The sequence below is a fragment of the Microtus pennsylvanicus genome, chromosome 8, assembly GCF_037038515.1.
Source record: "Microtus pennsylvanicus isolate mMicPen1 chromosome 8, mMicPen1.hap1, whole genome shotgun sequence".
Lineage (NCBI taxonomy): Eukaryota > Metazoa > Chordata > Mammalia > Rodentia > Cricetidae > Microtus > Microtus pennsylvanicus.
In genome coordinates, this window is record NC_134586.1 from 20062261 (window position 1) to 20134349 (window position 72089).

The 72089-nt window shown below is 43.1% G+C and overlaps 1 protein-coding gene across 1 annotated transcript; it reads left to right on the forward strand.

The window, feature by feature from the left end:
* Window positions 1–685: 685 nt before the first annotated feature.
* LOC142855972 (pregnancy zone protein-like) lies at window positions 686–46478 on the forward strand. The gene is made up of 36 exons (XM_075982652.1): window positions 686–806; window positions 3042–3225; window positions 4199–4352; window positions 4863–4915; window positions 6018–6038; window positions 6564–6732; window positions 7601–7685; window positions 9268–9391; window positions 12768–12882; window positions 13487–13596; window positions 15938–16099; window positions 17636–17863; window positions 18659–18722; window positions 22142–22284; window positions 24764–24913; window positions 26458–26610; window positions 28292–28388; window positions 31022–31190; window positions 31589–31817; window positions 32352–32478; window positions 32836–32957; window positions 33143–33194; window positions 36289–36372; window positions 36844–37020; window positions 37594–37681; window positions 38399–38555; window positions 39204–39278; window positions 39544–39721; window positions 40242–40465; window positions 41260–41478; window positions 41840–41964; window positions 42323–42413; window positions 43547–43615; window positions 44053–44155; window positions 45540–45581; window positions 46308–46478. The coding sequence occupies exons 1-36, from the start codon at window positions 724–726 to the stop codon at window positions 46328–46330; spliced, it is 4449 nt and encodes a 1482-aa protein (XP_075838767.1). The 5' UTR covers window positions 686–723; the 3' UTR covers window positions 46331–46478.
* Window positions 46479–72089: the final 25611 nt, after the last annotated feature.

Below are 72089 nucleotides of genomic sequence, written 5' to 3' on the forward strand. Positions count from 1 at the left end.
ATGGCTGCCTTAAAAATTAAGATGGGGAGCTGTTGGGAAGCTACCTGATGACATCATCTGACCTCCACACTTACATGCGTCCTCAGACACACACCCCTGTAATGTCAGACTTTCGCTGGGGAGGCCTGACACAAACATCTATTCATCCCAGAATAAGAAGTGATGACAGAACAAAGTCATGATTCTACCAAGGCCTAACTTGGCTTTATTTATTTCAATTTCTTAAAAAAGAAAAAGAAAAAAAAAGACACTGAAGGACGCTGAAGCACATACCTCTAAGCTTACCTTATCTAACATTCTGAGGTAAATTTCATTTATTATGTCATTTGGGAGAAGGCATCGCTCCCTGAATTACCAAGAGCAGATTGATATTATATATTAGTATTCATTGTCCTTTTTTAAAAAGTCAGTCATATTGATTGATTTCATCAAACTGTGTGGTTTATTTTATTTTTTAATTGTTTAAAGTGCTGAGTATTAAGGCACAATTTTTCAAATTTTACGGTAACTTCCAAAAGTCAATAAAAGAATAGAGATGGTACTGGAAATTATCTGGAATTGATTTTTTTAATAGTGAAGTAGTTAATGTGTTACAAAAATAAGTGGTTGGTAGTTTACTTTCATTGCCCATCAGGTAAAATAAAAGCCAGTGGCTCTGGACAACGATCAGAGGTCAAAGGGCCGAGGGCTCGGAATCATTCTCCGTCTCTGGCCCTCTCCACCATGAGGGGAAACCAGCAGCTCACACTGGTCTCATTTTTACTGTTACTGCTTCTTCCCAGAGATGCCGCAGCTGCTGCAAAACCGTAAGCAATTCTTACTTCAGAAAATCCTTCCTTCCTACCGTGTTATCTCTTTCCTGGCTTCCTATGCAGTTATCCGTTGTCAAAGAACTTGGAGTGACCAGTAAGTTGTCATGGGTCATGTAGAAGATCTACTCCAGTTCTAGAAACCTCAGATATATGGGGCAGGAATCTTGTCAAACAACACCAGATAAAAATATAGAATTTCGACAAAAAAAAAAAAAAAAGGATAAACTCTTTGTCACAGTGGTTCTCAACCTTCCTAACGCTGCAACTCTTTAATACAGTTCCTCATGTTGTGCTGACCCCAACCATAAAATTATTTGTATTGCTGTTTCATAACTGTAATTTTGCTCTGTTGTGAATTGTAATGTAAATATCTGATATGCGGGATATCTGACATGTGACCCCCTGTGAAAGGGTCGTTCAGTCCCTCAAAGGGGTTACAACCGACTGGTTGAGAACCACTGGTTTATCAATTCATAAATGCCCTGCATCGTCCCAGTATTGGGAAATAGCTCAGTGTCTCTGTTTTCCTAAGTTGAGGGGGGCACCCAAGGCAAATGGATGAGAGACTGCATGAGTCTCTTTTTTTGAATCCTTCAGAAAACATAGGGGCTGCAGTAGATTTTAGAAAACATTGACAAAATTCAGACCCTTCCTGAAATATCTCACTATATGGAAAAAGAGATATGGTACTAAAGAAAAAGAAAGAAAGAAGTAAAGAGATAGCCCCAAAGAGAAACAGCAGAGACCCACGAAGAAAATCTTAGACTTCATAGGGCCGATGCAGAAAAGGGATCTTTGGCAAGTTTGGCAAGTCTAATGAGATAAAAATTTTCAGGACAGACAGACACTCAGGAGGCGAGAAGCAATGTGAAATATACAACCTTGCAGAGCGGGGAAGGTTCAGGTGCCTGACCGTGAACAGCAAGGACGTGCCGGGAAAGGCTGTTCTCCTCTTGGCAGTGTCTGGGATGTTTGCTGATTACATCAGCAGACTGCTGGCTTACATCACCAGACAGTGAGGGGAAGGAGGGAGCTGAGGTTGAGGTTGCTTCTTAAACTTTTTTATTTTTTTTTCTTTTCTTTTTTTTTTTTTTTTGAGTTTTCGAGACAGGGTTTCTCCGTAGCTTTTGGTTCCTGTCCTGGAACTAGCTCTTTTAGACCAGGCTGGCCCTGAACTCACAGAGATCCGCCTCCCTCTGCCTCCCAAGTGCTGGAATTAAAGGCATGCGCCACCACCACCCAGCCACGCTTCTTAAAACTTGATTGCGAAGCAATTCAGCTTTCCCATGTGCGGCATGTTAGTTTCTAGTGCTTTCTGGATGAGAGATTTGTGGTACTCGTATGGAGCCTGAGGCTACAGGCGGTTGGGTTTTTAAGGCTTCCAGTGATGAACCATCGATTAGTTCATGGTTTGGAAATTTGGAATTTTTAACCAAAATATATGATAGCTGTCACATCAGATGGTGTGTGTGCGTGTGTGTGTGTGTGTGTGTGTGTGTGTGTGTGTGTGTGAATGCATAGATCAGAACATCTATCCATCCCAGATAGAGAATCAACAATAGACTAGAGTAGACCACCTTGGTCAACTTGGTCAACCAAAGCATTTACTGGGGATACCTACAGGAATATGAGTCGGGGATTGCCTATGGGAGCATGGATGATTCAAAGGCAACTACAGAACCAAAACCACCTGGGTGCTGATTCATGAAAGTCACATCCCTGGAGCTCTCTGAGTGACTTGCAGGTAGTTCTACTAATAGGAGAGTCTCCTACAGGGAGCTTGACTGGTCCAGGAATATCTTAGAGGCAACTCAGCCTCCTCTCCTCTCTCCAGCGGTTGTTCACTGCTTCTGTAACCATGGAGAGATGTCATCAATCCTGTTAGTCTCAGCTCTCCAGAACTCATAAGATTTACTTCTTGAGTCTCAAGCTCCTCCCTGCCCCCCTCCAGGAAGGAATGTTCCAATTTGGAGGAAATTGCTACACGGCAATAACTTAAATTGATCTCCCAAAGTCTCTAATATTAGATGTTGATATTAAACATTCTGTGGATGAACACTTCCTGAAAGCCAGAGAATCACGTCAGTATTTAATCTGGCATTTTTATGGTGACCTCTGGGGAACCCAATCTTGCTGAAACCTATTACTGATGGTGATATGAAATACTAGGGGAAAAGCCACAGGAATGACATCCTTTTAATCCTTTATGCTTAATCCTCTTCCCCACAGACAATATGTGGTGCTGGTCCCATCACAGCTCGAGGCAGGAGTTCCTGAAAAGGCCTGTGTCAACCTCCAGCACCTGAACGAGACCGTGACACTCGACATAATTCTACAGTATGAAATGCAGACCACAAACCTCCTCACAGGCCAGATGGTAGAGAAGGATTCCTTCTACTGCAGCTCTTTCATGGTCAGTGTCCTTCCCGGGATGTGTGGTACTGGTAGAAAAAGAGTAATCTAGTTGAACATTATGTTCTCATCTATCAAAAGGAAAAATATCTTAAGGAAAATCTAATTTAAATTTCTTTTTATGAAACTTACAAACAGATCTAATGAAGTGCTTGAAAGGTTACCATAGCTATAGGAAAGATTTAATTTTACCTTAAAATGACTTCTGAGGTAAATACTCTTTATACTTTTACAGATATAAGTATTGAGATTCTTCTTTTAAGATTTATTTTCACAAGCTGGGTGGTGGTGGTGCATGCCTTTAATCCCAGCACTCGGGAGGCAGAGGCAGGTGAATTTCTGTGAGTTCAAAGCCAGCCTGATCTACAGAGTGAGTTCCAGGACAGACTCCAAAGCTACACAGAGAAACCCTGTCTCAATAAAACCAAAAAAAAAAAAAGATTTATTTCACTTTCCATGTCTCTGTGTGTGTGCACATGAGTGCAGGTAACTACTGAAGACAGAAGGGGGCACCCTAGAGCTGTGGACAGTGGTGCGCCTCATGACAGGGATATGGGACCCTAATTCCCCTGCAAGGGCAGTGTGTGCTCTTAACTGCTGAGCCATCCTCAGAGGTCTTGAATACAGACTCATAAAAGCCAGGTTACTCATGTAAGACAGACGGTTGATACTGGCCTTGGAAGGTAGAATGAGATATTTATTTTTAATACCAAGACTTCGCTTTGAAAATGAAGACACCATCTGTTTCATTGTGGTGGCTGCACTGAAGGATGTCCCGCTGTTTCCTCCCTCGACCTAAGTAGTGAATTGCTAACATCACATAACCCAATCGTAGCAGTCTCTGGATGTAACCGGAAATTGAGTCCTTGACATTCCCTTGCCCGTTCTCAGGGTTTCGCGCAGAAAACAGACCCTGTAAAAGCTGAGCACTCAGACGCGGGTCTGAGCACACTCTTCACGTTTCTGTCTTGCAGATCTCCAGTTTGCCAGCCTCCTCAGCATTCATTCTCGTGCAGATAAAGGGGCCGACCCAGAACTTCACAAGGACGAGGCCAATGCAGATAAGACAAGCAGAGAACATAGTCTTTGTCCAGACAGACAAGCCCATATACAAACCAGGACAAACAGGTATAAGGAATTAACTGAGCAAGGACAACTGTGGGGATGTGGGTGGGTGGTATTCTTTATGACTAAGCCGCAGTCATGGCACCTCTGGCCCTGGGTTCCCACTGTGCGGGAGTGGGGAGGTAAACAGAGACTGTGGGCTCGTTTCCCACCCCCTACACCCAACACAGAAACTATATTAATTACAACGCTGTTTGGTCAATAGCTTAGGCATATTTCTAGCTAACTCTTACATCTTAAATTAACCCATTTCTATTCATCTGTGAATCACCCTGAGGGTGTGGCCTACTAGTAAGCTTCTGACTGGCAGCTAGCGTCCTTCTCCTTCAGCAGTTTCATGACATCTGACTCCACCTACTTTCTCTCTGTATCTCTGTTTGGATTTCCTGTCTGGCTTCGTTCTACTAAGCCACTGGCCAAAACAGCTTCTTCAATAACCAATGGTAATAAAAAGATATTCATAGCATACAGAGGGGAACCAGTGGAGTCTCACAGAGAAAATCTCTGTTTCAGTGAAATTCCGTGTTGTCTCTGTGGACACGAGTTTTCACCCGCTGAATGAAACGGTGAGTCTCCTTTTGGTGGGAGAATTCAAATGAGATAAATATGCAAACACTTAAGTCTCATTCATTAAAAACTTAATAACCTGAAATCATGAAAGAGCTATTAAGTCTATCACAGAAGATTGCCCCGAATGTACCCATGCCAGAAGCATATGCAGTGGTGGCGCTCATGCAATTCACCAACTGCTTTCTTAGAGTAGATAAAGCACTCAAAAACAAGCAGCCATGGTGATGTATGCTCCTAGTCCCAGAATGTGGGAAACTGAGTTGAAGCATCACAAGGCCCTGGCCTGCCTGCACCACACAGTAAGACACTGTCTAATAAATAAATAAATAAAAAGATATTCAGTCGAAAATGTCCTCTTAAGAGATTCCAGCCACTCCAGAAGTGCATCTGGTTTCTCTTCAGCAAATATCATTTGCAAAACAATAGTATACTTACTATTCAGCTCTTTCACCCAGCTAAATTTCCTCAATCAGCTGTCATAAAAGGAAAGTTGTAACTTCTTAAGAGATTTATGTTCTACACTCAGGAGGCAGAGGCAGGCAGATTTCTGTGAGTTCGAGGTCAGCCTGGTCTATAAGAGTGAGTTCCAGGACAGCCAAGGCTACACAGAGAAATCCTGTCTCGAAAAATGAGAGAGAGAGAGAGAGAGAGAGAGAGAGAGAGAGAGAGAGAGAGAGAGAGAGAGAGAGATCCCAAACCAAACATGTAAAAAGCTACAGATCTACAGATCAAACAGGGGATCTATCCTAGCTCTGACAAGAGAAACAGAGACTTTGCTCCCCTGTGTCACAATTGCCTCTGACATCCGTGAATATGTGGGCAGCATGATTGGACTTTGGTGGGTGGAAAAAAAAAGGAAGAGGAAGACTTGACGTTGGGTGGGTAGAGAAGAGGGTATGGATCTGGGAGGAGAGGGGTGTGTGTGAATATGGTCAGAACACACTGTACGAAATTCTGAAAGAACTAATTGGAAAGGACAAGAATTATATGGGACAAGGAAATAAATCATAACGTGAAAAAGGAGCAGTAAGCTCAGCAAACTTTTGAAGTTGTAATTTCATTCCACCACACACTCATACTACTTTTTTTTCTTTTCAGTTCCCTGTCATTTACATTGAGGTAAGTCACAGACTGTACATCTAATTTGGAAGGAGGGTGCCCTACAAGATGCACCAGATTCTTTTCTCCTTTTAGATGCCACCTCAACTAAACAAGTGCTACTTTTTTTTTGCCTACCTCAAGTTCTTTGTAAAAATAAAAGTTAAATGAAGAATTGCAGTTCTTTAGGGTAGTGTGTTTTCATGACTCCTAAAATACTTCAGGCCAAAATAAACATGTATCAAAAAGAGATTTATTATATCACATAGATGCAGGGTCTCCCTTCTAACCTGCTTGACTTCCAACATCAGGAGAAGTTGATGCATTCGGGATGGTACGGCATAGGGTCCATAGGATCCCACAGCTGGTGCCCACACTGTCTGTTTTCTGTTATTCAGTGTGGGATTCTTTTTTAAAGTGAGTTCATGACTTTAGCACTAATTCTTCAACCACTTATTAATCTCCCAGTGTTATTATTGCCTGAAAAGCTGATCCTAAGTCAAGCTATATGTTTGAATTGTTTACACAACTCATATCTTTCTGTAGAATCCCAAGAGGAAACGAATTTTTCAATGGCTAAACACCGATCTACAAATAGGACTCCACCAGCTCTCTTTCCCACTGTCAGCTGAGCCAGCTCTCGGTACCTACAAGGTTGTAGTACAGAAGGACTCTGGGAAGAAAATAGAGCACTCCTTTGAGGTGAACGAATATGGTAAGAAACCTCCAAGTATTTATGACACTGGAATCTTGGGGTTACTTCTGTGTATATGTGAGGTGCATGCATGTGTGTGCATGTTGGGGGTGGTATGTTCGCACTCTGTGTGTTCATATGTGGATGGCAGAAGTCAGTGTCAGAAAACCATTGAAAAACATGGCTCTCAACACTCCCAGAGCTGCGACGACAGCCTTCATAAGGTGGTGCCTTTCACAACCGTGAGAGAGGTTCGAAGAGAAGGAGCCAACAAGAGGAAGTGCAAATCTTAGAACATGACTAACAAGTTCTGAAGTGGGCAAGGGTTAGTCAGAGCATGAGGGAGTTGGGGTGGGAGAGGCAGCACCTTCAGCTGCCGGAGTGGAAGATTCCTGGGAATCAGCCAAAGACCTGCAGAGAGCTGTCACCTCTGATATTCTCCCACGCAGTAGACCATGGCTCTGGGAGCAAGGCTGGGGATGTCTGTCAGACTAGCTAGCACTTGATAGAAATGAGAGGCGGGGGAGGGAGGGAGGGAGGGAGGGAGGGAGGGAGGGAGGGAGGGAGGGAGGGAGGGAGGTCACACTGGAGCCCACCGGCCCTCTGTTCCTACATCTAACTGCGGTGGTCTTCAGACTCAGGGATATTCCACCCACCTTTGAAACCTTGCACAAAACTAGAGAAGTCTGGGAAATGCAGTCCCAGTTTCACCAAGTTAGCACGGCACAAACTGCTCACAGTAATGAGTGCCAGCGTCTCTTTCCCGGTATTGACACTGGAGCTCCTTCCAGGTGACCCTACGTCACAGGTTCCTCTAGTGAAATCCCTTGGTAATAATGATGAGGTCTCCTACCGACTCTCACCTCCCTTTTCCCTCTATTCAAAACAGTTTTGCCCAAATTTGAGGTGAAAGTAAAATTGCCCAAGATCATTGCTTTCTTGGAAGAGAAATTTGAGGTGTCGGCCTGCGGCTTGTGAGTTACATTATTTTTTATCTTATTTTAATGTCCATATTCTATTTGAGAGGATGTACCTTAGATAATATTTAGTGGTGCATTACTTATCAGCACATACAAGCATTAGAAGGGATGTACAAGAAGAAAGCTATGGCCGTGAGGCTATACCAACCTCATGGCTGGGCAAAGGGGAGATTTTCAGGTATTGTTCTATATCAGCTCTATGGGGGGAGCTTAATTAAAATTAAAATCCCTGGCCCCACTCACAGAAATTCTGATTACAAATCTAAGGCAAGAGTCAAGGATCCTCCAGCACAACAAGGATCACAGGTCTAAAAGAGCAAGCCAAGTCCAGCCTTGCATGGTTCCTCGCATCATATCCAGCAGAGACAAATTGAGTTATCATGATATTATTTATAAATCATGTTTTAATTTTGTTGCCACTGCTTTCCCAAATCATCCTCTCACTATTTTAAAATACTTCGAAATATAGTCATTATATGTGTTTCTTTTTTTTAAAGCTAAAATAACTCCAGTAATCTGATGGCAGAGACAGTCTTTTTTTGTTGTTGTTTTTGTTCTTGTTGTTGTTTTTGTTTTTGTTTTTCGAGATAGGGTTTCTCTGTAGCTTTGGTGCCCGTCCCGGAACTAGCTCTTGTAGACCAGGCTGGCCTCGAACTTCCAGAGATCCGCCTGCCTCTGCCTCCCGAGTGCTGGGATTAAAGGCGTGTGCCACCACCGCCCAGTGAGACAGTCGTTTTTTAATTAATTGTGTGGGTGTGAAGGTATATGCCATATACATGGACAGGTGCTCAAGAAAGCCAGAGGTATCAGATCCACTGAGGCACTGGAGTTGCAGCTGCAGGGAGTTTTGAGCCACCGGACATGGGTGCTGGGGACAGAACTCAAGTCCTCCAGAAGCGCAGTAAGCACTCTTTATGTGTGCGTAGGGGGGTTGCCCACAGTTATGTCTATGTACATGCATGCCCGATGACTGCAAAGGTGCAAAAGGGACATCAGATCCCATTGAACTGGAGCTACAGACAGTTCTGGACCACCAGGTGGATGCTGGAAACCAAACCTGGATCCTCTAGAAGAGCAGCAAGTGCTCTTAACTGTTGAGCCACCTTGCCAGTGCACAGGGCAGTCTTAATAGCAAAACCTCACCTAAAGTAGAGAGAAAACTAGGTGTTTAATCCCAGTACTCAGGAGACAGAGGCAGGCAGAGTTTACACCAGCCTGGTGTACACAGTGAGGCCTACATAATGAGACCCAGTTTTAAAAAAAAAAAATTAAAAAGAAAGAAAAGGAGAGAGAGGGAATGAGGGAGGGAGGGAGAGAACTTTGGAAAAATACTAAATCAGTATCCTTCCATTTAGAGGCATTTTCAAATAGCTCTTTGACTCTTTTGTCTTAGAATTATAGACACATTTCCATCCCCACTTAGATGTCAGGATGCAGCCTGTTGTCGCAAGCTGTTCTAGAGTGCAGGCGCCAGGGACATAAAACAGGTGCTTTAGATGAAAGCAATGGACTGGTGAAGAGACATCTAAGTCATTCATACGCAATGGCATTTGGAATGATCATTTTATTGTTCTAGATACACATATGGAAAGCCCGTTCCTGGTCTGGTGACGATTAGCGTGTGCAGAAGATATTCACGATTCCACTCCCAGTGCCATGGCCAAAATTCACAAAGTATCTGTGAAGAATTCAGCGGCCAGGTATGTAGAAACCACTCCCTGGTTCTTACCTTCTCATGAACTACAGCGCTAAATGCAACACGACAGGGGATACATTTGAAATGTCACCAAGCAAAACATTGGGGCAGGGGAAGGAATGTGAGAATGGGTGGCTGCGGTCCGGGGCCAATTGAGGAGCACATGAATCTATGCATGCATTTGACCGATTCTGTGATTTTGCTTGCCAACAGCAATCAACATGCCATGTTCTAAAGGGATAAAGAAGTGTTCAAACCTGGTTTTTGTCACAGAATAGGTCGGGTGTTAAAAACTGGGATAGTAGCTGGGAGGTGGTGGCGCATGTATAATCCCAGCACTCAGGAGGCAGAGGCAGGCAGACCTCTGTGAGTTCGAGGCCAGCCTGGTCTACAGAATGAGTTCTAGGACAGGCTTCAAAGCTACACAGAGAAACCCTGTCTTGAAAAGTCAAAAAAGGGGGGGAGGAGGAGGAAGGAAGGAGAACTGGGATAGTGTGGAGATCCAGTGGCATGTATCTCCAAATGGCAAAAAAAAAAAAGAAAATACTGAACAATGAATGAACATCTGTCCCAGAAGGGAAAGATCTAGAAAACACAATTAGAGAGCCTATTATGTCACAGAAGAGATTTAATAAGAATAATTAAGGAAAACAACTGAGAGAAGAATATGTTGCACTGAAAACATTTAGATGCAGCCGAGTGTGGAGGATCACACCCGTAATTCTAATAATCGGGAATCAAAGGCAAGAACAGGAGTTCAAGGTCATCTTTGGCCATATAATGAGGTCTAAGCCAGAGAAGGCTAAAAGAAAACCCATTTCCAAAAAACTGGAGAGACAGCTCAATGGGTAAGAGCACTGGCTGCTTGCTCTTGCTGAAGATCTAGGTTCAATTCCTAGCACCCACATGGCAGCTCACAACTTTCTGTAACTCCCATTTCAAGAGTATCCAACACCCTCTTCTAGCATCCGTGGGCACCGCATGCACGTGGTGCACAGACACACATGCAGGCAAAACGTCCGAACACATAAAATAAAATTTAGAACAAAAATTTAAAGTTGGGTGCATGAACTCTGTTTTCAGGGGAAGAATTATAAAAATTCAGGGGTGGCTATTAGAGCAGACACTGCCTGGAGGCTATGATGGAAGTTATCGAGGCTGCAGGGAGCTGGTGAGCGAGAGGCTGCCATGGAAAGACGACCAGTAAGAAAAGCTCTGATGAACAAGATCAGTCCAGTCACACTCTAGTTGTCCCGGTCTTTAAAATAACTTGAAGACTAGTACAAAGGTTTTATTTTCAAATGACTCACAATGTCTATAGATTAATTATGATCAAATTTGAGGGGTCCGCGTGTATTGAGACTCACTAGTTTGTTTGAGACTGGTTCTCTTTCAGCCCCCACTGGCTTCAACCTCATTATGTAGCCAAGGATGGCCTCGAACTCCCATTCTTGCTTTCACTTCCCAATTTTATAGCTAGCTTGGAATTCACTATGTAATCCAAACTGACCTCAAATTCACAATAATTTTCCTGCCTCAACCTGCCAAATGCTGGGATTACGAATGTTTGTCAAGTTGCATGCCTATGATATGATCTTTATTAAAACCTAGGTCATAACATTTAGTTCAGAAACCTAATTACTATAAGGGTTTGTCTAGTCAATGGATATGCATGCTCCCAATGTCTCAAACATCAGTCACATGACTTAGAAAATACAGTCATAAATAGAGTCCATGAAATAACAACAAATGCTGGCAAATATACAGAGAAAAGGAAACCCTTATATAGTGGGAATGTAAGATGTAAGCTAGTCCAGCCACTAAGGAACCCAGAATGGAGGTTCAAATGAATTAAAATAAAAGTTGATCTATTGTATGACCAGCTACAGCGGAGTCTTTACCTAAAGGACTCTAAGTCAACACACTACTGAGATGCTTGCTCATCTTCCATTATTGTGGCGTTGCTCACAATAGCTATGTTATAAACCAACTGAGGTGTCTGTCAGTGGAAGAGTGGATAAAGAAAATGTGATGTAATCTGTACAATAAAACTTTTCAGCCATAAACAAGAGCTAAATTATTCAGTTTTGCAGGAAAATGGACGGAATGAAAGATAATTGTGTTAAGAGAGTTGTCAATCTTGCCAGGCAGTAGTGTTGCACGCCTTTAATCCCGGCACTCGGGAGGCAGAGGCAGGTGGGTCTTTGTGAGTTCGAGGCCAGCCTGGTCTACAAGAGCTAGTTCCAGGACAGGCTCCAAAGATACAACGAAACCCTGTCTTTGAAAAAAAAAAGTTTTCAATCTCAAAAAACAAACATCACATGTTTGCTCTCATATTTGGATCCTATCTTATGTAAAGATACATAAAGTCATGCAAGCGTTTACCTGTGGTGTGAAAATAGGTAGGCCAGTGATATTCAACCTTCCTATTTCTGTGACCCTTAAATACAGTTCCTCATGTAGTGGTGACCCCATAAAACTATCTTCATTGCTACATCATAACTATATTTTTGGTACTAAGAATTTTAATGTAAATATCTGTGTTTTCCGATGGTCATAGGTAACATCTGTGAAAGGATCATCCGACCCCCAAGAGGTCACAACCCACAGGCCGAGAACCACTGACTTAGGTGGACAAAAGAACTAAGGGGAGGGAGTATAAAGAGAAGAGAGGGGAGCCGGGCGGTGGTGGCGCACGCCTTTAATCCCAGCACTTGGGAGGCAGAGGCAGGCGGATCTCTGTGAGTTCGAGACCAGCCTGGTCTACAAGAGCTAGTTCCAGGACAGGCTCCAAAACCACAGAGAAACCCTGTCTCGAAAAACCAAAAGAGAGAGAGAGAGAGAGAGAGAGAAGAGAGGGGAGAACGTGTTCAAAGTAAATCATAGACCTGCATGAAAATATCCTGATAAAACCTGCTGCCATATACAGTGAATGTTAACCAATATATTTAAATATATAAAAAGGGCACACATCTCAGTCAGTGTTGAGCTAGAGATGGTTATGGAAACCTCTTGGAAAATGTTATGCCTAAGTTGAGTTTGAGAAGCAGGGGCTGTTAGTCAAGGGAAGAAAAGAGAGAAAGAATATCATCATTTGAGGAGCAACATATGCAAAGAATTACAATTACAAAATATGATGGCACACTTGGAAACTCCAGGAGAGCTGATGCGGTAGAAAAAGGATCCATTTTTGGAAGAGAGGAGAGGCAAAGGTTGGCTATAAATAACCCAGAGATTAACAAAGAAACCGTTCATCCTTAGGGTTGGGAAAGGACACACACAAAATAGGTATCTGAATGCTTAAAATGTTTTTGCAAACTTATAATTGGCATTTTGATGGCAAATAAAAGAGCTTGGGAACTCTCTCCTCTTCTCTTCAGGCAGATGATAAAGGATGTTTCAGACAAGTTATAAAAACCAAAGCATTTCAGCTAAGACAAAAAGGCCATGACATGAATATAGAAGTGGAAGCCAAGGTCAAAGAGGAGGGCACAGGTCTGTATTATTTTAAAATAAATGTCAATTAAGTGGGAACTTATCAAACTTCCATTCCATTTGGTATAAAGGAGTCTACATATTACGAAAACGACAGGTCACTGATCTCAAGAAATTAAATGTTTAAAAGCAGAGGGTGTATGTGTGTTGGAGTGTATGTGTATAACTGTGATCAAATTTCCATAAGGAATTTGGGACTTAAGTAGTTAATTCTAATGCAGAGACAGAAGGGGGACCCTTACGCTGGCATTTGATGCACTCCGTGGAAGATGAGTGACATTTTGGAAGATTAGCAACAGGCGGGGGAAAGCACAAAAGAACTCCCATTCTCAGAACGGAGGAAATGGAGTCAGACGATGAGGTGCTTCCATGTGCTTCTGAAAAGCATGTCTAGCTTCAGATATATTTGATAATGACCGAAACAAACTGATTTTTCAAAATAAGGCTAACAGAAGATGCAGGATAAGTGAAGATGTATTGGATGTGATACCTCATAAAATTATTCAAAGATTAGTGGGCATTCTGTAATAACGGATGAGAGCTGAGGTAGAGGTAGAAGGTGAGTTTGGGATAGATAAAACTAGCTTCTCTCTTTTTTTTTCAGGACTGGAACTCACTGGTCATGGATCATGTGAAATAACAAACACCTTAAGCACACTGACATTTACTAAAGGAGATACGCACTACAGGCCAGGGCTACCTTTCTTTGGGCAGGTAAAATACTTTCCCGCATGATCATACTTAGGGGGCATGAAATGTTCTTCTGTGTATATGTTTGTGCAGTCATGGTACATATGCATGTGCATACATCTTTACATGAGCGTAGGCACACATGTATGTGGGTACACTTGTGCTTGTGTTGACACCAGGAGTCTTCCTCAGGCCTTCTCCACCTTACTCTTTGGCTCAGGGTCTCTCACTTGAACTCAAAGCTTGACAGTGCTGGCTAGTCTACTAGCCAGCTTGCATCAGAGAGCCTCTGTCTCAGCCTTCCAAGCTCTGGAATCATAGGCAGGCTGCCATTTCCACTCAACATCTCTGCAGTGCTGGGAATCGGAACCCTCGTGCACATACAAGAAGCATTTCATCCACTGAGCCATCGCCCCAACCCCAGGCACAAGATTTTTAAGAAAAAAAATTAATTGCAAAATCAAAATATATTACAGCAATTACATAGAAAAAGAAATAATAGCAAATTTCACGTTTATCAAGGAGAGTGAACTGTTGAAAAACAAAGTAAATTTTAAACTATCACCTTCCTTACATAACTCTGTAATAGTTTTTTTTTCTGTGTAGTTTGGCTATGTTCTCTTTGATTCCCTCTTTATTTAAAAAAAAAGCTTTTCTAATGCAGTTTTTCCCAGAAATAATTTTTAAAAGTAATTGTGTTAGTCAGCTTTCCATTACTATAACAAGATACCTGAGACTTATAAAGGTAAAAAGTTTATTTAGGCCCAGGGAAGTCTCAGTCCATTGTGAGTTGTGTCTGTGGTGACACCACACATTATAGTGAAGAGAAAAAGAAGGAGAGAGAGAGAGAGAGAGAGAGAGAGAGAGAGAGAGAGAGAGAGAGAGAGAGAGCGCCCAGATTCCAGTCTCCTTGGACAACACACTCCCAATGACCCAAGGACTTCAAATCCAATACCAATAGCACCACACTGGGATCCAAGACTTTGGGAAACATTTAACATCCAAGAGATATCAACAGCCTTTTGTCAGAATGATAAAAATTTTTAATTACTGAAACAGTTTTAAAGATTTATTTTTCAGGGCTAAAGCAATGTTTGTAATAGCAATGCTGGTAAATTCTAGGCCAGATAATACAATGGAGTAAACTGCCCTTTTCCTTTCATATATCGCCTCAGTTTTGGGCAGTTTTCAACTTTGCTTTCATGACAAATAATCTTTGGACTAAGTTGATGAGCAGTTTCCTCACTTATATTTGGAGGTTTATATCTGACTTTGACTTTTACGCTTTCTTCATTCATTTTTACTATTTCCTATCAAATTGGAAGAGACATGGATAAGTGTGTTGGGGTTTGGCAAGGCCTTCACAGGTAGAGAGAAAATCACGAGAAAACAGAAACATGTGAGTTCCCTAGAAATGAAAGATAGAAAGGAAGATGGTAGCCTAACAGCTGGGAAGTCAGGGCAGGAACTCAAGGCAGGAACCTGGAGGCAAGCACTGAAGCAGAGGCTGTGAAGGAGTGCTGCTTACTGGCTTGTTCCTTATGGTTTGATGGGTTTACTTTCTTATGAAACCCTCGGCCACCTGTTGAGGGGTGGCCCCACTCACAATGGACCAGGCCTTCCCACATCATCATAAAGAAAGTGCAGCCCAGACTTGCCCATGGGCCAACCTAGGGAGGGCAACTTTTTTCAGTTCAGGTTCTATCTTCTAAAAGGACGTTAGTTTGTATCGCACTGATATAAAAGTAACTAGCACAAGCAGTTGGAGAGATGGCTCGATGGTTAAGAGGTGGCTCCTCCTGAGGACCTGAGTTCAATTCCTAGCACCCACATCAGGCAGCCATAATGGATAAGTTCACTAAGTGGATATAATCATTCTACATTACATGAAGTTATCAAGACATCACATCACATTGTACTCTAAAATTTATACAGCATTCTTATTCTTCAATTAAAAAGAAAAAAATAGGGAGCTGGAGAAATGTGTCAGTGGCTAAGGACACTAGCTGCAGTTTCAGGGGACCCAGGTTCAATTCCCAGCACCCACAATACAGCTCACAACCACCTGGAACTCAGGGAATCTGATGCTCCCTTCTGAATTCCGACACACACAGCACAAAATAAAAAGTAAATATGATCAATTGAAAAACAATAAAATAAAAATAAACTTTCAGGTTTTAAAAACTTAAGGAATATTTAAAGGAAATATCACAGTTTAAAACTCAGAAAATGTCTCCTTTACAAATATAAAGATCTTCAGTAAGGGACAGGGACAGAGCAAGAGGCAGAGATGTATACAGAACAGACTAGAAAGATGGTGTAGCTAGCTGGCATTGGTAACCAGACATCACTCTCCTGTTTCTAGGTTCGTCTTGTCGATGAGAAGAATCAGCCAATGCCCAACAAAAACGTAACTGTCCGCGTGGATCTATCTAAGTACCTGTCCACGTTCACCACTGATGAGCATGGCTTGGTCAACCTTGTCATTGACACGTCCAACTTCACGTCTTCATTCATGGGCATCACAGTAAGTGGAAATGGGAACATGAGGCCGAAAAGGCTTTGGTCAGGGGACTACACAACATGAGGATATGTGAGAGGTGCATGAACTCTGGGGACAAAAGAAATCGTGATAGGAAATAACACAGAGTAATGTGGAAACTTAAATCAGGAAGGCCAGAAAGTTCTGTGTCAGGGACACTTACAGCATGGCCTGCCTTCAGGAACACGAAATACCAGCCTTGTATTGCCTTGAAGTTTTTAATATTTTCATAGTTCTATTACCAGTTAGATTATCCCTGATTCCTTTAGCATAATTCGATTTTTGTTTGTGCTTGAACATCCAAATAATCTTAAGCAATAAAGTTTTAAGAAGATAAAGCAACAGCTACCTACACAAGACCTGTACATATCCGGGCCTATCAACACTTCATAATGGATAGGGGGCTCAAAAGGCCCCACCCTGCCAGAGGAGCAGATTGTGGAAGGTTGCAGGGGGAGAGGAATCATATTCCACATTGCCCCCACTCAATTAAATTACTCCCAAGTGGGTCACACCAAAAAAAAAAAGGCACAAAAATAGAGAGGTTAAGGAAGAAGAGACTTAGTTCGATGGTCAATGGGATAAGAAAAATAATAAGTTGGAGGACTTGATTAAGAATATAAATATGAAATTATAAAAGGATGAATAAGTAAAGAAAAATAAGTATCCTGACATGCAAATAATAAAGTAAATCTATACAGAAAAAAATTATACATGGGCCTCACAAGCACAGTGAGCATTCCTTCCTTCCTTCCTTTTATCCTTCCTTTCTTCTTCCTTCCTTTCTGGGGCAGAGGGTTTTGAGACAGCCCTGGCTGTCCTGGAACTCACTCTGTAGAGCAGGCTAGCCTTGAGTTCACAGAGGTCCACCTGTCTCTGCCTTCTGAGTTAAAGGATTAAAGGTGTGCACCATCACATCCGGCTCAGGGTGAGCATTTCTTAATCCCAGAACTCAGGAGACAGAAGGAAGAAGTATAAGCTGTAAAGCCAACCTGAGATACAGAAACTTAAATAAACTTAAGATGTTGACTGAGTTTTCTGCCCTGCCCAGTTTCTGCAATCATTAAGTCCCAAAAATAATCACACAGAGGTCTACACTAGTTATAAACTGATTGGCCCAGTATCTCAGGCTTCTTATGAACTCTTACAACTTATATTAGCTCATTATTCTTGTCTATGTCAGCCAAGTGGCTTGGTACCTTTTTCGGTGAGGCAGTTACATCTTGCTTGCTCTGTGGCCGAGTCAGGACTGCAGAAAGAACTTCCTTCTTCTCAGAATTCTCCTGTTCCTCTATCTCCTGTCTGGTTGTCCCACCTATACTTCCTGCCTGGCTACTGGCCAATCAGCATTTATTTAAAATATAATTGACAGAATACAGACCATTAAGAGGGAGGTGGGAAAGCAGCTATCGACTTAAGAAAACAGACTTTTTACAATATTTTTTACAAAAAGATATTGTATAGGTAGTTATATAGACAGACAGACGCTAAACACAAATGTGCTCTTGGTTTTCCCATTAGGTCTCCTACAAGGATAACAATAACTGCTATGATAACTGGTGGCTTAGTGAATTTCACACACAAGCACATCGCTCTACAACGCGTATCTTCTCCCCGAGCAAGAGTTACATTCATCTTGAACTTGTTCTTGGTACTTTGTCCTGTGGGCAAACTCAGGAGATTCGGACACAATACATTTTGAACAGAGACCTCCTGAAGGATGAAAAAGATTTAACCTTTTACTATCTGGTAAGAATGAGAATCCCTGAATCTCTTTCTAATTGCATCAACTCCAGATTTACTAGATTCCTCTCAGAACAGCAGGTTTTGTAGGACATCAGTGTTAATATTGGAGTTTTGGGGGGGTTGTACTAAAAGATAAACTGCTTCCTACGAAATTACTCAGGCTTTAATTTAGTTCATCATTTTTCCTGTTCACCACTGAAATATTGACTCTAGACATTTCTTTATTTCTATGAAAAGGTAACAAATTTACAAGAGTTTTAATTTCTGTTTCATCTCTTCATGGTCCTGGGACCTTGGATAATTTACGGGACTTCATGCTCTAAAATGAGTATAAGTCATCTCACCTGAACACTGGAAACAACAGTCCACGTAATTATTATTATTATATATATCAAATTGTTCAAGTTACCTCATTTCAGAATCAGGCCCATAGAGAGTGAGTTTTGTTTATTTTAAAGGAAGAGTTTTTTGTTTATTTTAAAATAAGAGTAACAGCAGAGGATTTACTTCTGTTTTACATTTACCTCCACTATTTACCTCACATACAGTAGGTGCTAAAGACATACACATACATACTTTTCACAGATTCCTAGGAATGATAAATATTGAACAACATAAAACACAAAATTGTGTACTTATTATTTAAAATGTATATATGTACATACAGGAAAAAGGTGGGAGGGATATACCATGATAGAAATAACCTCTGAGTTGCAGTAACATGGTAGTTGATTATATATCGTAAGTATGCTGAAGCTAGGCAGACAGGCCTTACGATGGATTTCCTTCTGTCTTCAGATCAAAGCAAGGGGAAGCATCTTTAGCTCAGGAACCCACCTGTTGTCGCTTGAACAGGGAAACAGTAAGTATCTTCCCTTTTTTATGCCCTCACATCTTGCCAAACCCTCTGGGCAAGCTGGAACCCCTCTCACATTATAGGAAGTGCACGCAGCTCTCACTTATCCCTTGGGGAAGCTTCTCTGAACACTTCTGCATCTTAGGGTATTTTCCCTGAATGAAAGAATATTAAATTTATAACTATTTTCAAAAAGTCAAAAATAATCAAAATGCAAAAATAAAAAATAACCAAAGAAAACTTTTCGTCAGGTATTTGTGTGACAGATCCCTGTTGTTGCCCAGATGTGATGCCACACATTTCCTGGCACATAACATATTTCTGTTCAGAAGCCTCACTGGGCTCAAGTCAGTGTATTAACAGGACCGCCTTAGATCTGCTAGAAGGACCTAATGTCCTTGCCTCTCCTACGTGCCTTTGCCATGTCCTGATTGATTCCTTTACCTTCAAAGCCAGCTCCATCCTCAAATCTCACCTGCCTTTGAAAAAATCCTTGTAGTGACCTTGACTCTACCTGGATAATTCAAACTAATTTTCACATCTCAAGATCCTGGTTTAGCATCTGGGGAGACTTTATTGCCACATAAAACCACATACTCAAAGATTCCGAGATCCAATATCCAGGGTTAAAATTCTGCTTACCACAATCATTCCAAAATCCACAAATACATCCAACAAGTCAAATTCAGTCTCTCCATCAACAAGTGCCTCAATCCATCACGGCGTTTATATGAGCCCCCAAATCTCATATATCATACACAACAAACCAGTTCCAAATCACATCATCTCAAATCTTCTAAATTAAGCATAAATACAATCCAAGCCAAGGAGAAAAATCATCCATCTAGAACAGCGTTTTTCAACCTATGGGTCATGACCCCTTCAAAGTCACTTATCAGCCATCCTCCATATCAAATATTTACATTATGATTCATAACAGTAGCAAAATTATAGTTATGAAGTATCAATGAAATAGTCTTATAATTGGGGATCACCACCACATGAGGAGCTGGATTAAAGGGTCACAGCATCAGGAAGGTTGAGAAGCACTGGTCTGCAGAGATATGAAATCCACCTAGACAAACAGCCCCAGATCCCAACACAGACCTGTCCTCTTTGGTTGCCCTCTGTCCTCTTAACTGACTCTTGAAGCCACCCTTCCTTTTCCGCTAACACGGCATGTGTCTGTGGCTGGTTTTGTGTCCTGTACTTAGAGGGACCAAACGCCCTCCCTTCACTTACCCTCTGTCCGTTTATGACCATGTCTCTTTTTGGGTAAATTCCTCAGGAATCATGTCGTCCTCCTATATGCCACACAATATTATACATCCTGCTGGACAAGGGCTTCTCCATGGCTTTTTCCTGGATAACTGCTCCTCTCATTTTGGCTTTTGCTCAGATGGAGTGGGGACTCTGTCAGCCATATTTATAATCTCTTCAAGGGACCTTTGAAGAGCGAGCTTTGGGGTGGAACATGGTGGCATTTTCACTTTTCTATGACGTTAGCAAGAGGACATCCTTTATATGGTTTCTCTCTCTAACATGCAAGCTCCAGAAATCACTCTGTGTTCCTTAGAAGCTGGATAACGTGAGTTTCCAACAATTATCAAGTCCTGCTTGCTCTGTGGTGAGCAATTCTGTTATCTCCTTCCCAGCATAGCAGGAAGAAACCAGGTTGGACATCAGGCTTCTCTCTGAACACCTCAATCCGTTCCCTACGTTTGCTTTCCACATAGCTTCAGGACATGGTTCAACGAGACTTTCCGCCATTGTACTTCAAGAATCCCCCTCCTCCATAGCCCTCACTGGCAGCAGATTTTTAAATTCTTCACCATTATAATCATCAATATTTATTGTTCACACAAATTACTGAGTTTTACAGTGATGTCTCCAAGCATGTATGGAACATACTTTGGTCTCCATTCTCTTGCCCATTCTTCTCTTCCCTTCCCTTTCCTGGACTCTTCTTATAGTTCTGAGTCATGATTTTTCCTTATATAAGAGAAACCACATAAAAAATCTCTTTATCTGGCTTGTTTTGTTTAACATAACGTCCTCCAATTCCACCCATTTTCCTGATGATGGTACAGTTTTGTTATTCTTTGTGGCTGAATAGTAATTGTCTGTTGTCTAAATGTACCACATTTTCTTGCCTGTTCATCTGCTGATGGATGCTTAAGTTGATTCCATATACCGGTAGCGGTGAACAGAGCCAAAGTGTGGATGTTTGGGCGTCTCTTTTGAATGCTGATCTCGTGTCCTTTTGATAAACACTGAAGAGTGAGTGGCATAGTTGGTTCATGTGGTTAATCTATGTTCTATTTACTGAGCATTCTCCATGTTGTTTGCCACAGTGACTGCTCTAATTTACATTCTCTGCATTTAGAGGTTCCCTCTCCTTCACATCTTTGCTAGAGTTTGGGTTCTTTATGGTTTCTTTTTTTGCTGTTCTGACTGGAATGAAGTGGAATTTTATTGTAAACACAATTTGCATTTCCCTGACTGAGTAGTCTGTGTCTTCACTTCTGAACTTGGCATGCTTCTGCAGCCATCCACCTCTGAAGGCCGCTGCTCTCTGGTTGATTTGATTTTTCCCGATGCTGGGGAAGTGATTGGTGACTACCATCAAGCCACCATCTTGGATCTCCAAACATCAAGCCACCATCTTGAATCTCCAAACACCTGGCACTATTTTCAATCTGTTTTCCTAACCAACTGTTTATGTTATGCCTTTGCTGAGATGTCTACTAGACCATGACTTTCACTCTGCACATTTCCTGGAGGATGTTTAGCCTCAATTCTACCAGTCTAATAAAGATGCAGCATCCCTTACTCTAAAGTCAGCTCACCATGGGGGTCTTCTTAGGTCTGTAGCATCTCTTCATTCTCTGCAGTCTCACTATAGTTGTGTTATCAGTGTGTGTGTGTGTGTGTGTGTGTGTGTGTGTGTGTGTGTGTGTACATATGGCTGGAGAAACGGTTCAGTGGCTAAGAGCATTGGCTGCTCTTCCAGAGGACCCAGATTCAATTCCCAGCACTCACACAGTGGCTCATAACCATTTGTAATTCCAGTTCCAAGGGATCTGATACGCTCTTCTGGCCTTTGTGAGCATTGCACATATATGCTGCACAGACATGCATGAATGCAAAGCACTCATACACATAAAATAAAATATGAAAACCTTTAGAAATAGAGCCATAGACTGAATGGTTTTCCTACTGAGCCAGAGCACAGAATTAAAGCTGCACCTGTAAAAGCGTCATTCAGTGTGCACTTATCAAGCGCCACATCACACAAGGTGGCAAAAGTGTGTGCCCTTCTTATGTGACCCAAATATAAATTCTTAAATATTCTAATAACTATTCTGATATAAAATTGAGAATCCACTCCTGATCCATAATCTCGAATCTTCTTCATTCTCCAGTGAAAGGGGTATTTTCCTTCCCACTTCAAGTGGAGCCAGGAATGGCTCCGGTGGCCCAGCTGCTCATCTATGCTATTTTACCTGATGGAGAAATTGTTGCCGACACTCAGAAACTCGAAATCGAAAAGTGTTTTACCAATAAGGTAGGTGGTTATGTCTAAGCCCAATCCTTTTATTCTATCCTTTATAAGTGTGGGCAATAAATAAGTAATATCTATTTTCATTTTTTTTTTGAGACAGGGTCTCTCAGTGTAGCCCTGGATGTCCAGGAACTTGCTACTAGACCAGGTTGACCTTGAGTTCCCAGAAGGCAGAGAAGGTGTCTCTGCCTTCCAAGTGTTGGGATTAAAGTCATGCACACCATAGCTGTCTTAATGCCCATTTTAAAGCCACCACATAGGGCTCTTTAACTTTCCCCTAAGTACCTCTCTAGTTAGCAGTCTGGTGGTACTGCCCAAAACAGGTGGCCACAGGCTGAATGGTTTTTTTTAATTTAAAAGACTCACGTGGATTTCAAAATCTAATCTACAGAAAACTTTGTATACATACATATATATATATATATATATATATATATATATATATATATAGCCATTTATTTTATGCCTATGGGTGTTTTGCCCAGATGTGTGTCTGTGCACCTTATGTGTGCTTGTTACCTGTGAAGGTCAGAAGAGGTCACAGGATCTCCTGGAACTGAAGTTATAGGTGGTTGTGAACAGCCATGTAAGTGCTGAGAAGTGAACCCAGATCCTGTGGGAAAGCAGCTACTGCTCTTAACTGTTAAGCCATCTCTTCAGGTCCCATATCAAACTTTTAAATTATTTTAAAACATTTTGACACCAATCTTCCACTGAAAATGCTCTTTCACCAAGCTGTGTCGATCTTGTCCCGTCTATCTCCTGGCACACCTCTGATCCTGATCCAGTCATGGCAGAAGAGTGTGTGCTTTGAGCGTAGATTGAGCTCCTGAATATAATCAGGAAAATATACAGGTTTTTGACACTGTAGTAAGGATTAAATATAAAAAAGTAACTTGTCACGAGATCTTTTATTATGCTCCATCCAAGGAATGCTGTTAAAGCTGGGAATTGTGTCAGGAACATGGGGTAGGTTCTGTTTGGGTCTTCTGTGAGTTTCATGTGGTGGGCCTCTTACATCAGCCCCAGGGTCTTCTACTGTGGGTCGTGCATGGTTGCCAGGGAAATCTCGGGAGGGTTAAGTTTTGGCTCACACCACTCTAGCAGTGGGCAGCAGTCCCTCGCTGGTGAGTTAGTCTCCCCTCATCACACGCCTCACAATCCAGACTTGAAACTGCTTGACAGCATATAACTGACAGAAAAAGATTACTTCCCACTCAGAATCAAATCTGAAAAATGCCTCTGATTCTCCAAAGCATTGGAAACCTCTGAGTAACACCATAAAATTTCTCAAAGGAAGCTCAAAGGTACATTCACTCCAGATCAAATGCCTTCTCACTCATGTTGATCAAAGGCAACAGAAAAAAAAGCACTGACAATCACAAAAAGGAAGACTCACACAACACTCACGAGAACACCGACTGCTTTAGAGATACCAGGAGGACGGGTCTAGGAGAGTCACCAATTCAGGTCCCTGATGGCGTGGTGAGCAAATGGGAGGCTTGAGAGAGTGAGAAAGGACCTGGGGTCAGACAGGGACACATCTCTTCAAACCAATCTATTTTTTCCCATCTTTTACTGGACAGAGAGGAAATGTATCTATTTAAAACATCTTCCCTTTAAGACGCCGGGTACACATTAAATATGTATTAGTTTAAATTATTTTTCTGGCAGCTAGCCCTGCAAATGTTTACGTATAATGGAAAGCTAAGTAAGAGAGAACAACACAGGGCAGGTATGGTAGGTGCATGCCTCTGACCCCAGCAGAACCTGGGGTACACACTGAGTTCAAATCCAGCCTGGGCTGTGTGCAAGATCCTGTCTCAAATTCACTTAAAAACAAGTCAAATGAGAAAAAGAAAATGGTTCTGAATCCAGGGGTGGACACCGCTCAGTCCCCGAGATGAACAACTGCTGTCTTAGCTTTCTTCTTTCTCGGCCGTGGAGTGGCACACCCCACACGAGATGATTTTCCCTGTGGCTGCGGTGGAATGAAAGTGGCACATGAGGTTTTCAGCTCAGATGTGATGGACCCCACGGTCTAATCTGCATCCATGCAATCCTTGTAAATCTCCAGTGGCCATCAGCACTGCACTACTTTAGAATGTCACGTGACCATGACTGGAGGAGGTCAGGTGTACCATCTCACCAACTCCTTACAACCTATCTTTTGATAGGTCAGCCACCTAAGGTTTTGTGTCTTCCTTCCCAGGAGTGTTTTCAGTATCATACTAGATTCTATTTCAGAGGGATCAACATCAACTTTCTACCAGTTACATAAAGGAAAAAAAAAAAAGGTAAACCCAAGCCACACTTCCCGGTCATTCTGCAGATGCTGAAGGAAGAGCCCCTAGAAAAGTCCATGTTGTAAACCTGCTGAGATAGGTAAAGAAAGTGGAAGTGAGAAACTCAGAACGGGCTGGAGGAGAGAGTCAAGTCATCTTTCTTTTAAGATGTTGCTATAATCATATGCTCTTTACAGGTAAATTTGAGTTTCTCACCAGCGCAGAGCCTGCCAGCCTCTGATGCCAACCTGAAGGTCACAGCCACACCCCTGTCCCTCTGCGCCCTCCGTGCGGTAGACCAGAGCGTGCTGCTGCTGAAGCCGGAAGCCGAGCTCTCACCTCAGTCAGTGAGTCCCACTGCGGCCTTGGTGTCATGGAATGCTGACATAAGACCGTTTTTGTTAACCATGACCACAGAGGACATGATCAGTATGACGTAATTCCCTAACAGTCGCTGGGCACAGGGTTTTACAGAATCGTCGCGTCTTACTCTGGTATTTCTTAACAAGTGAATAATAATTTGGGGTAGGTCTTATTACTGCAGGTTATGAATAAAAACACAAATAGGATGTATGAATTAGGGAGAGAGCATGCTTCAATACGTTTTAGAGGAACTAAATTTCTACCAATCCACTTGCTAGCCTGTAACAACTCAGATTATGTAAGATGCCGGGCTTTTATGCTTTCTCTAAAATCAAGCACTTACTGGCCTTAAGAGTGAACAAAAATAGTTTCTTTTCAAACATGCCTCCAAAACGTCTTTGCGTTTTCAAAGAAACATCCTTGCTTACTGGCTTTGTGGTGTCTTTAGCAGTTTTACAGTTATCCTCGGCTTCTTGCCTCCAGGTCCAGCACTACTGAGACCGGGGTAGCTAAGATAAAGAATTCAGAAGTCATCTAGTTGTCTCTGTGCCCATGCCCCTGCCTCCCTCTGCACCACTAACCTGAAAACTGCCAGCCTGTAGCTCTTGCCTTCATAGTCTTCCACATTTAGACCAATGCTGACAAATTCACTTCAGTTTTTTAGAAAGAGTCTCGTATAGTCCAGGCAGTCATTGAACTCATAAAGCAGTTACGGATGACCTTGAGTTTTTGATCCTCAGGCCCCCACCTCCCAAGCACTGGGATTACAGGCTTGCACCAGCATGCCTGGTTTATATGGTGCTGGGGTTGAAATCCAAGGTTTCATGCCTGTTAGACAAGCACTCCACCAACTGAGCTACATTGCCATCCTGTATTTATGCATAGAAGATCAAAAACTTGGGCATTCAGTCTTTTTCCATGATTCCCTGCCTCGTCCCTTATAGCACACACGCGACAAAGGTGAATACAACATGGTGGCTTAAATTCCATATTGAGCATTATCCCATTTAAAATTCTTTCAACAGAGTTAACCATATGCATTACGGCATAATTAATTAATCACTTTGTAGTGCATGAAATAGCAATGTGCCATTTAGCTGATTTCATCATGGATTGTTTATATATAATAACTCTATCTTTGCAATCAATTTCTCTGTGAGTTAACTTCTCAAGAAGATCTTTTAACGAAAACCACAGCATATGTTTCTAGTTGTCAGAGGCTAACAGAAGACAATGTTAGAAACCATGGCACTGGAGAACAATTTGGAAGTAAAATAACATTCGTAAAAGCAGGCAGAATAGCAGTCAATTTTCTTCCATCTGTTTTCCCAAAAGGCACAAAAAATTGCCTACTATGAAGCTGGCAGAACAAAATCAGCTGAATTGTGAATTTGCCATTTCACTATAGCTGTTTCTATGTATTACTGGTGCACCATCTTTCCAATGTGAACATCGATGAAAAATAAAATAAAATTCTTTCAACAGTAGAACAAGAAACAGTTTCCCTTTGTTCTCCTCCAATGTACAGGTCTATGGGTTACTGCCAGAAAAGCCTCCCCAGGTTGTTCATTATGGCGGGAATGACGAAAACTGCATCATCGTAGACGATATCACTCACAATGGGATTGTGTACACACCGAAGCAGGACCTGGGCGATGACGACATGAGCAGCGTGTTTGAGGTAATCCCTCCTGGAACTCTCCAGAGCTGGTTGATAAGCCTGTGTTAAAATGCAAAATCCTGGAGCTTCTAAGCACTACAGTCTTATCCTACCGTCTCTAACCAAACAATCATCAACAGAAAAGACTCTCAGAGTTTGTTACTTTATGCACATACATATCTACCAGAATTTCTCTAGCACCTTAAGTAACAGTGGCTTACCATTTTATAGCTAAATATGTAGATATGTAAATATATGTATATATTGTATCTTAGAGATTAATATATGAGTAGCTCCATGGCAGCTGTAATATAGGTCATTTGAAAGATAAATTCTTTAAATTTACATTTAAAGAATATATGTGTCTTTATATAATATAAACTTTATATACATATGTCTTTATATACATATACATATGTCTGTATATACATTGTTGATCATATTCCCCAGGTATTGTCTCCCCTCCCTTTCCTTAATCCCCCTTTTCTGTGTGTTCCCTTTGTCCCCCAGAATGTTTTGCTTCTACTTTTATAATATATGTAGATACGACTTTATGTATCTTTATAAAGTCTAGGAACCACAAATGATAGAAAACATAGTCATTAAAAACATGCAATATTTTTTAATATTTTTCTTTCTAAGACTGGTTTAGCTCACTTAATATGATTATCTACAGTTGCGTATGTTTTCTTGCAAATGTCATGGCTTTATTGTTCTTTGTGGCTGAAAATTCATATATGTATATATGTATATATATCCCTTATCCATGCCTCTGGTTTTGGACACCTAAGTTGGTTCCACAAGTTAGCTATTGCCAACAGTGACTCAGTGAACACTGGAGTGCAAGTATCTCCATGATGGGCTGGTTTGCAGTGCTTTGGGTAAAGGGGTAGTAGAGTCACATGGAATTTCGACCTCCATTTAGTCTTTTGGGAAACCTCCATACTTCCACAGTGACTGACCTGGTTTACACGGCCAACAGCAGTGACCATCTCCTCCTCAGCGTTTGCTGTTGTGTTTTTCCTTCATGACTGCCATTCTGACTGGACTAAAGGGAATCTCAGTTTGATTGATTTGCACTTCTCCAGTGCCTAGGGAAGTTGAACTCGTTTCATATGTTATTTGACCAGCTACATTTCATTTTTGAGAACTATCCGTCTGTTAACTTCACTAACCTGTTTGCTTATTGGGTTGATATTTTGTTGCTTAGGGTTTTCTTAGCTATTTGTATATTGCAGATAATTAATCCTCTGTCAGGTGTACAGTTGGTCAAGATTTTCTCCCCTTCTGTAGACAGTGCCTTCATAACCAGCTGACTGGTTTCTTTGCTTTGCAGAACTGTTTAATCTCACAGGGTCCCATTTGCCAATGTAAAATTTTTTTTTTTTTTTGGTTTTTCAAGACAGGGCTTCTCTGTAGCTTTGGTGCCTGTCCCAGAACTAGCTCTTGTAGACCAGGCTGGCCTCGAACTCCCAGAGGCCAATGTAAATTTTTAAGATTAATTACAACTAAGCTGAGCCATGAGCATTAAATATATCCAGACTGTGAACTAAATTTTATCTTATCAAAATAGACTAAAATATTTTGTTTTTACCTTTAAAACATATATAATTCTTCCTATAGAGGTCTGCAGCTTAGATGAAAACAATTTAAGTCCCCTCTCTGGAGTTTCCAATATACTTTAACATGTAATATTTTCCAGTCTGTAGGATTAAATATTTTTACCAACTCCAAAATCCACAAACCACGCTTTTGCCAGCCGGTTCATGCCTATGCAGGAATGGGAGGCGGCTATAGAGGTAAATGTATGATTTCTTTGTCTGCTATAATAAAAGGAGCAAAAAAAATGATGCTTCACTGGGGTAGGGTGGGAGTTTAAAGAATGTTTTTATACAATTGGCTTATACATATATGCATATACATCATATACATGTATATCATATACATGTACATCTTAGGCACCACTCAACTCCTTTGGCAATGTATTCACAAGTCACATCTTCTGCCAAAAATAGAACTCAGATGAGATTACTGCTTCTCTCCCTAGCATGCCCTCCCCACTTCCTCACTTCTCTCTTCCCCCACATCCCTCCCCTCTCTCCCTTCTCTTGTCAAAATCGGCTTTTTTTTATCCTAGACATCAATCATCTCGCTTCTTCATATCCCTTCTGTAGACACCACAGCTCAGTCAGTTGTGACAGCATTTGAGGCTTCGGGCCACGCCCAGCACTCCATCTCAGTGGCTGAGCTCCAGGCCACGCCCAGCACTCCATCTCAGTGGCTGAGCTCCAGGCCACGCCCAGCACTCCATCTCAGTGGCTGAGCCTCGGGCCACGCCCAGCACTCCATCTCAGTGGCTGAGCTTCGGGCCACGCCCAGCACTCCATCTCAGTGGCTGAGCTTCGGGCCACGCCCAGCACTCCATCTCAGTGGCTGAGCTTCGGGCCACGCCCAGCACTCCATCTCAGTGGCTGAGCTTCGGGCCACGCCCAGCACTCCATCTCAGTGGCTGAGCCTCGGGCCACGCCCAGCACTCCATCTCAGTGGCTGAGCTTCAGGCCATGGTCAGAGCTCCGTCTCAGGGGCTGAGCTTTGCGTGGCTTATCTTTAGGCTCGCACAGAAGCTGTTTGTGAGTCTGTTTCTTTTTTTTTTTCTTTTTTTTCTTTTTTTTTTTTTTTTTTTTTTTTTGGTTTTTCGAGGCAGAGTTTCTCTGTAGCTTTGGTGCCTGTCCCAGAACTAGCTCTTGTAGACCAGGCTGGCCTCAAACTCCCAGTGCCTCTGCCTCCCGAGTGCTGGGATTAAAGGCGTGCGCCACCACCGCCCGGCTTGTGAGTCTGTTTCTTTTGCCTCACGGAGTCTTGCCTTAAAAGACATCTTTATCCTAGCGTTTTATTCTATAAATAGCATTTTATTCTATAATTACACTAATGACTTGCTTGACTATGGTAAGCACACTCCTGAAATACACATTCTACCCTAGAGAGGCTTTCCATTAACCTCTGAAGGTGCCTTTCCACCTTTGTGAATACATTTGCACAGCTGTTTCCCTGGAACTCCCTCCCGTTCCTGGGCTTCCCATCAACCAATGACCACCTCAAGCTCCACATGGTGAAGTCACGAGGACCAGCTGTAGTGACACCTGATCCCGTGGTGAATAGTGGACTTGTTAAACTTTTCAGATGCAACCCTGGCATGTAGCTGTGTCAAACAGCTATGAATGTAAAATATTTAGTGACAGTGAATGATTAAGAAATTTATTTTAAAACAATTCTTTGGTACACCTATGCATTTGCCATTTATTAAAAACAAGGGCAAATAAGCACGCTAATGAGATGAATATGATCGTCTCTCTTGCACAAAGGATTAAATTTTGGATGCGTGTTGAAGACTATAGGACCTGAAGCATCTTCAGTGTTTCTCAGCCTTGGCTGTTATGTTAGCTTTATACTCACCAATGCTAACAGTAGCACTTCAGATAAACACACAGTAAAAACAGTAGTCACGTGTTTATGGCCATTTCAGAAATGATTGGCAGTTCCGGCATAATTCCACGCTAAAATTCATTGAACCATTTTTTTTTAATTAAACTCAAGCCAACAACTCAAACAGCGGCAGTTTTTAAAACTCAGACATTCTAAATGATACAGTCCAGAGACAGACCAACCCGATGTCTCTGTGCTGGAAGGAAAATATTAAAACTCTTTATTTTTGCAATTCGGCATTATGCTTCTCTGCGGGCAGCAGCCTTTCTGTGGAGGACAGAACTAACGCAGCTCACAGCACACACCAGCCTGGAGTCTGTGCCAGGTGCTTTGAGCAGTGATGGCAGTGCAAAGTGCACACGCAGTTTGCTCAGAGCCAAGGTTACAGCAAAATCGATGACGCCAACCAAGAGAGCACTCAGCCTCATCGCGCTTTGACCATGGACTAGTTTTTGCTGTGGCATCTTCAGAGACCTTCTTGCTGTTGCCTGTCTTTCCCAACCTCTAGACTGGGATACACAGTCCCGCATGGAGCTGGGATCCATTTCTAAGGCTAGGGTGTGTAGCACACACATTCCAAGATCCTACTGTTTACTGCTTGTCTCTCTATCTCGTGCACTGTGAAATGAGACATATTTCTGAAACCTGGCTGCAGTGAATTTCCTTTCCTGGTCTTTGGTGTTGACTGTCAGTGCCAGTGGGAAACATGACTATCATTTCAAGAGAACAGCCATCTTAGAGAAAGTTATGTTTGCTTTTATATATACTCACCTCTAGTCAATGAAGCAATAGAACAAATGTATAAAATATAAAAAGTAATAAACAAAACTATTTTTAAAAGAGTTATGATCAGGTAGATGTCCCTCTCCTACTTAAGAAACAACAACCACTCAAAGTCAGTTATGAGAACTGGTCTCACTGTGGGGCTTGCGTGTTGTCTTCTTGGTAGCACCTCAAGCCTTACCTATGGCAGCAGTCGCAACAGGGAACTTCAGAGGAATGAGTTACGAGATGAGGGTAGACTCGGCCATGGAGGAAGAATTTTCAGAGGTGGAAGTAAGAGAGACCGTGAGGAAGTACTTCCCGGAGACCTGGATCTGGGACATGGTGCCACTGGAGTGAGTTGGGTGCCCCTGGGACTTAGCATAGGTGACGGTGTGAATCCTGCTCTGGGATCTGGGTCCTTGGTCCCAGATCCTTTCGGTTCACTTACCTCACAGCGAAACATTTCTTCTCCTTATGTGGCTCCCGGTTTTCAGGAGTAACAGAAAACTGGAAGCTGTCTTCTCCACCAGGGGAAAAGGAAAGGAACAAAGGAAAAGAAAAAGGGAGGGGAGAAGAAATTAAGAATGGGGGAAGAGACAGAGTGGGAAAAAGAGGAGGAATTCCAGAGAACCCCGAATAGAAGCATCTAGTCCCGAGATCTAGTCCCATGTTTGCTGCACTTGATTTCTGAGTCACCACATTCTGGTGGTTCTTGTTTTTGTTTTTTGCTGCCCTTTCTCCTCCACACCAGCGTATCGGGCGGCAGTGAGCTGGCAGTGAAGGTCCCTGATTCCATCACGGAGTGGAAGGCCAGCGCATTCTGCTTGTCCGGAGCTACCGGCCTTGGTCTCTCCCCCACCATCTCTCTCACCGTCTTCCAGCCCTTCTTCCTGGAACTCACCCTCCCCTACTCTGTGGTGCGCGGAGAAGCCTTCACCCTCAAAGCTACCGTGTTCAATTATATGTCTCACTGCATTCGGGTAAGGGCACTTCTCTGGAAGCGAGTGCGAACCCCATCACCCTCCATTACCTAGGGCTCTTCAGACCCCTCCTAGAGCTGGGTGACATGCCCTCATTTCAGAAAGGAACTTACTCAGAGAAAAGCTTTCTGGCGACATGCTGTTTTGTAAATGTTCCCTAACTTCAGATATGGTTTCCATATGATTAGTCTTTCCTTTTGAGATTTTTTTTTTGAGGTAGATAGTCTCACTGTGCACACAGCTCAAGCTGACCTAAAAGTGCCCACCTTCTTGCCTCAACCAGCAGTGTGCTGGAATTATAGGACTATGCCACCATGCCCAGCTAAATGACTTTGTATTTAAAGTCTGTCTAAAGAAACATCTCTTCCTCCACTGGTGCAGAAAAGTCCCAGGCATTGGCACCATTCCTATGTGTAAAAATCTAAACTTCAAAGTGTGTGCCAGGATTTACCCATTATGACACATCGCAAAGTCTCTGACCTTGTCTGCACCCTCGACTTCTGACTCTCTCTGCCTGTCTGGGTTTGGGGACAGATCCGTGTGGACCTAGAGAACTCTCCTGATTTCCTGGCAGTCCCAGTGGGAGACCATCAAGACTCTCACTGTATCCATGGCAATGGAAGGAAAACTGTGTCCTGGGCTGTGACCCCGAAGTCCCTGGGTGAGTGTCAGAGCTGTTGACTGATTTCATGCTCTGTGTTGCAATGGTTTGCTCTGGCTGTGCTTTCTCTCCTCTTGCATTTAAAACAACCAAGCAGAAAACCATTGTGTCCACTGGGGGAGGGGGGGCACACTTAGCACAGTATAACTGTGCTCTTCTGAATTTTCAAATACGTTTATTCACTGTGCATGTGTGCCAGGACACACATGTGGAGTTCTGGTGACAGCTTGTGAGGAGCATGTGGGTCCCAGGGATCAAATTCGGGGTGTCAGCCTTGGCAACAAGCTTCTTCAACAGCTGGGTCCTCTCCCTGGCCTGAGTATCACCATTTAAAGCCATCAAAATTTTCTCTCCCAGGGGAGGTGAACTTCACAGCCACCGCAGAAGCTTTGCAGTCTGCAGAACTGTGTGGCAATGAGGTGGCAAAAGTGCCAGCCCTCATACGGAAGGACACCATAGTCAAGCCCTTAATAGTCGAGGTGTGTGAGTACTGAGTGTGTCGTATGACATTGTGCTTGTAATCTGGGTGACTGTATCTCACTTCCAAGATTGTGCATGGGTCTATAGCTCAGTGTACTTCAAAATGTTTAGTTTGGGGTCTTGTTTGGTTTGGTTTGGTTTGGTATGTTATGTATCATTTTACCTTTTTTTTTTCAACTTTAAGCCTGAAGGAATCGAGAAGGAACAAACATTCAACACACTACTGTGTGCATCAGGTAAGTGTAACAAAACACAAAATTCTCAAGGTAAGCCATTTGTAGCTGTGGAAAAATCATCTCTGGGATACAGCTTACTCTGAAGAAAAAAATAAACAAAAACTTGTATGCCCTTTCCATGAAAACCTAAAGATCTCTCATGAAGAGAAGCCCTTTTTGATGAAAATCTCTCAAAATATGCTTAATTTTCCCAAGGGAATAAAGAATAAATACTATTGATGATATTATCATATTATATTATCATTATTATTATATTTTAAGGATAAAAAAGAAGCATGGTGAAAAAGTTGCTGGAAAGCTCCTGGTTAGTGACAAGAACTAAAAGCTTTGACCTGGGACAAGATTCTTTCTAAGTCTAGTCTCTGTGTCTGTAAAACTACTCAAACTATGTTGAGGCTATTGAAGGAACTGTGTGTCCTTGTTTGGTTGTACTGTTACATTAGTAATTTAAATATTTCCATACGTATGCTTTGATTGGCAGTATCTCTAGAGTACCAACAAAGACCCCCCCAACAGTATTTGATTGATACTGCTAGTATGACCATATAAAGATCTCCATCTAAAAAGTTGTATGCCATCTAGAATGTTCCTCAAGGTGAGGCTTTACCTACAAGCCCATTCCTTATAGAGATGCCCTTCAACTTACAAAGGGGTTGCAACCTATTAAGTCCATCACGAATTGAAAATAATGAGTCAAAAGTCCATTTAATATACCTATCCTATGCGTTCTCATAGATTAGCAACACAATTGTTTGCTCTTCTATTCCTTCCCATGCTGGCTAAGTTGAAACGGAGGACAGCTGTGTCTGTCCAGCATCACTAGAGAGTGCTGCATCCCGCATCACTGGTCCAGGGAAAGGGTGATGCTCAGAATTCTAGGAGCTTATGGTTTCCACTGACTGTGCATCACTTTCACACTCTGTGACTGGAACCATCATGAGTTAGAGACCATTCATGGAAATATTCTTGGTAGTCTCATCTTCATACAGTGTGTGTGTGTGTTCATGTTCCTGTGGAGAGTGTATGTATGTGCATATATATGGGGGACAAAGGTCAACCATAGGCATTGTACCTCGGGTGCTATCCACCATGTTTTTGCTAGACAAGGCCCCTCACTAAGCCAGGAAGGTGAGCCAGCTGGCCAGCAAACCCATGGAATCTCCCTGTCTCTGCCCCTCCAGAGCTGAGATTACAATACATCTGGCATTTCCTCCCCACACAGGTTCTGGGTCTCGAACTCAAGTCCTCACACTTGCAAGGCAAACACTTTACTGACTAAGCCACCTCCCCAGACCTAGGACATAGCTTTAATAACAACTGAGTGCCAGGGTCCACAGATTTACATGCTTCATTGGTGCAGATCTGCTTCCTGAATTCCTGTTTAGCCACCGTCCGTGCTTACAGGGCTGTAGGTCTAACAGGTACCTCAGAACCACCCTGCCGGCAAAGGGAAGCACTACTGGCCCCACGACGTGCTCCTCCCAACTCCCTTCATCTCATAGTGGGGCAGTTTCATTCTTCTACATGTCAAGTATAAAAAATTGTATCTGCTTTTATCGTGTTATTTCTCTTCTACTCCACCCCAATCCATTCACAAACGTGACTGACTCCACTTTCGAGTTACATCAGAATTTACTCGCTTCTCGCCACATCTCCTTCTACGGTAGCCCTTCTCTCTGGCTGGCCTATTTCAGTGACATCCTACCTGGGCTGCCTGTGGTGGCACATGCTTGAAACCCTAGCCATTAGAGAAATGACACAGGAACATCACAAGTTTGAGGCCAACCGAGGCGAGACAGTAAGACCGGGTCTCAAAAAAAAAAGTGAAGTTAGCATTTTCCTAACTGACCTCCTGACCATACCCTCTTGTCCCTGTACAGCAAGGGGGTTCCCTTCAAGGACATGTCAAATCCGTCAGAACCTGTCCTTCCTCTGCCACACCTTTCCTACATTCCACGGTGCCAAAACCCTAACCATCACCCTCAAGCCCTCCCTACCCCTAAACATCATGGCCTGATGCTCTGTCTCTCACTCACTGTGAGCCGGTCACACCAACCTTCTCCTTCCTCTTGGGACAATTTATCACACTTCAGGCTCTAACGTCTTTTTCCTTTTGGTTCATTTTTCCTGGACATATCTTACTCCGTGACTTACTGATGGGCTCTGAACACAATGACTTTATCGAGGAGTCTTTCCATAGTGAGTCACCTCCCCATCCCTCCACTTCCTGATTGCCTACACTTGACTAGTAGACTTAAACAGCCTCTTCTAACTTTCTCCAGGACCCACCAATGTCAGTCTCACTAAATACATCTTCACTTGCTTACCTAACCCTTCTTGTAAAAGTAAAAGCTCTAAAAAGTTAGGAAATGAGTTTTGAAAGTCACCATGTAAGACAGAACCCAGCACAATAACACATTTAACGCGTATTCGTGGGATCGATGCCTGTGTAAAAACATTAACATTGACAGGAATTGTGGCTGGGGAGATGGCTCAGTAGGTAAAGTGCTTCCTGTGCCAGCCTGAGGACCTGAATCTGGATCCCCGGCCCTCACACAAAATCTGAGCAAGACAGTAAGACCACCTGTAATTACACTATAATCCCAGTCAACACCAGGGGACTGAGGAACAGGGGCAGGAGGACCCCAAAGGACCACCGTGGGTCAGCCAGTCTGGCTGAAACAGCAAGTTCTCGATTCAGTGAGAGACCCTGGCTCATGGGTGTATGTACATACACACACACACACACACAGAGAGAGAGAGAGAGAGAGAGAGAGAGAGAGAGAGAGAGAGAGAGAGAGAATTAATATAATCCCTAAGGGGAAAGAAGGGAGCCTTTGTAATGTATATGCTTATAAGAAAAGCTATAGACATTTAGTACAAATATATAAGCCATATGAACTTTGCCGTGAAACAAATGGTGACTTTGGGAGAAACTGAATTGCCTCAAGAAATCGCTTAAGGTTCAAGAGAAACAAAAAGATTGCATCTAGATAATGTTGAGGAACAATATTTATGACAACATAGAGTGTTTCTTTCACCCCTCCCCACGTGCACTATTACTGTCTAATATCTTGTTTGTCTTCTTTCTTAGATACTGAATTACTTGACGAGTGGTCACTGATCCTTCCACCCAATGTGGTTGAAGGATCTGCCAGGGCTACACACTCCGTTCTGGGTAAGTCTCTCAGCTCCAGCCATAACAGCTGTCTCTCTCTCTCTGTGTAAACCCAGTACACACGGGGCCTCGCCATGCATGACGGGCACCAGATGTTGACTTGAGGAAGGAGTCGCAAGCTCAGGGCTACCCTGTGTGAGAGCGAGGAAGTGGGTTTGGCAGCTGCTGTATGCTTTGGTTAACTCTGACAGCTGATAAGGGCTGTGCCTCATCTTCAGTGATCAACAGGGTGACAGTGTGCCTAGCAGATATGAAAACAGTAGTTCCATTTTCCCAGACATTATGGCTCACCAGGAAAGATGTTATCTCTTGCCATTCAGTTTCTTCCCTGCTCTCTGTTTTTCTCATTTATTTGTATAATTCTTTTTGTCTTTCATTCCATTAGTAATATGGCCTCTTGGTCATATTTTATTATTCCAGCACAAACCATCTCCATATTCCTCTAATTTGTAATAACCTTTTACTCCTTAGGCGATATACTAGGCTCTGCAATGCAAAACCTCCAAAATCTTCTCAAGATGCCCTATGGCTGTGGAGAACAAAATATGGTCCTTTTTGTTCCTAACATCTATGTCCTAAACTATCTAAATGAGACACAACAGCTGTCAGAGGCGATCAAGTCCAAAGCCATCGGCTACCTCGTCAGTGGTGAGCAATTTTACCTGCGCTCCTAAATGCCTGTTGTTTGGTTCAGATTCGGTCATCACTGTTGCTGTGATTTCCAATCAAATGCCCCTCGCTAGAATAATGACTCCCAATACTGTTGATACCTTTGGAAACATGTTGGGTAAAACATGTTCACTCAATGGTTCTCTAATAGGGTTAAGATAGGTGAAGAATTGCCGCGCACCGCCCCTGTGTCTGCGCTCTGTGCGCTGGCACCCAGTTATCGAGCTTCGGGCAAGGGGGCTGGAGGTTAAAATACACAGACACACACAGACAGAGAGACAGCGACACGGGTCATCCTTGAATTCCCCAAGAATGCCCCCTTTATTGTGTTCAGGGACAGATTATATAGAGATAGCCACGCCCCAGCCAAACCCACCAGAAACCACTCTCCTGCCATCAGGAACTCCTGAAGGTCTCGTGCTGAGAGCAGCTGTAGGCACTCAGATCAGGGGATTACAAGAAATTCAGGATCTGGGGTCTCACTGCTCCCAACAAAGAATAATAATTGTCTAGTATCACTCTACTTCATAAACGACTGAATTCCCTCTTCAGGGTATCAGCGGCAGCTGAACTATCAGCACAGTGATGGTTCATTCAGCACATTTGGGGACCGTGGTGGGAACAGCCCGGGAAATACCTGGTAAGATGAAATTAACTGTGTCTTCATGCTCTCCTGATCCAAGGCATTTCAGGAGTCTAGAAACTGCTGTTCTCTGTACCTGGGATTCTTTTCTGGAAGGGTTACTTATTCTTAAAACTCCAAATGTCGTCCTTCACATTGTATGACAATACATTATCAAAGCAGATTCACCAATTGTAACAACATGCCGTTGGGTGAGAATTGTGATTATGGAGAAGGCCAGGCTTGTGTCTCCTCAAGTTTGTTATAAAGTGATAGAGATAATAAAATGCTTATCCTTCTGCCAAAAAAACACACACACACACACACTTGGAAAAAGAAAAAAAATGTTGTCCCTCCTGACCGCTGCAACCCCACCTGCTCTGCCGGCACAGCTGGTAAAAGCAAAGCAAAGAAATAAAGGTGTAAGGCCGGAAGTACAGTTGTCCACTGTGGAAACTTTCTCGCTGCCCTTTAGAAGAGGCAAGGTGGAGATCAGGGAGAGAGATGCAGAGCGGTACAACTGGAAGTCATCTGGGAAATGCAGTTTTGATGGGAGGGTTTTGTGACAGTTCAAAAAAAGATAAATTTCGAAAGACCAAAAGATTGAAAACGATCAACTAAGACCGTCCAAAATGGCCTCCACCCAACTGTGAAGACCAGGGTCTGTAGAAAACACATGGTGAACTGTAAAAGTGAGGTGGGTGGCCCTGCTCTCGGCCCCTTTTCTGCCTGCAGGCTCACTGCATTCGTGCTCAAGGCCTTCGCTCAAGCGCAGTCCCACATCTTTATAGAGAAGACGCACATCACGAAAGCGCTCAACTGGCTTTCAGGGAAGCAGAAGGAAAACGGTTGCTTCCAGCAGTCTGGACACCTGCTCAACAATGCAATGAAGGTGATGCCCTGGTCCTCTGGACTGAGCGCTGTGATGTGTAGGGAGGAAACTGATGCCCTGGTCCTCTAAACTGAACGCTGTGATGGGTAGGAGGAAACTGATGCTCTGGTCCTCTGGACTGAGCGCTGTGATGTGTAGGGAGGAAACTGATGCCCTGGTCCTCTGGACTGAGCGTTGTGATGTGTAGTGAGGAAAGTGATGCCCTGATCCTCTAAACTGAATGCTGTGATGGGTAGGGAGGAAGGCTTCTCTAAGAGTTCTCCATTCCTTGGGGCTGGAGAGATGACTCGGTGGTTAAGAGCGTTTGGTGCTATTGCAGAGGACCAGTTTGATTCCCAGCATCCTCCTCAAGCAGTTCACAACCACCTGTAACTCCAGCTCCAGATGACCCAGTGCCCTCTTCTGGCCTCTATGGGTATTTCACTCGTGCACAAATGGACACATTTATATACACATTTATATACACACAAATGGACACATTTATATATATAATGGACCCAAATATACACAATTAAAAAAAAAGATAGTTTGTTTTCTTTTAAAAAATAAAAAAAAATTTAAAAGAGTTCTCCAGTCCTAATGGCATAGCATGGAGGTCTAATGTTCAGCAAATGCCGAAATGTGAGAGTTCCCGCTCTATCCTTCCAGGGTGGTGTGAGTGATGAGGTAACGCTCTCTGCCTACATCACCATCGCGCTGCTGGAGATTCCACTGTCTGCCGAGGTACGTACACACTTACACCTCCCTCACAGATGTAAAGAATAAAAATAAAAAATAAAAACCACAGAACTACAATCCCCTGAGGGAAACCTCCAGTTTCTGTGATTTTTTTTTTTTGGTACATTTCACTGTCACCTTTTTAACCACTCCCGAATACAAACTCTACTGCCGGGGTGTCACAGCATGTCTCTCAACCTGGGGTTAGCCTGGGCATAGTTCCTTAGCCTGCTTCTGCTATTTTGAAATTGGCTCTCATCTTCTTTTATAGCACAGTATCGTCCGCAATGCTCTCTATTGCCTGGAAACAGCCTGGGCCTCCATCTCAGGGAGCCAAGGAAGTCATGTCTATACTAAGGCATTGTTGGCCTATGCCTTCGCCCTGGCAGGAAACCAAGCCAAGCGAAGCGAGCTGCTTGAATCACTAAACAAAGAAGCTGTGAAAGAAGGTAGGTGCTTCTATTGCAAAGTCTATCTAACTAGAAGTCACTAACGACGCAAAGGCAGAGTCACTCTTGTGCCACCTTACCCAGAAAGACAGCAAGAGAAACTGTCATTGACCCAACACTTAAGTGATAGGAACCATTTTATTGACACACGCATTGCTGATTTTATATAATCCAACTGCTGGTGCCACACAAGTATGTAAGAGACACAAAGACTCTCCAAGTGATCATCTAGGAATTTGGTCAAGATCTGCTTGTGAGTAGGCATGGTGGCTCATGCCTTTAATCCCAGAACTTGGGAGGCAGTGACAGGGGATCTCTGAGTTCAAGTTTGAGGCCAGCCTGGTCTAGATAATGAGTATCTATCTCAAAAAAAAATGTGCTTGATAGATCTGCTATAGACTGTTCTAAGGCATCCGTTCATTTCATCTGTACCAGTTCATTAGCTGACCTCATCATCACTCATGGGATAGTTCTTAAAGCCATGTTTTAAACTTAAAATCTTTTTCTTTCCATTTGAAAGAGGATTCAATCCACTGGCGACGTCCCGGGAACATTCAGGAAGCAAAGACACCCTACTATCAACCACGGGCCCCTTCTGCTGAAGTGGAAATGACAGCTTATGTGCTTCTTGCCTACCTTACGGCTCTGCCGTCCCCATCTTCAGAGGACCTGTCTTCCGCATCCCAAATTGTGAAGTGGATCATCAGGCAGCAAAACTCCTACGGAGGCTTCTCCTCCACTCAGGTCTGTGGGGAGACCCTAGGAGGGAAAGATAAATCAACTAATCCATATATAAATGCAAACATATTCTAGGGATTAAAGAGCTGAAACATCATCCCTCCATCACCAAGTCCCAGCCTGATTCACATATGGATCAAGGCTCTGTCCTCCTTACCTTCTCATTGTCTTCTCCCCAAAGCGGGTCCTCAGCATCCCCAGGGGCCAGTTTTCCAAAGCACTATTTCTGTAGAATTACTTCCATGAGAAAATTAACTTTATGTTCATCTGCAGACTAAAATTCTCTAATATTCTGCCTAAGCCACTTCCTGTCCACAATAAATGTGTACTCGTGTAGCTGGTTAGGCAAGTCCTTAGGCAGAATGGACTTGCTGCCATTGCTGGGGCCATTTAAAACATCCCAGCTCTTCCCCGATGCCCACGATGCCCATCACCCTCTCCATAAATACTTTTTGTTATTCAAGAATTATCTCATTTCTCATCTCAGTCTTCTTTTTCTATCTTAGCCTATATTTTCTTCTCCATTTCAGATTTCTACAACAAATACTGCTAGAGAGACTTATAAATTGCTAATGATATACGTTCAGTTCAGATCTCTGTATCTATTGTAATATGTGTAGATGATGAAATACCTAGACTGGGTCACCACTAGTAAGCAGGATGGAATGGTATTAAAATTACAGTGATTAACTGTGTTTTTTGTCTAAATAATCCTGAAAGGAAGCAATGTTGGCACTATGCATCAGTGTGGACTGCTATCTCTCCATCCACTGAGATTTCTGTATCTTTCCTTTTCTCAGGATACAGTGGTGGCCCTCCAAGCCCTCTCCAAATACGGAGCAGCCACTTTCACAAAAAGTAATAAAGAAGTGTTGGTCACCATCAAGTCTTCAGGGACATATTCTCAGAAGTTCACTGTTCACAACGCCAACCGCCTGCTGCTGCAGGAAGTCAGACTGCCAGATCTTCCTGGGAGTTATGTCACAACAGTGTCAGGGTCTGGATGTGCGTACCTCCAGGTGAGACCCCCCAGGGCCCAGATACTGGGCACATGGAAGAGAAGGTGTCAAGGGTTACATGTTCATTGCAAAACTAAAAGGGGAAATCTGTGCTAAGAGTTGAGTTATTTAGCCAGGCAGTGGTGGTGCATGCCTTTAATCCCAGCACTCGGGAGTCAGAGGCAGGCGGATTTCTGTGAGTTCGAGACCAACCTGGTCTACAGAGCTAGTTCCAGGACAGGCTCCAAAGCCACAGAGAAACCCTGTCTGAAAACAAAAAAACAAACAAACAAAAAAAGAGAGTTGAGTTAACTTAGAAACTTTGAAGAGGCTGTGAGATGTTTTCAGCACTGAGAAGGAATTTTGTTCTTGTTGTTTTCAGACATCGCTAAAATACAACATCCTTCCAAAGACAGAAGGAAGAGCTCCCTTCACTCTGCAGGTCAATACTCTCCCCATAAACATTGATGAAAATCACAGAACATTCCAGATTCACATCAACGTAAGGTAAAACCTAAGTTGCAACCAGTCTGCTTATAAGACATGGAAAAAATAGGTTAATGCCTGTGAGAGAAATACATTAAGCAAAGTTAATCTTAACAGAAATGGGGTCTTGTATTCATGAACCAGGACATTTTCTTAACTCTTACCGAAAGGCCTTAGCATTGAGACTATATCTCAGAAATATACATATACATATACACACACATCATCTCTCTAAAGAGAGGAGAGGAAAATAGTGAGATTTCAAATAACTACACAGATACGGTTGACAGAGAAATGGGTGACAAAGATTAGACTTCTGGTTCCATCAATCCCGAGGAACCTTGTTGAAAGGACTCAACTCTGTGCGTTACCTTCCCAGTTACACTGGAGAACGATCCAGCTCCAACATGGTCATTGTTGACGTGAAAATGGTATCAGGCTTCATACCTGTGAAGTCAACTGTGAAAAAGGTAAACCCTACGCCATCAGTAGACAAGGCTAAATAAAGGAGGGGCTTGGTCCTGCCTCTACTTAATATGCCAGGCTTTGTTGACTCCCCATGGGAGGAGACCTTACCCTTTCTGAGGAATGGATAGGGGGTGTGGGGGACATGTGGGGGGAGCAGGAGGAGGAACTGTGGTAGGTAGGCAAAGTGAATTTTAAAAAGAAAGAAAAAGGCTGAACACTAAACCATAGGTGGAAAGGGTTAACACTAACTCTTGCAGGTGGCAATGCCATACTGTTTTTCTGTTTGATTTCACTGATGCAGTTTTCAAAAGGCTTACTCCTGCAAACTTGCCTCTCCAGAGTGTGATTCCTTCTTTTATTATTGCTTATACTGGTTACAGTCTGTTGTGTATGAGGCCTAAGTCTTACAATTAGGTTTAGATAAAATGCTGTAGTTCCCGGAGGGGTGGCAGCAGGCAGCAAACCATGAGGGGCAGCCAGGTCCCATCACCCCAGGCCTCTGTAAGTCCCAGGCAGGTGGGAGACAGCGGCTGAGAGACCTCAGCGGGTCATTGGCAGGGCAGCAAGTCCCAGGAGGAGGTGGCCGGTGAGAGACAGAGAGAGATAGTGACTCCATGCAGAGAGAGGGTTTGGGTATTTTATTCAATGGGTTATGGGAAGAAAGGGAAGGGGGAAAGAGAGAGAAACAGAGAGGGGGGAGAAAAGAGGAGAGGAGCCACAGCAGCCACCTCTGCAGACAGGGCAGAGAGAGCACAGGCTGGAAGCAGAAGGAAAATCTGCTTGCCTATGTAGAAGGGGGAGGAGTGGGCAGGGTTTGTCTCTTAAAGGGACAGGACAGACCATTACACTAAGTTCTAGCCTATATCCAATTCTAGCAAACCATTAGCTATCAGATTTGTGGACACACCATACACACACACATAAATATATATATCCTTATACATTCCTAGCATGTGTATTTATACATATGTATGAATAGAAAGGATTCAATAAATACTAGCATTATGACTAGTGTTCCTAAAGAAATAAAAAATTAGTAGTTTGGATTCTCCAGAGAAGCCTCATATATGAAAAATACCTGAAAGCTTCTCCTAACATAAACCTTCCTCACTCCATAATTCTGGCTTATCAACAGCTCCAAAACCAGCCTAACATTCAGAGGACTGACGTGACCACCAACCATGTTCTAGTCTACATTGAAAAGGTAAGATTTGTGACTCTGGGGTCTGTAAGAATTGCTGGAGTGTCTAAACCAGACCAGCAGGATTCCAAAGAGTCAGTCTCCACCACCCTTCTCTCTCTCTCTCTCTCTCTCTCTCTCTCTCTCTCTCTCTCTCTCACACACACACACACACACACACACACACACACACACACGTATGTGTAAAGACAAAAATAGCTACTAAGGAAAATGAACCAGGACTGGCCAGCAAAGCTGTTTATGACACTTTTAACCATCCACAGAACTTTGTTCTTTCATTTTTATTGGTTATGTTATAGAGATCAAAACATCCCATTTTCTTCTAGGCTATGAGAGAGGAGATAGCACACTCCTACAGCTTAGTATATCTTAAAAAAACAAGATGGTGACTGACGACTAAGTTAATCATTGAGTCCAATTCTGTTCTCTCATCCTTTCAGCTAACCAGTCAAAGCCTGAGTTTCTCCTTCTTGGTGGAACAAGACATTCCAGTAAAGAACTTAAAACCAGCTCCAGTAAAAGTCTACGATTATTATGAGACAGGTAAATGGAATCCAGATATGCCGAGCTTTGACAGGAAATAGAGCCTAGCCTAATTAGAGGTTATCTTAAATAAAATGAAACTCCACGGTCTTTCACTGGAAGAAAAAGTGAGTTTTTATGGTCACTTACAGTTATGTTTCTATGTATTACCCTTTTGGGTGCACTTAAACAAGCCTTAGGGCCACGCTGGTGAAAGACATCATGAAACAATTGGCCAGGCGGTGGTGGCGCACGCCTTTAATCCCAGCACTTGGGAGGCAGAGGCAGGCGGATCTCTGTGAGTTCGAGACCAGCCTGGTCTACAAGAGCTAGTTCCAGGACAGGCTCCAAAACCACAGAGAAACCCTGTCTCGAAAAACAAAAAACAAAAAAAAAAAAAAAAAAAAACCAAAAAAAACAAACAAACAAACAAAAAAAGAAACAATTGGCCATGGGTTCTATTTAAATTTCCCTGTAGGGCTGGAGAGATGGCTCAGCAGTTTAGAGCATTGCCTGCTCTTCCAAAGGTTCAATTCCCAGCAACCGCATGGTGGCTCACAACCACCTGTAATGAGGTCTGGTGCCCTCTTCTGGCCTGCAGGCATATACACAGACAGAACATTGTATACATAATAAATAAATAAATAAATAAATAAATAAATAAATAAATAAATAAATAAAATTATTTTAAATTTCCCTGTAAAGTTGCTTGCTCTAGGCTGAATTATTCTGGAAAGGTAAGAATAGCAATAATTTTTTTTAAAGATTTATTTATTTATTATGTATACAACATTCTGCCTCTACCCGCATGCCAGAGGAGGGCGCCAAATGTCAGTACAGATGGTTGTGAGCCACCATGTGGTTGCTGGGAATTGAACTCAGGACCTCTGGAAGAGCAGCCAGTGCTCTTAACCTCTGAGCCATCTCTCCAGCCCAACAATAATTTTTTTAATCGCATCTTGCTACTGATGTGTGATATAGAACCTATCATTTGATCTATTTTTTAAAGTGCTATAGATAAACCCCCAAAATGGGAGGAGACTGGATAGAGCAAGAAATTCTTCTGTTTTTTTCCTGACTTTGAACTTGCCAGCGTTATATCATGTTGGCAGAATTAAACGATGTCTTCTCGTTAAATGGAGGAAATACACAGAGAGAAAGGCATAATGCCAGCAGGAAAGCACAGGCATGGGAAGGGACCATCTGAGTCTTGTCGGTACAGAGGCACAGCAAGCCCTCAGTTCTGTTCCAGAGCCTGGTTCTCTTAGTCTCCACCACCAAACAAAATAACTTCGTGTAGACTTTATTTCCATTGATTCTGTAGCTGTGATTTAAACTTTTGTTCTTTGCAGACAGGGCTTACCCACAATTAACCGCTTTCTACCTAATCATTTCTGTGTTCTAGATGAATTCGCCATTGAAGAATACAGTGCCCCTTTCAACACTGGTATGGTATAAATAGTCCAATTGAATGCCAATTTAAAGAAAATAAACAAGCATCTACTTTAGTTTTCCATACTAGGGTGGTTTTTTAGTAGAACATTTTGTATTATATTGATTCTGATGTATCATCAATAAATTGGACTGTATCAGGTATACTGTAGAATTTTTTAAATAGAAATATGCTAGTGAAATATAGTTACTGATGCCTGGTAGTGACTTATTTTTAACTGAATTTAAGAATTTGAGAGATTTATTTGAGAGAGAGAGAGAGAGAACATGAAGTTGGTTAGGGAGAAGAAGGTGGGGAAGATCTGGGAGAAGGTGAAGGAGGGGAAATAATATGATCAAAATATAGTTAATTTTTCAAATTAAAAAGTATATAAAAGAATTTTTAAGGCACAAAAATTAAATCAACTAATGTTTACATTCTACACCTGGTGGCCACCAACATTTTTAAGACATTTTTAAGTGTGCACTGGTTAAGCCCAGTTGTCCCTGTGGTTAGCCACATGACACAACCTGAGAGGACACATATAAAAGACATTCCTTTAGGCTGATTGACAAAATCATTTTCTGTGGCACTTTGACTCTCTCTCTTAAACTTTGAAGAAAATCTGAGAACAGTTTCCTTGTTAAATATAATTAAATTTAAAGATTTATAATTGAATATTAAAATTAGTTCTTTTAATAGGTTCTTGACGTCCCTTGATATTTCCACTCTTCTGTTTAGACTCTGAACAAGGAAATGCTTAAAAATGGGAACCTGTAGATCTCGCCAGATGGATGTCTCCAGGCATGAAGAACCAAGATCTATTAGAAGAACGGACAGTGAATAAATGGGAGGGAATTAGAGATATATGAAATTTATATATTGAATAAAGTTATGGCATTTACAATTATATTTTCTTTTCTTTTCGTACTTTTATCATTATATTTATTTTCTGAGATATGGTTTTAGCTCTTTAAGAGTGCCTAAAGAAGCAAGAGAAGAAAGAGATACATTAGAAAACACTATGAAGTGGAATTTTTTTTAAAAAAAGTGTTTGGTCAACCCACAAGAACACCGAGGAAATGATCCCATGTTTTCTAACATTGAAAAACAGCGCAAAAGCTCATCAGCAGGCCCACGACGGTCTAACACGCTGTGTCTGTCCAGACCAGGGTGCTACTGCTCAATATTAGATGGTGCACACCTGCCTAAGTCTGTTCCGGGACACACTGAAAGAATTCCAGACAAAAAGAGAAGCAGTGATGTCAGGGGTGAGAGTAACTGGTTGGTTTGTCTTTTCCAGTTCACTTTAAAGACTGTTTCTAACTTTACTATCTAGTTTCGTTTGCTCTATCCCATGAGAACTCTTCCAGTGCTTACAAAGGAAGGCGACCAACAGGCCTCTTTTAGTTGCATATTTTTATGTTGCATTTGTTCCCATCCTGTAAGCTTGTCTTTCTTTGGTTTCTTCTGGAATGCCTTCTCTTCTGTGCAGCCTCCTGATTCGGCTCTGGAACAGCTTGCTCATTTTCAGTGAGGATCATCTCAGTGTGGAGGGGCAGGGGGGCCTCATTTGTGGGTTAAGGACACATCTTGGGTGCTTTGCTCACCCGGATGTGTTCAGTGACCAGAGACTCTGCATCTAAATCCCTGAGTTCTGCATCGTTTTATTTTATTTATTTATACTTTAAGTACAAGTGGTCTGCATGTGTACGTGCAGGCCAGAAGAGGGCATCAGATCCTATTACAGATGGTTGTGAGCCCCCACGTGGTTGCTGGGAACTGAACTCAGGACCTCTGGAAGAGCAGTCTCTTAATCCCTGCATCATCTCTCCAGTCCCCACTCTCTCCATTTCTAAGCGCGTGCAGCTGTGTCAAAAAAATAAAAAAGCAATTCTTCTATCAGTGTTCAGACAGACCTGGCCTCTGCCTCAGCAGGCTGCATGTCTTGCACTGAACATTGGCCCTGCCTGCTCTGTGTTCTCTTGTCTTCAGATTGACCTGTCTTTTGGTTCTCGGGTGCCCTGTCTCATTAACGTTCACTCCCAGAAATTACTGCCCAACTCTAAGGTGACAACATCCACATCTACTCAGCCTGAGGCATGGATAGATCCTTGTTTCCAAAGAAATCCACATCCATGGGCTACAAAGCCCCACAGATGGAGCAGCTGGAATGTGCAGAGACATTCCAAGTGTGTTGTTCATCCTCTGATATTTCCACAGTGTTGTAAGCGGCAGACAAGCTCAGCCTGACCTGAGACTAGAAATCATGGCACAGAAAATTCTGTGCACGTATTTTAAACTCCTGTGTGTAGATCATGTGCTATCTTCCAGAGTGTGATAGAGGCACAAACCATAGATCTACAATGAGATACTGGAAATGTCTGATGAAGTCATCTGTCTGGGCAGGCACTGAACAGAGTCCTTTGGTGGTGCCCTGCCGCCATATAATCCAGACAAATTCAGAATCACAAAATAGGCTTGGTTTCTCGGTTTGTGTGGTTGTTAGGGGTTAGTTTGATTTGATTTATGAGTTTTAGAAGGGCTTCAGAAGGTGAGCAATGTTGTTGGGGTTTTTTTTGTTTTGTTTTGTTTTTTGTTTTATGGGACATCATAATCATGCTGTATGTTACAGGCTGGTCTCAAACCCAAAATCCTCCTCCCCAGCCTTACAAATGCTGGGATTACAGATGTATGAAACTCAACCTGGATATATAATATATAGTTTCTTACATATTTATTCTTTCCTCATACATTACATCCTGACTGTAGTTTATTCTTAATAGAAGCAAAGCCCAGAAAATTCCCCACCAAAGTTTTGATAGTAGTGTCTCCAGAGACCAAGCTAGAGAGGATCTGGGAAATGTTGAAACTGTATCCTCCAGGATCTATCTGTAGGAGGCACCAGGGAGAGGTCACTGCTATGCTGAGATGTGATAAGCTAATTCCTAAACTCAACAAAATGCTGATGTTGTAAACAAAGAATTCATTGCAAATGAACACTAGAAAGTATCTCTTAAATAAATCCTCATGTTTTCATGACATTGAAGTTTCTTGAGTTGCTTTTGAACTCTATACTTGTTGGGGATCAGCCTCAACAAAAATACCTCTGCCAGGGTAGAGGAGTGGGGATTTAGAAATATAGTGAAATATATGAAGACACAAATAAAAATAATAAAGCAGAGAAACATAAAATAGTGCCGGGAGGAAATTACAGTGAGTACTGAAATTCGCCCGCGTTTAATTTCCCACTGTTTAAAATACCCCTGATCCCAAAAGGTAGGAATAAGACAAAAAACTGCATTAACAAGATACAAGGAAATGAACAAACCAGTTAAAGGTTGCAGGCTACATCCAGAGTTAAACATTCTGTTGCTAGAACAAAACAAGTCACACTCACACCCTAGACCAAAACATTCTATAGGCAAATCACTCCCTGGGTGGAATCCCAAGTTATTTCCATAAAGGAACTGGACCCCTCAGTTGGATCCTTAGACTTTTGTTTGAAGTAGAAACACACCTACTTTTCTTTTTCCGCAGTACAAGGTCTGGCTGTTAGCCACACCTGTTGACAATAACCTTGAGAGAGCGGTTAGGTGGGACCTTCATTTGAGGTAGAAGCAAGCACAATAACCTTGAGAGAACCCTCTGACCTTTGGTCAATATGGAAATAGGTTCATATTTTTGGGGGCCCACAGGTACTGTGTGTGTGTTGCACACATGTGACTATGAAGTGTGTGTACAACCACACATGCAGATACCCAAGGAAGACAATAGTATCCTCTTATGTTAGTCTCTATCTTACTCCCTTGTGACAGGGTCCCTCAGTGAATCAGGAGCTGGCCATCTAGGCAGGACTGAGTGGCCAATGAGCTCCAGGACCCCCGTCTCCTCATTCCAATAGCAGGCATACGCAGCCATGCTCAGCTTTTTATGAGCATTCTGGGAATTCAAATTCAGTCCTCAGGCTTGCAGAGAAAGCTCTCACCCACGGAGCCATCTTTGCAAATTTAGATACTATATTTTTTATTATAGATTGACTTAACTACATTTATAATGCTGGGTATTAAAACCAGGATCTCACCAAGACCAGGCAAGCACTGACTGACACCCCATCCATGAAAGTGAAGGTTTTTGTGAAGTAGGTAGACACTAACACATATAAAGGCACAGGATATAATAAAAAGAAACACAGGATAGAGTGCTAAGAGGTCACCTGATACTCTCTGCTTCCTGATAGGTAAGTGGGGGAAATGGTGTTATGGTTTTCTGTCTCTTTAAGAGACAAGCCACGCCCACTCCCTCCCCCATCCGCTGAGGCAGGCTGATCTTCAGCTTCCAGCCTGAGCTCACTCTCTTTTCCATCTTCCTCTCGGAGAGGCAGCTTTGCTTCTGCCTCTCTCCCCATTTCTCTGCTTCCCCCCTTCTCGTTCTCGGTCTCTTTCTCCTCTCTCTCTCTCTCTCTCTCTCTCTCTCTCTCTCTCTCTCTCTCTCTCTGTCCCCCCCTTCACCCTTTCCCCTCCACAACCCCCTGAATAAATATTCAGCCTCACTCCTGCAAGTCATGTCTATCCATGTCTCTGTCTCCTGCCCACCAGCCATGTGCCTCCCTGCCTGGGATCAGCCACTGCCCAGGGACTGGCTGTTCCCAGGGCCTGCTGCCTACCACCACCACCGCTCGGGCCACCTCTCTGGGACCAGCAACCATCTCTGCCTGGGACTGGCTGCTCCCAGGGCCCGCTGTCTGCCGCCACATGGCCTGCTACCACCATTTGGGACCTACAGCATTTCTACTGCCTACTGCCGCTGGGGATCTTGCAGCATTTTTTTAAAAATTATAAAAGATGAAGCAGGGCCTAAGGTCTCATAGAAGGGTCATTGCAATAGCTAGACTATTTCTTTTCTTTTTTTTTTTTTGGTTTTTCAAGACAGGGTTTCTCTGTGGCTTTGAAGCCTGTCCTGGAACTAGCTCTGTAGACCAGGCTGGTCTCAAACTTACAGAGATCTGCCTGCCTCCGGAGTGCTGGGATTAAAGGCATGTGCCACCACCACCCGGCTAGACTATTTCATTAAATCTCCCCTCAATTAAAAAAAAGTGTAAGCAGAGTGTACCCGCTCGCATTTATCCTCTAACCACATTTGAAACCTGCTTTGCTATATCGTCTAGGGTTATAAACAGTTTACCAATATTGAATTTCTGGGAAGTTTGGACAATTCAGTGTTTTTGTAAGGGAATCTAGGTGATGCTCTCGGGATCCACACGATGGCAGTGTATGGAAAGACAGGAAGCCTGGGCATTGCAGCTCAGGTGGAATGTGGGCTCTGTCTTAGTCTGGGTGTGCTTTGCCATCATGAAAATGCAGGATGCTCAGATGACAACTGACAGGGAAGGATGTGGGAACCAAATGCCAGAGTCCACAGAGCCCTCCTTTCCCTACTCCTTGTTGACCTTGGAGGGGCCTGAAGGAGGAGCAGTAGGTGCAGAGACCAGGAGAGAAGCTATATACTGTACCCTAGAGTCTTAGTGGGCGAGGGGTGTGGGGACTGCCCTCAAACGTCAGGAGTCACGGACACCTGAGTACTAGGATGAACAGTGTCTGCCTACGGTCCTGTGTCCATCTACCCGCTACTCTGGTTATACACCAAGCTGAGTCCTAGGCATGTACCAGCCTCCAAGGATGCTTTTCCTTGACCGTTATCAGCTGCCACCTTCTACTTAACTGAGGGTACAGGGGTGTGACCCTGAAAAGTTCCAGGCCCTCTGTGTTCACAAACCAGCATGTCAACTTTGCTGTGTCTTTCACTGTCTGAAAATGAACGGACTCAGAAGAGTCGCCTACAGGGAATAGACCACAGAGGAAACCTGTTCAAACACCCCGCCGTGACTGCCTTGGTCACTATAAAGAAAGCACGTATTGAAAGGTTAAATAATTCTTGCCTTTAAGCCCCAGGCAGCTGTGTGACAAGGTTGGTATGATGTCCCCACTGTGGCCCCCTAGTGGAATATACCATCTTTGCGACCCCGGTGGGAGACAGTCAGCCACAGTGCCTAGGATCACCCAGGCCAGCCTCATTCAGGCTCTGTCCACACAGCTTCCTCCTTCAGCAGCTCTCTCCTGCTCAGCTGGGAAGTCTGACAAACCCACAGGAATGGAGACTGTGTCTCTGATAAAGGCAAACCAAGGGCTCAGCAGCCACTAGGAGCCTGCTCTGTCCTGTGGGGAAGCATGTCTAAGTGAGAAGTAGGAGTGAGCAAGGGCTGGGCAGTGGGAAGAAGACATGATCATTGCTATGACCAAATCCGCGAAGTCCAAAAGCCAACAAGGAGACCAAGTCCCGTAGGTAAAAGCAAGGAGCCTTTTATTTTATGCAAGTTTACAAACTCGGTCTCTCCGCATGTCCGACGTATTGAAATAAACGGAGAGCCCCGAGCTCAGTTAGAGTTAGGGTTTTTATAGTAGGTGGGTGTGAGGGTTTTTTGAGGTTCATGACCCCTGATTGGCTGACATTTGTCTAGGAGTGTCCTGGTGAGTGTGTGCTGGCAGGTGATCCTATCTACGAAGGTTGGAATGTTAGGCATTTCCTGTGGATGGTCTGTTTTCGGGTGGTGCTCGGGTAATCTCGGTTTGTGGTTCTTCCTGCAACCAGGGTAAACTACTGAGACTCTCGGGCCTCTATGGCTGAGTCTTACTCTGGCAGGTGATAATGGTTGGAAGTAAAGAATTTCCTTTGGGTGATCCTTTCATATTTAGCTTATCATGGCTGGCTCCTACGATCACCAGCAGCCCCTGCTGGCTGAGTGACCCTGGCGCATGTCACGAGTTGCTACAGCCAGTGACAAGGCCTGTGTTCTTCTATCCTGCAGTTGCATCCACAGTGAGACAGCATCCTCTGCCACTGACTTTTCAATGAAAGGGATGATGGGGCCACAGACGTCTGTCATCCAGAGTGCCAGAAACACCAAGATGCTGCTCCTGTGGGAAAGAGGCCTGGTCCTCCTGCCACCCTGCTGAGCTGGCTGTCACAAGTGTTGGCCCACTGTAGCTACTGGAGGTGTGGTTGTCCCTGAGCCCTGCAGACCTGTAGATAAGATGGGAGATAAAACATTGAGGAGACCCTTCCCCACACCGTGTTTCTATTGTCTGTCTGTCTGCTCTGGGGAAATTTTCCTGGGGGCGGAAAAAAAACCACAAGACTGAAAACCATTCTTCTGCCTGCGCCCCTGCTGTGGGCCTTTCCTGCCATCCAAGCGGGCAGCCAGCAGAGGGGGCAAGAGCCATTCTGTTTTCTTGTCCCCAGCTCCCTCCTCCAAGAGGAACTCAGCCGCAGGAGCGAGCTGTGGGAAGAATGCTGTCCTTAGCGGTCTCTTTGCGGGAAATTCAACACAGATCGGAAAAACAGGGTCCTGAGAAACTTTTCCCTCACTTTCCATCCTTGAGCCGATCTTTATTTCACTGAATGTCTAGAAGTCAGGAGGGGTCGTTGTAAAAGCCACACTGGAGTAGCTAAAGCCCCACCCACCCCGCCACAGTCCGTAGCTGCCCTCTGTTATCTTCTCTTTAAGGAAGCTAGTACTGGAAAGGAAAATAAAGAAAACAAAGACAAGAAGGTCAAAAACACCCGTGTGTTTGATAACCCACTCTGAATTATTTTCAAAAAGTGTGGGTGCAGCTGTGGATGAAGAGGGAGGTTTCCGCCTGGTCGCTGCAGCTGAACTTGGGGTTCTGGGGTATTCCCCAGGATCTTCTCTCTGTGTTCAAGTGTTTGTATAAAATGTCTTTATTAGAATTCAAAAGCAATAACCCAGATCATCAGGACCTGGTGACTCAATATTGTCTGAGCTGAGGTATCATTGATTCAGGCTGTAATTTCAAATAAAGCCTTTAGTAAGAGATTTAAAGCATAGAGACAGATGGTTTGGGGTGTCTCTAGTTCTTCATTTGCCAGCTCTAAGTCCACTTCCTCACACTCTGGACAAAATTAAGTGAGAGTCAAGTCAGTGTGTCTCAGCTACTTCAGGTACAGGCAAAGAGGAGGCCCCTCGGTACAACGTCAGTGTACCAAGAAAGAGGACAGTCCCTGAAGGGTGTGTCCATCACCTGAGACAGGGACAGTGGAGACCCAGAGTCAAGGACAGGTTCTCAAACTCAGCTTGGAGAACGATGTCCATCTCGTCCCAGAAATCATTGCTCAGCCACCTCCTGTTTCACTGGGTGAACATCTTGGAAATTTCCGAGTCTCACTGAAGCCTGAGGTGGCGTCACCCTGAAAGCAGTGAGTTTGGTGGCTTAGGCCCTCCATCATGCAGGCTCTCGTGATCAATTAGTTACTCGGTTTTGTAAAAGATTTTGTATTTATCCTTTTCGTACGTTTTTGTCTAAACATGATCCCCAAAAATTGAGTAAACATCCCTTCCTCAAAACATTACTGTTTGGTTTTAGGGTGGAAAAGGAGAGGAGGTTCGAAAGAGGTTAGCTGAGTCACATCACCCTTGTCAACAAATTTTATTAACAACAGCAACAATGTGGTGGCCGGGACTCTGACTACCACAAAGCAGATAAACCAAAGTATCTACTGTTAAAGACTTCAGACACAAGGGAAGGGTCTTACACCAAGAGGAAGCAGGTTCAGTTAATGCGACCTATGCTATACGACCATGGTAGGGGATAGGGCATCCTTGGGGCACTCTGAGGAAGGGAATAGGGTGTAGATATGTGTGAGCCGTGTTACACGACAGTAGGCAGACTACCTCTGGTCCCTGAGGAGCGGGAGCAGGAGCCTGAGTGTTCTTGCCCTCATGTAGCCCTCCTGCTTATGGCCTAGGAACCTGGAGGACTTGGGTTCCCTAACATTTTCAGATATATGTAGATTACTTTATAGAAATGGTGAGATCCTAAAGATTACCAAGAATCTGAGTCATGAAGCCGTCTACTTCCTGCTGAACTGGGGCAGGATTGGGTTAGAAGGGCTCCTTGTTTGGTGGTGGGTAGTCAGGAGGTGATCTCTGGGTCAGAGCCTGGCATCTGAATTCACACATCAGGAGGACATTGTGAAACCATCTGGAGTTGGATTTGTTGAATTATGAACTGCGTAAGTTTATGGGGGGAGGGCAAAGGTAAGTATAGGAGTTACCGTCAGATGAAAGAGTGTCCACAACATCCCCAGGTTTTTACTCAACATTCTGAAAGATACATTTTTGAGTTCAAACCAGGAAAACAGATTGGCAGGGATTAGCTGTTCCAGTCTTGAGCTGATACCCACCAATACAGAGGACCAGAAAAACTAGTTTTATGCACTCACTTCTCTGTAAGGAGGAGTTTGCTGAAATCCAACATTGTATTTCCCGGAGTATACTTAAAACAAGTGCTGATTTAGGTTTGAATTTCAAATCCTCCAGCCTCCACCTCCTATGGATAACAGGCTTGGAACATCACTACCACCAGGTGATGCTCAGCATCTTGGCTCCCAAAGGTGTCATAGACACAAGTGAGCAATGTGGCGGCTCACCTGAGTGACAGTTAATCTTCATAATCAGTTTAACCGGACTTAGAGTCACTTAGGAGAGATACACTCCAGTGAGATCAAGAGTGTTCCAGTGAGAAATAACGGAGGAGGGAGGACCCACCCGGAAGGTGGATAGTCCCATACATAGGTCCCAGACTGAATTTTTAAAAAGGAAAGAAAAGGGTCAATTGTATCTTGTTTTGTAATGCTTGGTAGTTGTCTCTTGGAAGCCTGCTCCTTTCTGAGGGGAAAGAGATGGGGAGTGGATCTGAAGGAACGGGAAGGTAAAGGAGAAGTGGAGGAGTGGAGGGAAACTGAGGTCAGGATGTACTGTATGAGAGAAGATTCTATTTTCAATAAAACTAAAGAAAAACTGTAAATATTTTCACATAAGACTCTTTCTGTGGCATCGATAGCCGTCTGTGACCGTAGCGACAGTTTTACTCTCTGTACAACAGCAAGAGGGAGCTTTAGAAATAAAATTTGAACATTTGGGGCCTACTTAAAAAAAAACTGTAAAAGCCAACTGAATGCAAGCACTCATCTGTGTCTGCTCTGTGGTCTGTGCAGATGTGAGGTGCCCCAGCCACAACTCCTGGCACCAGGAATTCTGCCATGCATCACCACCACGATGAACGGCATCCCTCAAACTGTGAGCCAAAATGGACCTCTCCTTCATTTTTTCAAAGCCACAAAGAAAAGCGGCACTTTGGGAGAAGAAAAGTTATAATGTACACAAGAAAACATTCCATGTGGCTCTGTGAATAAAATGCCACTGGGTAAAAGGAGAAAAAAAGAGAAGGTAATTCTAAGCTGTCATCTTGGAGGGCACACCTATTTGCAACAGCTCCCATGGAAAGGCAGATCAGATAACTCACCCTCGACTCGGCAAAAAGCTTTCCATCAGATCTAAGTGTAACCTACTAAATGTCCTACTAATGACCTTGAAAGAGTTATAGGAAAGACAAGAGGCTGGGTATGGCCTAAAACCTTGTCGATTGCCTTGGCAGGCTACTTAGTCTAGGGTTAGTAGCCCGCCTGGCGGTTCAGTTATTCCAGGGTCACGGAGAGGCACTACCTGGAAGATATGGGCTAGGAGACAGGAAGAAGGCCATGCAAAGTTTGTCAGAGCCTCCCTTTATTACAGATGGGGTACAGCTTTATATAGAGTAAAGAGTTGGGGGATGGGCACAGGGTTCTGGGCTCTTGCCGCGTGGTTCACGTTGGTCACATGGTCCGAGTTGGTCACGTAGGCAGGAGGTTATCTTCAGTCAGGTCACTATAGGCCTGGAAGTTGACACACCTAGCTCCCTAGATAGTTTGGAATGTGGGGTGGGTTCCGCTAACAGATAGCTCTCATTAACAGTCAATTTGGGTGTGGGGTAGGCTCTGTCAATAGAGCCATTCTTAACACAATTAGGGGTGTGGGGTTCTCTGCAGACTCCCCAGGGTGATGGTTCCTGTAATGATTTTAGGAGGAAATTGGCTCCTGACAAAACCTAACTCCTGATTGTAGGATTTGCAGGATCGATCGATCCCATAGTGCCTTCTCTTATGCCAGGTCCTTTGAGAGTTGTGTTGTACTCTGCTTGGCTCCTCCTTCTCCTCCTTCCCTCCCTCCCTCTGCTAATCCTGGTGAATGGAAATAGACTCTCCAGGGAGGGTAATACAGCAGTGATTATTCCTCAGATAACTGTGTGTCAGACACGTGACAAAACTTTGTTCCTTCTAGGGCCCACCGTGAGCTTCCTCAAGTGAGCCACTCCTGGCTGTGATTCCCACTGCAGCAGCAGAGCCAGCTCCTCTGCCTGGACAGTGCTGCTTCCCACGGCTGTCTTTTCTCTACAGCTCCACCGTCTGTTCAGAGCACTCCTGCCCTTCGGCTTTAGCCTCCTATCCCTCTACCCTGGTCCTACTGCTGGACCCAGCCCTTTTAAAGCTCTTAAGCCTCTTGGCCAACCCTGGCTTTATCATATCTCACTCACCATTTAAGTTATCTTACTATGCAACTTTCCAAATGTAAATCCCTCAGCGATGTGCTTTTTGGTTTTATCTTCCTCCCAACTTCCTGCCAGTTTTATTTCCTTTAAACCATGGCAGGTCCTAATATATCCTAGTCACTCAAAACCTTTTTTTTTCTCTGTTCCTGAGATAGTCTGGGTATGTCCTTCTGCTCCGACATCCACAAAACCTTCTTCTCTGCCAGAATCTCCTCTTCTGGCTTTGCTCCACATGACTTCACTCCTGTGATTTCCCCTGGTCTCCTCTGCCTTAGCTACTTTTCTATATCTGCAAAGAGACCCCATGACCAAGGTAATTTATAAGAGAACACATTTGTGGGCTCGTTTGCAGTTTCAGAGGCTGAGTCTATGACCTTCATGGCAGGCAGCTCGATAGCAGGCAGGCTGCCGGGCACTTATGCAGTAGCTGAGGGCTTATTTGGTGAGACAACCATAAGGCAGAGAAGAGTGTGCTAATTGGGAAACGGAATGAGCTTCTGAAACTCCAAAGCCCACCCCAGAGACACCACCAACTAAGGACCAAGATTTCAATTATATGAGCCTATGGAGGACATTATCATTCAAGTCAGCATATCTTTACACGCATTTGCTCCTCCCAAACCTCTTCCTCAGCTCCCCTTCCCCATTCACTCTCCATTCATTCTCCTGCTCAGGACACCCTTGCAGAGGGGATGTGTACCGAAGAAGAGCGCGACAACTCGGGGGACACTTCTTCTCCTTGATTAGAGCCCCAGGTGCCACCGAATGCTGGTGAGGTGCGCCAGCCTCCCACAGCCAGCTCCTGCCTGCCGCGCCTGAGCCGGCGTCGCTTCAGCACCACGGACAGTTCCTGGGACGGCCCTGCGGCACAGGCCCACAGGGAGACCTTTTGCACCTCCCTAGGCTGGCTCCTCTAGCCTCTGTTACCCCTCCGCACAGTCTGTTGGACGACACGTGATAGAGATTAGTGAGCAAGAAGAGAAAGCCGGAGAATCAAAGCAAAGGCCCTGGGCAAGCCCAATGGCCAAGAGGAGTGTTGAAAGGGGAAAGAGAAATGGGGATGGAAGGCAGAGGAATTCTAAAATGTTACAAATTCTTTTTCCTACGCCCCGGCATCTCGGAAGGTGAAGCTCATCTTCAAGGCTTTCTAATGAGGGGCCACACCTGCCTCTTTTGTATTCAGCAATCTTTATTGCCAGAGATGCCCTGGCACACAGAACCATGGGCTATCAGGGCCTCTGGAAAGCCCTTGAACTGCAGCTGGTGCTTCCAGACCCTTCTGGAGCGACCATTCTGCTTGAAATTTAAGGAAGCTGGTGCAGCTCGAGATCCCAAACCAATTAAAATTGTGCCATCTAGTTTAGAATGGGTCTTTCCACCACAATTAGCAGAAATAAGATGACTCCACACTGGCAGAGCCAAAGGCTTGTTTCCCAGATAACAAGAATTCTATTAGATCGACAGTTAACACTCTCACAATGCGATGTGATTCGTGTGTGTGTGTGTGTGTGTGTGTGTGTGTGTGTGTGTGTGTGTGTTCGTGTCTATGTGAACATGCATTACAGGCCATAGATCTAGTCAAGACCTAGATTATTTATTGCTCTCGCCTTGTTTTTTTAGATAAGAGCTCTCACCGAGCCTGGAACTCACTGATTGGGCAAGATTATCTGGCAGATGAGCTCTAGGGAGCCTCCTGTCTCCACATACCCAATTACAAGCGTGTGCTACACCTGGGTTTTAGGTGGGTACTAAAGATCTGAACTCAGATACTCACGATTGCACAACAAGTACTGTGCTGAGTCATCTTCCCAGGCCTGTGAATGCTCTTTAGAAGACAGGAAAGTGTTTTCATTTGATTATTTAAGCTACTCCCATACCGTGGCTGTGCCTCAATGATTATCAACCTTCTGCCTTGCACTGCATTGTTTTAGAAAAGACCCAATGATTGGTTTCTGAGATACAACATCCAGTATAGACTTGTTACCCTCTTCTTTTAGTTTTACAATTTTTAAAAAAACGTTCAATCAGTGAAGTTTTATTACTTAGATGTTTGTTTTCTGCATTAATGATTGCAAACTTAGGACCTGCTTTATGACTTTAATGGTGATTATTAGGAATATATAAGAAATTTGTTAACTGTGGTGTTAAATGTCATAAAATTATATTGGAGACTTCTGTTTGCTTATTTGCTTTCATTGGTATTTGTGTCATTTTTTAATTTTAGATTTACTAGTTTATGTGTATGAATGTTTTGCCTGAGTATATGTGTATGTCTGGTACCCACAGGGGTCAGAAGAAATTGCCCAATCCCCTGGAACTGGAGCTATGGAGGGTTGTGAACCACCATGTGGGTTCTAGGAACTGAGTGTACATTCTCTGCAAAAGCAACAAGTGTTCTTAACTGTTGAACCATATCTCCAGCCTCAGTATTTGTGTATTTTTTTAATATTTTTTATTTATTATGTAACTGTCTATGTGTATGCCTGCAGGCCAGAAGAGGGCACCAGACCTCACTACAGATGGTTGTGAGCCACCATCTGGTTGCTGGGAATTGAACTCAGGACCTTTGGAAGAGCAGGCAATGCTCTTAACCACTGAGCCATCTCTCCAGCCCAGGATTTGTGTATTTAATATGTAACTGAAGACAATCCTTCTTTATCCAGTGTGGCTCAGAGAAGCCAAAATGTTGAGCATCCCTACGTGGCTGCTGCTGCCTAGCGGCCTCTGTGCCTAGGCGCTGTTTGAAGGAACCTCTTCAGTAGCATTCTCAGCTTAGAATATCTACTTTCAGATAAATCTGTATTTCCCCAACACAGAGGCTTTAGTGGGTGTCTTCTTGTTTTCAGGGCATTTTTCTTATCTTCCCAGCACAGACTAAGAGGTTTTCAGTCATAGTACTAATCTCTTTCCCAATTATAACTGCTTCTTCAGCCTTCTTGTCTGCAGCTCTGCACTCATTCATTTCCCCACCAAGTGGACCGTTTTCATCTCCTCCTAACGCAGTTGGGGCTCTCACTCGCTATAGATCTGGAAAATGATGAGCGGTCACCATGTCACAGCCTGGATAGACCCTCTCTTGAAAATTCCCCTGTCAGACGAAGCTATCCATTACTAGTTCAACCTCACTTGAGTTCTCAGGACATGAGCAGAAAACATCAGATTCTTTGCCAGAATACAGAACAAATGTTCTCTAACCCAGTTCCCAAGAGAGTTCTTGCTTCCCTTTTAAACCTCATGAGCCATACTTCCATTGTCTACATCTCTCTCAAATTCTGGTTTTCCAAACTCACACCAGAATGGGACAATAAGCTGTATTTATAACACTCAAGGGCTTTTCTAGTCCAAAGTTCCAAATTCTTCCCCATTCATTCCACAAACCAGCCCCAAAGGCTTAAGTACCACATGGATCCACTTCTCAGCTCTCCAGTAGTTACTTCCATTGCTGTAACAGATCACCTGACCGAATGGGCTTGAGCAGGTTTGTTTGGGCTCACAATTTGAGGAGACAGTCTGTCATGGCAGAGAATCCATGTCAATGAATATGAGAAGTGCTGGTCACAGTGTCCATCGCCAAGAAGCAAAGAAAAATAAATGCTGTTTCTCCACTTGATTTCTTGTAATGAGTCTTTCTCTGTCCTTGCTGGCAGCTCTCAAATAATGACGTGGAGACATCTTACTAATTATGAAAGCTTGGCATGTAGTAGCCTTGTTCCTAACTAGCTCTTACAACTTAAACTAACCCATTTATATTAATCTATGTTCTATCACATGGTGTTACCTCTCTTCCATCTTGCACCTCCTGTTTTCTCTCAGTGTCTTCTGGTGTCTCCTGCATGCCTAGATTCCTCCTCCTCTTCTTTTCTCTCCCCAGAAGTCATGTCTTTATCTCCTGCCTAGATATTAGCCACTCCACTTTTATTACATCAGTCACAGCAATATACACTCACACAGTGTAAAAATATTCCACAACATTTCCCATTTTTTTTCTAAATAAAGGAAAGGTTTTAACTCTAACAAAGTAAAATTATACAGAATAAGAACAATTATTAGGTAAGAATTATATTTACAATGTTTAGTACATATGTATTTGACAAATTTGGAGAAGTACTATGCTATCAATCCTATCTTAGCAAGTCCAAAATTTTACACCTAAACCATTTTTTGTCATAACTTGTATTATCATGCTAAAAATATTTTTAGACCTAAAAACCATCTTAGATAAACAGCTTAAGCTTTTATGTTTCTCAACCTTATAAACTTGATATCTCTTATATAAGTTTTTTTCTGAATTTGGTAACAAAAAGTTGTATACTATTTAGTCTTCAACTCCATCAGAGACCTGAGGATATAATATTATCCAAGTAAACAGGAAGTGCAGGGCAAACAATTTCCAAAACTATAAAAATGACAGAAAACATTTATAACCTTAAATTTTTATCAATATATAAAAATCCATACCAATGTAAAATATTTGAGACTACTGGTTGTTCAAAAGTAGACTCAATCATCCACCTTTTTATCCCATTACTTCTGTATTATAGCCTGCCTTTTTCCTTTCAGAAAGAGATCTCTGAATCTAATCTCCTTTATTCAGTTTTTTTCCTGGCCATAACCAGTAACAACTTGTAACCAAACCCTGGTGGAAGAGGTCTTTCTGTTTGTGTGTTGCTTTCATTGGTTAATGAATAAAGAAACTGCTTTGGGCCTGATAGGGCAGACCTTAGGTAGGTGGGGAAGACAGAACTGAATTCTGGGAGGAAGAAAGCAGAGTCAGGAGAGAGTCGCCATGGAGCTGCCAGGTCACACATGCTGAATCTTTCCTGGTAAGCCATGTCCTCGTGGTGACATACAGATTAATAGAAATGGGTTAAATCAAGATGTGAGAGTTAGCCAATAAGAGGCTAGAGATAATGGGCCAAGCAGTGATTTAATTAATAGAATTTCTGTGTGGCTATTTCGGGTATAAGCTAGCCAGGTGGCTGGGATGAACAAGCGGGCCCTCTTTTCCTACAAAACCCCCTAAACAATGATAAATGTCCATAATCCTTTGAATGACAAAAACCACTCACCCTACCTCTTGGGGATGTGGGAGTCAAGTTCTCTAGACTGCTTCTTGTTGTCTTGGGGTGACAGCATCTCTAGGGGACCCTGAGAAAACTGAGACAGTGATAAAGCCCTGGGAGAGGTAGCTCTATCATTTACTGTCCAGTCTATGTGTAATGGGAAAGTACAGGACTTATCTGAAGTCCTGGCTGGAGTAATACATGAGATCATCTCACCTAGCAGCTTTGAAGTTGCTGTGGATGTAGAATTTTGAGGAAATTGCAACAGAGGCATTCTGAGGTGCTGGATGACCTGGGCTACTTGTTTGTATCGGTGTCTGATCCTTTTTTCTGAAAACATATCAACTTTTAAAGGCAACATATATCTGCATTAACACAAGTATGGAATGTGTAGTGAAAACAAGTTAGATAAGAAGCTTTTTTCTTCTGTGTTTCAGCAGGTAAAAGGCATCTGTCAACTTTATGTTTGCTTGGACTATATAACCAAACCTCTCTCCATGCCATATGAAAGGACAGAATGTAATGACAAATCATGAGGATCATGTTTCATCCGGTCTCAGAGCTATTCCCATAGTAGAGGGATCGTATATACATCACCTGTCTCCACTGGACTCTTTCTTGGTTTCTTTTTTCATGCCTGTAGTCAAGATTTTCAAGAGGTCTCGCCCAATCAAATTTGATCCTCATTAATTTTGAAAAGAATCATAACTTTTTTGTTTCCTGTGGAAATAAAGGCATACCCTTCCCCAGTATAACATATTTTTGACATTCATTCTCAAGTGAAGACATTCTTAAAATATATAGGTTGGTTTAATTTGGCAGTTTCCATAATCCATTATCTCTCAGCACCCATTTTTTTTTGTACATTAGAATTTAAAAAGTCAAAGTCAACAAAGCCCATACAGGATCCAGATGCTCTGTGTATTTCCCATCCTTGTGTGGCTTATTCTTTTTATATTACTTTACTCTCTCTTTAAAGACCTTATTATAGTTAACCTATTTTTTCAATGACTGTCTATACTCATTTTTTTATTGTGTCTGTTTAAAGGTTTTTTGGTCTGGACCACTTTACTGCACACCTGCAGCCTTCTCTGACTAGGAAACAAATCTTAAATGGCCACACCAGGCCGCTGTTTCTGCTTCTGCCAGTTCCTTCAGAGTCTAGTGTCATGGAGGTGCATTCACTGCCCCAGCTCTGGGAAGGTGCTGTGTCCACTATGTAGCAGTCACTTTACCTAGTAGGCTGCTCAAGAGCTCTGCTGTACAACAGTGCCTCTTAAAAGAGCTGCACCTCAGCCGGGCAGTGGTGGCACACACCTTTAATCCCAGCACTCGGGAGGCAGAGGCAGGAGGATCTCTGTGAGTTCGAGGCCAACCTGGTCTACAAGAGCTAGTTCCAGGACAGGCTCCAAAAGCTACAGAGAAACCCTATCTAAAAAATAAACAAGTAAGGGCAGACGCAGGCGGCAGCAAACGCAGGCAGTGGCAGACGCAGGCGGCAGCCGGCGGGGACCGGCGAGGCTGCAGACGCAGGCGGTGGGGACCGGCAGGGACCGGAGAGGTGGCAGACGCAGGCAGTGGGGACCAGTGCGAAACACAGAGAGCAGATGGCCCCACTACAATTAAATCAAAGAGGTAGGCCTTTTGTTGGCGAGGTCCCTGGCAAATGGGGAGCCTGGTCCTGTTCCTGAAGACCCTTCTGAGGGGTGAGAGGGATCTTGGCCCCTGGCAGGAGCCAGGAAACAGAGCAAGGGCATTTTGTAAGAGGAGCCCCTAGTCAGCAGGGAAACCTGATCCGGTTTTAAAAGACCCATTAGATAGCATCGATAGACGAGATGGGCAGGTGCCAAGGCAAGAATTCACCCAATAATCTCAAAAACAACATGAAAACACGAGAACCCAATGATCTTACAACAGAAGGACTTGAACACCCTAACACAGAAGAAGTGGAAAAAATTGACTTTATGAAAGCAATAGAGTCCCTTAAACAACATGTAAAAAAAACGCCCTTATAGAAATGGATGGGAAGTATAACAAAAAGTTTGAAGAAATGAGTAAATACGTACATGATACCCTGGGAAACCAAGAAAAAAATGATCAAACAGGTAATGGAAACAGTTCAAGAATTGAAAACTGAAATGGAAGCAAGGAAGAAAACACAAACTGAGGACCAGCTGGATATGGAAAATCTAGGTCATCAAGCAGAGTCTACAGAAACAAGCACAATCAATAGAATACAAGAGATAGAAGAAAGAATCTCAGATTCTGAGGACACCATAGAAAAAATAAACGCACTGATCAAAGAAAACAGCAAAGCCAACAAATTCTCATCACAAAACATTTAGGAAATATGGGACACAATAAAAAGACCAAACCTAAGAATAATAGGAATAGAAGAAGGAGAAGAGGCACAGCTCAAAGACCCAGAAAATATTTTTAACAAAATTATGGAAGAAAACTTTCCCAACATAAAGAAAGATATTCCTTTGAATATTCAAGAACCATACAGAACACCAAACAGACTGGATCAAAGAAAAACATCCCCTCGCCATATAATAATCAAAACACAAAATATACAGGTTAAAGAAAGAATATTAAGAGCTGCAAAGGAAAAAGGCGAAGTAACTTATAAAGGTAAACCGATCAGACTTACACCTGACTTCTCTATGGAAACCATGAAAGCCAGAAGGTCCTGGATAGAGGTACTGCAAAAACTAAGAGACCATGGATGCAAACCCACACTACTATACCCAGCCAAGCTATTGTTCACTATCAATAGAGAAAACAAGATATTCCAGGATAAGAACAAATTTAAACAATACGTAGCCACAAATCCAGCCCTACAGAAAGTAATAGAAGGAAAATCGCAACCCAAGGAATCCAACATTGTCAACACTGCCTACAATAACTCAGGCATCTAGCGACCCTTCACCAGCACAACTCAAAGAAGGGAGACACACAAACTCTACTACCAAAAACAATAAGAATAACAGGAGTAAACAACCACTGGTCATTAATATCACTTAATATTAATGGTCTCAATTCACCTATAAAAAGTCACAGGCTAAGAGATTGGATACAAAAACAGGATCCAACAGATCTGTTTGCAAAAAACACATCTCAACCACAAAGACAGGCATCTACTCAGAGTAAAGGGTTGGGAAAAGGTGTTTCAAGCAAATGGTCTTAAGAAAAAAGCAGGTGTGGCCATACTAATTTCTAACAAAACTGACTTCAAACTAAAATCAGTCAGAAGAGATCGAGATGGACACTATATACTCATAACAGGAACAATTCATCAAGATGACGTCTCAATCCTGAATATCTACACCCCTAATATAAAAGCACCCACTTGTATAAAAGAAATACAACTAGAACTCAAGGCAGACATCAAACCACACACACTAGTAGTAGGAGACTTCAACACACCTCTCTCTCCAATGGACAGGTCAAATCAGACAGAAACCTAAGAGAGAATTAAGAGAATTAATGGAGGTAATGAAGCAAATGGACTTAACAGACATCTATAGAACATTCCACCCAAATAGGAAAGAATATACCTTCTTCTCTGCAGCCCATGGAACCTTCTCGAAAATTGACCACATACTCGGAAACAAAGGAAACCTCCACAGATACAAAAAAATATCAGTGTCCACCTGTGTCTTATCAGATCACCACGGACTTTAACCCACAAACTTATGAACACCTGATTTTTCTATAAAGGAGCTAAAAGTATACAATGAAAAAAAGAGAGCATCTTCAACAAATTGTGCTGGCAAAACTGGATGTCAATCTGTAGAAGAATGAAAATAGATCCATATCTATCACCATGCACAAAACTCAAGTCCAAATGGATTAAAGACCTCAATATCAGTCTGAACACAATGAACCTGATAGAAGAGAAAGTGGGAAGTACTCTACAACACATGGGCACAGGAGACCACTTCCTACGTATAACCCCAGCAGCACAGACATTAAGGGTCTCATTGAATAAATGGGACCTCCTGAGACTGAGAAGCTTCTGTAAAGCAAAGGACACTGTCACTAAGACAAAAAGGCAACCCACTGACTGGGAGAAGATCTTCACCAACCCCACAACTGACAAAGGTCTGATCTCCAAAATATATAAAGAACTCAAGAAACTAGACCATAAAAGGCTAATCAACCCAACTACAAAATGGGGCACTGAGCTGAACAGAGAATTCTCAACAGAAGAACTTCAAATGGCCAAAAGACACTTAAGGTCATGCTCAACTTCCTTAGTGATCAGGGAAATGCAAATCAAGACAACTTTAAGATACCATCTTACACCTGTCAGAATGGCTAAAATAAAAAACACCAATGATAGCCTTTGCTGGAGAGGTTGTGGAGAAAGGGGTACACTCATCCATTGCTGGTGGGAATGCAAACTTGTGCAACCACTTTGGAAAGCAGTGTGGCGGTTTCTCAGGAAATTCGGGATCAACCTACCCCTGGACCCAGCAATACCACTCTTGGGAATATACCCAAGAGATGCCCTATCATACAACAAAAGTATATGCTCAACTATGTTCATAGCAGCATTGTTTGTAATAGCCAGAACCTGGAAACAACCTAGATGCCCTTCAATGGAAAAATGGATGAAGAAAGTATGGAATATATACATATTAGAGTACTACTCAGCAGTAAAATACAAGGACTTCTTGAATTTTGTATGCAGATGGATGGAAATAGAAAACACTATCCTGAGTGAGGTAAGCCAGACCCAAAAAGAGGAACATGGGATGTACTCACTCATATTTGGTTTCTAGCCATAAGTAAAGGACATTGAGCCTATAATTAGTGATCCTAGAGAAGCTAAATAAGAAGGAGAACCCAAAGAAAAACATATAGGCATCCTCCTGAATATTAACCTTCATCAGACGAGGAAAGGAGACAGAGACAGAGACCCACATTGGAGCACCGGACAGAAATCTCAAGGTCCAAATCAGGAGCAGAAGGAGAGAGAGCACGAGCAAGGAACTCAGGACCGCGAGGGGTGCACCCACACACTGAGTCAATGGGGATGTTCTATCGGGAACTCACCAAGGCCAGCTGGCCTGGGTCTAAAAAAGCCTGGGATAAAACAGGACTCGCTGAACATAGCGGACAATGAGGACTACTGAGAACTCAAAAACAATGGCAATGGGTTTTTGATCCTACTGCACATACTGGCTTTGTAGGAGCCTAGGCAGTTTGGATGCTTACCTTACTAGACCTGGATGGAGGTGGGTGGTCCTTGGACTTCCCACAGGGCAGGGAACCCTGATTGCTCTTTGGGCTGACGAGGGAGGGGGACTTGATTGGGGGGGGACAAGAGGCGGTGGCGGGGAAGAGACAGAAATCTTTAATAAACAAATAAATAAATAATAAATAAATGAAAAAAAATAAATAAGTAAATAAATAAATAAACAAATAAAAGAGCTGCACCTCTGTATGCCAAGCCCACCCAAGAGACCACTTTCTCAGGCCCTATGTGGATATTTAAGCCCCACATTGCTTACCATACATAACAAGTATTTATTTCTCTGTCCCACAAACCAGTTCCCAAATAATGACACAGAGATTTGTATTATGAAAGTTTAGCCTATAGCTTAGGCTTGTTCCTAATTAGCTCTTATAACTTAAATTAACCCATTATATTAATCTACATTCTATCACGTGTCATTACTTCCCTTCCATCTTGCACCCCCTGTTTCCTTTTAGTATCTTCTGGCATATCCTGCACCCCCTAGATTTCTCCTCCTCTTCCTTTCTCTCCCAGGAAATTCCCCCCATGCTCCCTGCCTAGCTATTGGCCATTCAGCTTTTTATTACACCCGTCACAGCAATACAGAGTGTACAGATATTCCACAACAGCTTCTCCTGTTTAATCAGCACAGAATTGTGCTTCCCACACTTAAGTTGTATCTTCCCATCTCGGTTAACTTACTCCCGAACTCCCTCAGAGACCATCCAGTGCTCTGTCTAGATCCTGCCAAGGAGATGACATTAACTACCACAGACACAGTCACTTACACATATTTTTTTTATTATTTAGCAACCCTGGGGATGTAACCCAGGGACTTGTGTGTGCTAAGCAAGATCTCTATCACTAAGCTGCATATTCGTCCCAGCACATAGTTTTTGAGTCCCAAAGAAGTGGTAGCTTTCCCAGGGAGGCAACTGGTATGCAGGACTGATGGAGCTGGATCCCAAGGCTTCAGCCAAGTTCACAGACTTGGCTCTGGCCTCCGCTGAGAAGTGGGGAGTCCCTAAGGAGCAGTCTCAGGTTGGGCTTGGGAATTGCCCTACTGAGTCATGGTATGAGTGTTGGCTCCACAGAACTTTGGCTCTCTCTGCCATTCTCTGTCCTTCATCACAGATCCTTTCAGCAGTCCAGTTCCTCTCTTGATGAATTTCTGGTTCCACACAACTGAAGAGTTGAGTTGGCTGAAAAGTCACTGGACCACTGATTTTTCCTACATACAACCATGCTTTCTTTCTGATGTTTTCCACTCTGTCTAAAGTGCTCTTTCTTACCCCGAATCCCTGAATATCCTTTTTTTCTTCTCCCATTTGATTGCTATAGCATCTTGCTGCATTCATCTGAGATTTTCACTATTTTTAAAATTGGTATTTGTAGAACTGCTTCCCACCCCTACATTAATTGTTCTTTTGTTGCTATAGTGAAATACCATGACCAAAAGCAACTCATAGAAAAAAGAGTCTAGGGGTCTGGAGAGATGGCTCAGTGGTTAAGAGCACCGCCTGCTCTTCCAAAGGTCCTGAGTTCAATTCCCAGCAACCACATGGTGGCTCACAACCATCTGTAATGAGATCTGGTGCCCTCTTCTGGCCTGCAGGCACAGTACTGAGAATACTGTATATATAATAAATAAATAAATCTTTAAAAAAAAAAAGAGTCTATTTTGGCTTTTAGGTCCAAGATGGAGAGTCCACAACCGTAGGAGAAACACAGCAGCAAGCGGCCAGAGCAGGAAGCTGAGCAATCACACACAGGAAGTAGAGTGTGCAGAGAAAGTGGGGTGAGGCTATAAAATCTCAAAGCCCACCCCCCGTGACGTGACAGGTTTCCTCCAGCCAAGTTCTTTTCCTAAAAATTCCATAATCTTCCCAAACAACTGGTGAGCAAGTGTTTAAGCACCTGAACCGTTGGGGCATCTTCCTTATTCAAACTACCACAGCCTCCATGACTACCAACTCCCTAGGAATGCTGTATGAATCAGCTCCCTCTCGATGCTCCAGAATGCACCAAACCCAAGGCCTTGTGCGCAATAAGTGTTCAAACCATATGTTCAATAAAAGGATAATGTAACTGTTGGGATACAGAAGCCAGGGGACAAGAAGCAGCTGTGCTCGATTGTGGGAGAGAATGGCATTCTATCCCTGAATGTCTCACTTTCAAAATGGCATGGTAAAGGTTGGGAGTGTAGCTAAGTGGTATAATGCTTTGTCTAGCATGTACAAAGCCCTGTGTTGACCCCCGAATGGTAAAAAATGAATAACAAGATTAAATAGCATGATAATATATTTGGATAAGTTGTGTGTATATACATGTGTTTATATATACATGTGTACATTGTGTATGCAGATACATACAATATATAAGAATGTATTTTAGTCTATATATAGCTGAAGATAAAATGTCTTAAAATTTAGACTTCTAGAAAAAAGTTACTATGATTTGGCTTAGACATCTTCCTCACAGACTTGTATATTTTAAGACCTGGTCTCGTTCTGGAGAGCTGGGAGACATGACTGGGGCAGGGGAATCACTGAGACTCACTTTGAAGGTCATAGCCCTGCCTTGCTTCTGGTCATTTTTTCTCTGCTTCCAAGTCAGCACCATGTGAAAAGTCACTGCTAGAAGCTGCCATTGCCATGCATTGGCCCACTCGAAATGTCGTGTCTTCTTCCCCCATCAGGACGGACTATGTCACCTGAACAACAAAACAAAATAAACCTCTCCTCAAAATGCTTCTGTTTCGGTATCTGACCACATGACTGTGAAAAGTAACAGACAGGAGTCATTTCTAGGCTTCCTCTTAGTTGTGACACATACATGTTTTAAAAAATAATTCTAGGTTAACTGATAGAACATGAAGATATTGATGAGGACTTTAGATGCTGAAGACTACCTAAAGGAACAGAAAAGCCTTTGGTTTTTCTGTCTAGGCCACTAACTGAATGCATCTCCACTACCTTTTCTATCTGTGTGACATTTGAAGCATTATTTGGGATGAAGAGATTTGCTTCATTTCTGTCCTCAGGGTTTTCCCCTGGTTCTGGTCAGATATCTCTCTAGCTAGACATGCAGTGGGGTTGGGAGAGAGCCACTGTGGAAGAAAAAAGAAACATCAGCTTCTGCCCAGAAGATTCTCTGGATTCTGGACAACTGGGGGTCATTTACATGTACAGAGTGGGCAGGGGAAATTTATTCTGTATTTAAGAGCACATTTGTACATCTCGTATAAAGGGACCAGCATAAGCACACTATACAAACAGCCCAGTTTGTGGTGAGCTAACCTTTAACCTAGATATAACTCGGATGACTCGGGAGGAATGTAATACAGGAGAGGAATGGCCTCGGGAGGAGGCAAACCCCCACTACATGGAAAGCCAGTGATGGGAGAAGTGCAGGGGATGAAAAGGAGAAAATGTTAAGACCATGAGTCTCAGAGACAAGGCTGACCACCTGACCAGAAGGACAATTCTAAACTTTGGGATGATTCAGTGCCCTTGTCCTGATCTTTTAAAGTATGAGAGACAAGACTGGTCCCCTGGCCAAAGGGACAAGATTAAACTTTGGAATGATTTGCTGCCTTTGTTTTAACTCTCTATAAATATGAAAGACAAGGCTGACCATATGACCAGAGGGACAAGATTAAACTTTGGGATGATTGACCGCCTTTGTCCTGACTCTCTATATAGTCTGATAGCTGGAGACAGGAGAAAGAAGGCAGGATTTGGGATGTTAGTCCTCTGGCTTTTCAGACTGATAGCTCTGTAAATCAAGCACACCTTGAAAGTTCAAGCCCTAGCTCTGCCCACTGGCATTTGTGGTGCAAAGCAACAAAAAACGTAAGCATTTCAGTTCCAGTTCCTTCTACCCAGCACCTCTGACCAGAATACCAGCCTAAACCATGTTCCCACCCTGCTGACACCACACAGACAAGAATCTCTGGATCATGCTGCTTCTTGTGCATTCTCTTAGGAGACTTGAAAAGAACCTCATCCTCACTATCATCCTCAGAGAAATCAAGCTGATAAGCGTGGAAGTGTTTGCTGGGTCTGTATTCACATTAGTGAAGCAGTCTGGGCCAACACCTGTATTACATGTTTCAAGGCTCTCTGTGACTTGGCTTCTTTGACTATAAAATAGGCATGGTGACTGAGGAAGTTCTAAGGATAAACCAACCATTCATGTGAGGCATGACCATGAATAAGTGTCTGATCCAGGCGAGCATAAACAAGGCTTATATTGTTATCATTCCTGGTTTTCAAAAGTCATAAATGAGGCTCAACGACTCATCATTGTGACAAGAAGCAATTTAAGGAAGGAAACATGATTTTTAGTTTTGGTTTTGTTTAGGTTCACAATCCCGGGTATCAGGAAAAGACAGAAAACACTGCAGCAGCTGCTGGAAGTCTGCTCATAGACAGCCTAAGGCAACTGCTCACACTAGCATCTGCGGCCTGGAAGCAGAGAGTGGTGGATGCTAGCGTTCAGATCACTTCAACCTTTTCATTCCCCTAGGACTCCAGGGCCGTGGCACAGCGGCAGGGGGATCTCTATGAGTCTGAGGCCAGTCTGGTCTACATAGTGAGTTTCCAGCCAACCAAAGATATATAGTGAGACCTTGTGTCAAAAAAGAAAAATCTTTCCACTTCAGTTAACCTAATTTAGATAATCTTTCATAGGCATACCCAGAGGC

Coding starts and splice junctions, on each gene's coding strand:
- LOC142855972 (XM_075982652.1), top strand. CDS start 724: ATGAGGGGAAACCAGCAGCTCACACTGGTCTCATTTTTACTGTTACTG. Junction 6,733..7,600: donor CTTTGAGGTGAACGAATATG/GTAAGAAACCTC, acceptor TATTCAAAACAG/TTTTGCCCAAATTTGAGGTG. Junction 7,686..9,267: donor GAGGTGTCGGCCTGCGGCTT/GTGAGTTACATT, acceptor TTATTGTTCTAG/ATACACATATGGAAAGCCCG.